This window comes from Trichechus manatus, unplaced genomic scaffold, assembly GCF_000243295.1.
Source record: "Trichechus manatus latirostris isolate Lorelei unplaced genomic scaffold, TriManLat1.0 scaffold00180, whole genome shotgun sequence".
In the NCBI taxonomy this organism is placed as follows: domain Eukaryota; kingdom Metazoa; phylum Chordata; class Mammalia; order Sirenia; family Trichechidae; genus Trichechus; species Trichechus manatus.
Window position 1 is genome coordinate 1,836,128 of NW_004444116.1, and position 58,947 is coordinate 1,895,074.

The following is a 58,947-nucleotide window of genomic DNA, read 5'->3' on the forward strand; positions in this document are numbered from 1 at the left end:
TGTTAACCAATGTCATAAAACAACGTGTACTACTGTTTCATGAGAAACTATTTGTTTTGTAAGCTTTCACCTGAAGTACATTAAAAGAAAAAAAAAAAGAAACAACAACAACAAAAAAAAGAGAGTAACATATATGTGGAGACTTCGTTAGATTTTACATTTTACATATATAAAATAAAGTTATTTTCAGCTTTGAAAAATTAAAAAAAAAATCAGAACAGAACAAATCAGAGCAAACAAACAAACAGAAAAGCCCCCGGGGTCCTACCAGTGTAGCGGCACCTGCGGGGAAGCGGTTTCACAGTCAAGCGGTGTTTTGCAGACTTTCGGGAAGAAGCAAAGATGGCGCACAGAGCCAGGTATTTGAGAGAAAGGAGGGGGAGGTGGTGAGAGGTAAGGAAGAAATCTAAAGTACCAGAAAAAGGCAACACTAGCAGCCAACAAAAGGCACTTGGAGCCGGCCAGTGTGGGTGAGTGGAATCCAAGGGACACAAGGGTGCTTCCCAGCCAAGAGACTGTGACTGCAGGAAGCAGAGCAGGCTAAGTGGGGGTGAAGAAGGGTAGGGGGTGGGAAAGCCTGTATCACTGGTTACCAGTTGTTCTGTCTTCTGCTGGAAGCTCTGTGAAGCTGCTTTCGCATACCCCCTGTTCTCTGATCTCCGATAGGAGTCCAAGATGGCAGATCTGTGCTGTGGAAGCTGATAGAGGACCTCTGCATGTATCTCTCCTCGCTGTGTGTTCTCAGTCAGTTTCTTATTCCATTCGGTGCTTGGCTGAGTTCTTTCTCTCTTCATTTGAATGCGTTGGATTTCAGGATTGATGTGTGACTCTGTTTGACTTTGTTTTTCTGCTCTTTGCTGCAGAGGGATGGCATGGTGCTTCTGACTATAGCATCATGCTGCCCCTCTTTTCACTTTTTTGGTAAAGTCTTTTGATGAACAAAAGTTTTTAATTTTTATGCAGTCCCATTTATTTATTTTGTCTTTTGCTGTTTGTGTTTTGTTATTATACTAGATAATCCATTGTTAAACCCTAGGCCTGACAGCATTGCCTCTGCTTTTTCTTCTAAGAATTTTATGGTTTTCATTTGCATATTTAGGTCCTTAATCCATTTTCAATCTGCTTTTGAGGATGGTGTGAGGCATGGATCCTGGTTCATTTTCTGCATGCGGAAATCCAATTTTCCCAGCATCATTTATTGAAGAGACTCTTCTTTCCCCATCGAATGGACTTAGCACCCTTGTCAAAAATCAGTTGACCATAGATGTGTGGGTTTATATCTGGACTCTCAATTCTATTCCATTGGTCTATGTGTCTATTGTTATACCAGTACCAGTCTTTTTGTTTGTTTTTTAAATTTTATTGTTTTAGGTGATAATTTACAGTGCAAAGTAGTTTCTCATTCAAAAATTTTAACACAAATTATTATGTGACATTGGTTGCAAACCCTGCAATGTGTCAGCACTCTCCCCCTTTCCCTTTACAGCCCGGTTCTCTGTGTCCATCAGTCTGGTTTTGTTGTCCCTTCCTGCCTACTCCTCTTTGATTTGGGCAGGTGTTACCTATTTGGTCTCGTACACTTGATTGAACTAAGAAGCATGTTCCTCACATGTGTTATTGTTTGTTTTATAGGCCTGCCTAATCTTTGGCTGTGCAGTGACTTTGGGAGTGCCTTCAGTTCTGAGTTAGTAGGGTGTCCGGGGGCCATAGTCCTGGGGGTTCCTCCAGTCTCTGTCAGATCAGTAAGTTTAGTCTTTTTATTCGTGAATTTGAATTTTGTTCTACATTTTTCTCTTATTGTGTCCCAAACCTTCTATTGTGATCCCCGTCAAAGTGGTTGGTGGTCTGGTAGTTGAGCAGCGTCTAGTTCTTCTGGACTCAGGCTGGTGGAGGCTGCGGTTCATGTGGTCCGCTAGTCCTTTGGACTAATATTTTCCTTGTGTCTTTGGTTTTCTTCATTGATCACTCATTTTTACTACTGTATTCTAGTTGTTGAATAAGTATAGTATGAATTATTTACTCATTCTCCTGTGAATGGATATTTGTTTGTTTGTTTTTTTCAGTTCAGTCTTTTATAAACATTGATGTTATGAACTTTCAATTATATGGCTCCTAGAGATGCTCAGAAGATTGTAGGGCATGCACATCTTCAACTTTACTAAACCCGAAAAGCAAACCCATTGTTGTCAACTCAATTCCAACTTATAGCTTCCCTATAGGATGTCTGAGGCTGTAACCTTTATGAAAACAGATTGCCATGTCTTTCACCTGAGGAGCGGCTGGTGTGTTTGAACCTCCCACCTTTTCGTCAGCAGCTAAGCTCTTAACCACTGCACCACCAGGACTCTCTTCAACTTTACTAAACCCACTGTCCTTGAGTCGATTCTGACTCATAGCAACCTATGGGACAGAATAGAACTGCCCCACAGAGTTTCCAAGTCTGTAAATCTTTACAGAAGCAGACTGCCACATCTTTGTCCAGACGAGCGGCTGGTGGTTTCCAAGCGCTGACCTTTCTGGTTAGCATGCACCACCCGGGCTGCTTTTACTAGATAATGTCAAATTGTTTTCCAAAGTGGTTGTACCAATATGCATATAAAATCCCCAATGTAGGAGTTATAGTTGATCCACACTTTTGTCTACACTTGATATTTTAAGTTGGGCTTTTCTGGTTGTTGTAAAACAGTATTTCATTGTAATCTAAACATGCATTTCCATGATTACAAACTATTTAGAGTACATTTTTATAGGTCTGCTGGCCATTCAGGTTTTCTCTTCTTTGAAGTGCCTGTTGTATTAATTTTTCTATTTAGTTGCTTATATATTTTATCATTGGCTTGCAGTAGTTCTTTATATTTGGATAATAATCCTTTGTCAAGTATATGTGTTGCAGATATATGCTCCTAGTTTTTGCTTAGTTATTTCACAATTTATGGTGTCAGGTTTGCATCCTTTCACCATACTTATTGAATCTGTATACTGAGTGAATAATCTGAGAAGCTGGACTATATGAAGAAGAACAGGGCATCAGGAATACAGGAAGACAAATTAACAACCTGTGATATGCAGATGACACAACCTTGCTTGCTGAAAGTAAAGAGGACTTGAAGCGCTTACTGATGAAGATCAAAGTCCACAGCCTTTAGTATGGATTACTCCTCAACATTAAGAAAACAAAAATCCTCACAATTGGACCAATAAGCAACATCATGATAAATGGAGAAAAGATTGAAGTTTTCAAGGATTTCATTTGACTTGGATCCACAATCAACACCCATGGAAGTAGCAGTCAGAAAATCAAATGACATATTGCATAGGGCAAGTCTGCTGCAAAAGACCTCTCTGAAGTGTTAAAAAGCAAAGATGTGACTTGGAGGACTAAGGTGTGCCTGACCCAAGCCATGATATTTTCAGTCGCCTCGTATGTATGTGAAAGCTTGACAATGAATAAGGAAGACTGGAGAAGAATTGATGCCTTTGAATTATGGTGTTGGTGAAAGATATTGAATATACTTGGTAAACTAAATATGCTTGGTAAAGCAGAGGGTCAGCGAAAAAGAAGAAGACCCTTGATGAAATGGATTGACACAGCTGGCTGCAACAATGGGCTCAAACATAACAACGATTGTGAGGATGGCGCAGGACTGGGCAGTGTTTCAATCTGTTGTACATAGGGTCGCTATGAGTTGGAAACTACTTGACAGCACCTAACAACAATAACTACATGATAAGCAAAAGTGAATAATTTTAATGTAGCTAGATTTATTAATTATTTATGGTTTGCATTTTGGCATTTTAAGAAATAATTTCTTTCTTCAAATTCAGAAAGAGATTCTCCCGTATTTTCTTCAAAACTTTTGTAGCTTTGCCTTTCACATTTAATATATTTAGAAAATTTTGTTTTCTTCAAAATGGATAATCATTTTTTTTCTTTTCCCCATGAAGTAGCAATAGTTCTGCCATATATCAAGTTTCCATATATCCATAGGCTCCCTATTCTATTCCAATGGTTTATTTGTCTATCTCTGCCTTAATACCATCCTATCTTAAGAACTATAGCTTTATAATAAGCTTTGATACAGTACGAGTTTTCTCATCTCTTTTTTTTTTATGTTTCTTAGTAAGTCTTGACTCTTTGCTCATATATATAAATTTTAGACACAATTGAACACTACATGAAAACTCTATCAGTATCTTCAATAGCATTGTGAACTGGCACCTCTCTATTATTAAGCCTTTCAAATATGTCCACATCCTTTTATCCCAACTACCATTTCTGCAGCTCAGGCCATTATTATTAATCTATTTCATTACGAAATCATCCTTGGTCTCCTGCCTCCAGCACTCCAATCTATTTTCCACACTGTAGCCAGAAAAATCTTGCTAAAATGTACTTTAGGTCACCCTCTGCTTACCTTCGCTTCTGTGACTTCCTAATGTCTCCAGGATTAAAGCCAAATTCCTCAATTTGATTTATCTTTCTGAACTGATTTCTGTTCACCTGTTGCGTCGTTACCTCTGGCCACCTTTTCCCAACCTACAGAACCCTGCATTCCTCTGTCCTACTGCCATTCCTTTTTTTTTTTAAATTGTACTTTAGATGAAGGTTTACAGAACAAATAATAGTTTAGTTAGTACACATATTGTTTTATGACAATGGTTAACAACCCCATGACATGTCAACACTGTTCCTTCTCAACCTTGGGTTCCCTATTACCAGCTTTCCTGTCCTCTCCTGTCTTCTAGTCCTTGTCCCTGGGCTGTTGTGCCCCATTAGTCTCATTTTGTTTTATGTGGCTGTCTAATCTTTGGCTGAAGGGTGGACCTCGGGAGTGACTTCATACTGAGCTAAAAGGGTATTTGGGGGCCATACTCTCGGGGGTTTCTCCAATCTCTATTAGGCCAGCAAGTCTTGTCTTTTTTTGTGAGTTAGAATTTTGTTCTACATTTTTCTCCAGCTCTGTCTGGGACCCTCTGTTGTGATCTGTCAGAGCAGTCAGTGGTGGTAGCCCAGCACCATCTAGTTGTACTGGACTCAGTCTGGTGGAGACCATGGTAGTTGAAGTCCATTAGTCCTTTGGACTAATCTTTCCCTTGTATCTTGTTTTCTTCATTCTCCCTTGCTCCCAAAGGGGTGAGACCAGTGGAGTATCTTAGATGGCTTCTCACAGGCTTTTAAAACCCCAGACACTACTTACCAAGGTAGAATGTAGAACATTTTCTTTATAAACTGTGTTATGCTAATTGAGCTAGATGTTACCCGAGACCATGGTCCCCACAGCCTTCTGCCCAGCAGTGGTCCCTCAGGGGTTTCGATGTGTCTACAGAGCTTCCATGACCTTTCCTTGTACTAGTTGTGCTGGCTTCCCCAGTATTGTGTTCTGTCTTACCCTTCACCAAAGTTACCACTTATCTATTGTCTATTTAGTATTTCCTTCCCCCAACCCTCCCATCCCTCATAACAAAGATTATTTCTTTTTGTGTGTAAACTTTTTCATGAGTTTTTACAGTAGTGGTCTCATACAATATTTGTCCTTTTGTGACTGACTTATTTCACTCAGCATAATGTCCTCCAGTTTCATCCATGTTATGAGATGCTTCACAGATTCATCATTGTTCTTTATGGTTGTGTCATACTCCATTGTGTGTATATACCATAGTTTGTTTATCCATTCGTCTGTTGATGGGCATCTAGGTTGTTTCCATCTTTTTGCTATTGTGAACAATGTTGCAATAAACATGGGTGTGTGTGTCTATTCGTGTAACGGCTCTTATTTCTCTAGGATATATTCCCAGGAGTGAGGTTGCTGGATCATATGGTATTTCTATTTCTAGCTTTCTAAGGAAGCATCATATCATTTTCCAAAACGGTTGTGTCATTTTGCATTCCCACCAGCAGCGCATGAGAGTTCCGATCTCCCCGCAGCCTCTCCAATATTTGTTATTTCCAGTTTTTTTGATTCATGCCAGTAATGCAGGGGTGAGATGGTATCTCATTGTGGTTTTAATTTGCATTTCTCCAATGGCTAGTGATCGCGAGAATTTCCTTATGTGTCTGTGGGTGGAATGTCTTCTTTGTGAAGTGTCTGTTCATTTCCTTTGCCCATTTTTTACAATTGTATTGTACTGCCATTCTGAGTTCACCTTTTGTTCCTCTAATTAAATGAGAGAAGGTTCTTCAGGCAGGAAAATGATAATTTGGAACTTTTGCCCTCCCAAAGATGCAAAAGAGATTTCAGCCAGAAAATTGCATTTAAATCCTAAGATAAAGCACAACACTGAAAATGACTTTGCATTGTTTCAAAGTCCAAGCCTCTGAGGCAGAGATACAGTAGAATCACAAACTCTTAAAACTCATACAGTCCATAAACAGTCCCTTTCTTTTTCCCTTTTTATATTGTTTAATGAGCCCATGGTTTAATTGATTAAAATAACTATAGTTATCTTAATCTTAATGACAAGTTGACTGTAAATTCAATTTAACACAAGTATATCAGAATACAGAAAATATAGTGTAATCTTTGAACAAGTAAATGAATATCTCATTTCCTCATCTAGTAATTTCTAATTGTATAGTGTTTGGAATTTTCACAATATTTTTTCTATCTTGGTGAACATTGGAAAAGACATTCCGGAAGTAATCATTTAGGAAATCCCAGGAAGGGTACAAACTGGGCTTAAGAGTTGCCATCCAATTATCAAAGTTCCTAACAGATTCACTATGTAAAGTGCACAGCCACAGGGGAGAAGGGAGCTCTTCCTAACAGGGATGCCTTTAGCACCTCACCTAGGAGTCTTTTAGGTCTCTGAAATATTCCAAGGTGCCATTGTTATTGTTGTTAGGTGCCGTCAAGTCAGTTCTGACTCATGGTGACCCTATGTGCAACAGAAAGAAACACTGCTGGGACCTGTGCCATCCTCACAATTGTTATTATGCTTGAGCCCATTGTTACAGCCACTGTGTCAGTCTGTCTCATCAAGGGTCTTCCTCTTATTTGCTGACCTTCTACTTTACCAAGCATGATGTCCGTCTCCAGGGACTGTTCCCTTCTAATAACATGTCCAAAATATGTGAGGCAAGTCTCACCATCCTTGCTTCTAAGCTGTGTTCTGGCTGTACTTCTTCCAAGACAGATTTGTTCATTCTTCTGACAGTCAGTGATATATTCAATACTCTTCGCCTACACCATAATTCCAAGGCATGAATTCTTCTTCCATCTTCCTTATTCATTGTCCAGCTTTCGCATTCATATGAGTCGATTGAAAGTATCATAGCTTGGGTCAGGTCTACCTTAGTCCTTAAAGTAATCTCTTTGCTTTTTAACACTTTAAAAAGGTCTTTTGCAGCAGATTTGCCCAGTGCAACGTGTCTTTTGATTTCTTGACTGCTGCTCCCTTGGGTGTTGATTGTGGATCCAAGTCAAATGAAATCCTTGAAGACTTCAATCTTTTTTCCATTTATCATGATGTTGCTTATAGGTCCAATTGTGAGGATTTTTGTTTTCTTTATGTTGAGGTATAATCCATACTGAAAGCTGTAGTCTTTGATCTTCATCAGTAAGTGCTTCAAGTTCTCTTTACTTTCAGCAAGCAAGGTTGTATCATTTGCATATCACAGGTTGTTAATGAGTCTTCCTCCAACGTTGATGCCCTGTTCTTCATATAGTCCAGCTTCTCGGATTATTTGCTCAGCATACAGATTGAGTAAGTATAGTGAAAAGATACAACCCCGACACACACCTTTCTTGACTTTAAACCATGCAGTAGCTCCTTGTTCTGTTCAAACGACTGCCTCTTCGTCTATGTACAGATTCCTCATGAGCACAATTAAGTGTTCTGGAATTCCCATTCTTTGCAATGTTATTCATAATTTGTTATGATCTACACAGTTGAATGCCTTTGCATAGTCAATAAAACACAGGTAAACATCTTTCTGACATTTGCTGCTTTCAGCTAAGATCCATTTGATATCAGCAATTATATCCCTTGTTCCACATCCTCTTCTGAATCTGGCTTGAATTTCTGGCAGATCCCTGTTGATGTACTGCTGTAACCACTTTTGAAGGATCTTCAGCAAAATTTTACTTGCATGTAATATTAGTGATATTGTTCGATAATTTTTGCATTCTTTCGGATCACCTTTGGTGTGGGCATAAATATGGATCTCTTCCAGTCCGTTGGCCAGGTAGCTGTCTTCCAAATTTCTTGGCATAGACAAGTGAGCACCTCCAGCTCTGCATCCATTTGTTGAAACATCTCAATTGGTATTCTGTCAACTCCTGGAGCCTTGTTTTTTGCCAATGCTTTCAGGACAGCTTGGACTTCTTCCTTTAGTACCATCAGTTCTTGATCATATGCTACCTCCTGAAATGGTTGAATGTTGATCAGTTCTTTTTTGGTACAGTAATTGTGTATTCCTTCCATCTTCTTTTCATGCTTCCTGCATCTTTTAATATTTTCCTTGTAGAATCCTTCAATATTGCAACTCGAGGCTTGAATTTTTTCTTCAGTTCTTTCAGCTTGAGAAATGCCAAGCATTTGCTTCTCTTTTGGTTTTCTAACTCCAGGTCTTTGCACATTTTATTATAAAACTTTACTTTGTCTTCTCAAGCTGCCCTTTGAATTCTCCTGTTCAGCTCTTTTACTTCATCATTTCTTCTTTTTGCTTTAGCAACTCTATGTTCAAAAGCAACTTTCAGAGTTTCTTCTGATATCCATTTTGGTCTTTTCTTTCTTTCCTTTCTTTGTAATGACCTCTTGCTTTCTTCTTGTATGATGTCCTTCCACAATTCATTTGGTCTTCGGTCATTAGTGTTCAGTGTGTCAAATCTATTCTTGAGATGGTCTCTAAATTCAGTTGGGATATACTCAAGGTCATGCTTTGGCTCTTGTGGACTTGTTCTAATTTTCTTCAACTTGAACTTGCATATGAGCAATTGATGGTCTGTTCCACATCAGCCCCTGGCTTTGTTCTGATTGATGATATTGAGCTTCTCCATTGTCTCTTTCCACAGATGTAGTCAATTTGATTCCTGTGTATTCCATCTGGTGAGGTCCACACATGTAGCCGCCGTTTATGTTGTTGAGAAAAGATATTTGCTATGAAGAAGTCATTGGTCTTGCAAAACTCTATTGTATGATCTCTGGCATCGTTTCTATCACCACAGCCACATTTTCCAACTACCAGTCCTTCTTCTTTGTTTCCATCTTTCGCATTCCAATTGCCAGCAATTATCAATGCATCTTGACTGCATGTTTCATAAAAATCTTCAATTTCTTCATCTTTAGCCTTAGTGGTTGGTGCATAAATTTGGATAATAGTCATATTAACTGGACTTCCTGAAGGTGTATGGATATTATCCTATCACTGACAGTGTTGTACTTCAGGTTAGATATTGAAATGTTGTTTTTGACGATGAATGCAACACCATTCCTCTTCAGTTTGTCATTCCTGGCATAGTAGACTATATTATTGTCTTATTAAAAATGGCCAATACCAGTCCATTTCAGCTCACTAATGCCTAGGATGTTGATGTTTATGCTTTCCATTTCATATTTGATGATTTCCAATATTCCTAGATTCCTATTTCACACATTCCACGTTCCGATTATTAATGGATGTTTGCAGCTGTTTCTTCTCATTTTGAGTCATGCCACATCAGCAGATGAAGGTCCCAAAAGCTTGATTCCTTCCACACCATTAAAGTCGACTCTACTTTGAGGAGGCAGCTCTTCCACAGTTGTATTTTGAGTGCCTTCCAACCCGAGGGGCTCATCTTCTGGCACTATATCAAACAATGTTCCACAGCTATTCATAAGGTTTTCACTGGCTAATATTTTCAGAAGTAGACCACCAGGTCCTTCTTCCTAGTCTGTTTTAGTCTGGAAGCTCAACTGAAGCCTGTCCACCTGGGTGACCCTGCTGGTTTTTGAAATACTGGTGGCATAGCTTCCAGCATCCCAGCCACATACTAGCCACCACAGTAAGGCAAACTGACAGATGTGTGGGGTCCAAGGTGCTAGCCAACTCAAAATAGGGGTCTCCACAGGCCCAGGGATTGACTGTACCACTAGCGTTCCTCAAGTCCTCCCTTCCTGCCCTCTTCCTTCTGCCACAAAACCCCACACTGCTTTCTTCTGTCTTAAGCTTGTCACCACCAGAACTAAGGAAGAAGAGGTGCTCCAACCCAGGCAAGTCTGGGGTAGGATGTATGGAGGATCACTGGGTATAAAGTTGTGCAGACCATCTGGCCCCTTAGCTGCAACTCCCACTTCTATCTTGTTTCCCCCAAACCCAGACCTAACTATGACAATAAAACTTGCCAGAAGCCCGAGGTTAGTACAAAGACTCCAAAATATGTGTGTTGGGAGAGATAGTTGGACTTGCAGAAGATCAGTCTGCATACCCACTAATTGGAGTGGCAAAGATATGCAAGTTTCCTGTGTATTAGGGAACACCAAGGAATGTAATCAATTCTGAGCCCTCCTCCAGTGCCTCACTCAAGAAAACTATACACCAGCAGAGAACTCCCCGATAAAAGACTTGGAGTGTTTATAGCTGTTAGAAGCTGAAGAAGGTGAAAGAGGTTAAGCTAAAGGTTAAATTATACAATTATATACAAACTGGAAGTGTAAATCAGGTAACTTGCCCTCTGACTTGCCCTAGAATTCTGGCTTTCTCTTGAGGAACGTGAGAATTCTTCAGAGATCTTTGTGGGGACTTACCACTGTATAACTTCAGTTTAACCTCTTTCAGAAACACTTCCTTCAGCTATTAAATAGCAAAAAGCATGTACACTAAGCCAATAAAACAAACAAGGAGAAGGGAAGGAAAGAAAGACTAATATTCCGAAGTGTGAAAAATGTAAAGTAATTCAATCTCCCAGTACTAAATCTTGCAGCAAAAATATGTAGGCACCTAATTCAATTATCTAAGGCTTCACACCAAAAATCTTGTTCAGAGTACTCTAATTCTGTTCTCAGATATCCAATACTTTAGAATTCTCAGAGGAAAAGTAATAGAATTTAGTTCTTTTTAGAAATATACTCTTAATGTCCCTCTCAGTTTGTTTTCTCCAAGACCACTTTAAGTATTTATAGAAGTAAATATGAAATCATCGTATATGTTGCTTTTTAAAATTAAAAATGGGAAAATGCAAATACTTTATGCAATCAGTAAAACAAATCGTAGATTAAATTTTGAAAATCCCTTAATTCTAAAAGATCAAATAGGAAAGAGGGCATGTAAACTGTGGTGGGAGGAAATAAACCACTGTTTTCCAGATCTATCCACCACAAGATTTTTGAAAACCTGTAAAATTTTATGAAAACAAACAATAAAATATAATCCAACTGAGGTTTCAGGACTGAATGTGAAAAATAGTTCATCCACTTTCAAAGGTTTTGGGGGTCCAATTCATTAAAAGTTTTCTTTTTTTAATCAAAAGGCTAAACTATTAGTGACATTTTGTATCACTAAATATATTTTCCTTCCTCAACTTTCAATGTTATCTTTCTTTGGAAAGAAGCACTTACTGGATGTTGCTTCCCTGTCTAGCAAAACTGTCATTTTCTTCAAGGATCCAGGCATGTTATACCCTAAAGAAAATGCCTTCTGCTAGTAGTCTGTTTTCAGTCATTCTAAGTAGTTACACAGGCATGAGACCAGATATGTGTGGCATTTTTTATGAATTACATCCAAACAATAACAAAGATTGAGGTACCAATAATATCTAATCTTGTCATACAGAATCTTAAAGGCAGTCAGCTTTAACAAGGTCTAAGAAACTTCACCTGACAAATTTTTCACTGTGGTCCTATCCCCCTACCTGAATGAATCCAGAATTTATCATTATAAATCCAAAGCCATAAAACCATTACAAGAAATGTGTTTCTCCCATCTCACCTAATTACACATGTCTAATCGTGCAACTACCAAACCAACTTAACATCCACTTCCAACCTAACGTTACAATGTGGTTCAGCTTAATAAGTTTAACATCTTATTGCTCCCCTCCCTTGCATTTGAATTCTAATTCCATTCCATGAATTCACTTCTCTTCACTGATCTAATCTGCCACTTCAAAGAAATTATACCCCATTCTGAAGTCATCCTACAATCTTAACCCCCTAATGAAATATAATAAAAAAGACATACAAAATACAAGACCAAATTTTTAATATTAGAATCAACAGATTTAAAATTATGTTTTAATAAATATAACAAATGTAACAGGGAAAAATAAAAAGAATTATAAAAACTTTACACATTCTTCATTGAAAGTGTACATATAGGCAATTTATATAAAGAATTGCTATTAATTATACTCATAACTTTTCATAGTTCCATTAATTTTAACTAAACAGAGAGTTAAAAGTGAAATAGCAAATTCCTCACAGTAAGTGTCTATATGCATATTTTGGATACTTTATATATCAATATTTAAAGTTTTTAATGTGACAAATGAGCTTGCTTTTTGCTTGTTAATTTGTCTAATCGCGGTTGAATTGATGACAGTGCTACTCGCAGGGGATAATGGATATTTAAACTGTTTCTGTGTTTTGTTTTAATAACACTTAAAGTCGAGAAACCAGTTTCACAGAGGTATGTTGAGGGGAACAGAAGAAGAGATTTTAAAGCAATCTCAGCAAGCTCAGGATACTCATTTTTAACTTTTATCCAGAATGAAGCAAGTGATGCTGTATTTTCAAAATTCATCTTCAATCCTTCATCAGTAGCCAGCTTCAACAACTTATTCTGTAGGGTTACAGTTAAATTTAGATTATTTTTTGATGAAAGAAATGGATTTTGGATCCATGAATTTCCTGTGCGTGGATCTTCTTTTGATGGAAAATAAAATTCAAAACATTCTAACAAATTTGTTAGATGTTCATTGACAACTTTTCGAAGATGTACAATGTCAAGATCATTACCTACTTCACTGATAATTGTTGTTAAATTATGGAACATGTCATAACAGTCTGTAGAAACTCTGTTTTTCCACATTTCTAACTTTTGTTTTTGTCCTTCAATTTTATCTGCCATTGAAAAGCATGTTGCATTCTTTCCTTGCATGGAAGCATTAAGATCATTAAAAATGCTGAAGATATCAGACAAGTAAGCAAGTCTGGCTGTCCAATTCACATCTTTAAAAAGTTGGGACCAAATTGGTTTCTTGCTTTGCAGAAACACTAAGAGTTCATTTCGTAATTCAAACATTCTTGACAAAACTTTCCCCCGTGATAACCACCGTATCTCAGCATGCAGTAACAGTTGCTTATGATCAGTTTCCATATTATCACATAATAAAGAGAATAACCTTGAATTTAACGCATTAGCCTTTACGTAATTCACAATTTTTACTATGTCGGTAAGTACACTGTTTAGTTCAGCTGATATTTTTTTCATAGCAAGACTTTCTTGATGAATGAAGCAGTGGGTTGTTTTACATTCTGGTGCAAGCTCCTTAATATGGGTAACTATCTCAGAATGTTTTCCTGTCATTGAAGCTGCACCGTCAGAACATACTCCTACACAAAACTTAAATTCCAAACCACATTTATTGACAATGTAGTTCTTCACAGCTTCATACAGTTCTGAGCTAGTTGTGTTTGTAGGCAAAGTGGCTGAAAAAAAGAATTCTTCCTTTATATCATTGTCATGTTCGAACCTCACATACACTAAAAGAATTACCATGTTAGCAATATCTCTGCATTCATCAAGTTGCAAAGAAAAGTACTTTGCTAGCTTTATTTGTTCTATGAGTTGGTCTTCCATATCATTAGCCAGTTCCTGAATACGTCGAGCTATGGTGTCATTGGAAAGTGGTACTTGAGCTACTTTTTTTGCTGCAGATTCACCCAACATTTCCAAGCAAACTTCTTTGATGCAGTCTTTCACTAATGTTTCGGCAATTGTGTACGGTGTTTTAGATTTAGCAACTGGAAGTGCTACTTTATAAGAAGCCCGCAAAGCACTAATGTTTATATGTGAAACATTGAACACCTGCTTTGGTTGGCTTTTTAATTCACTGCTTTTTCTTTCAAAGAATTCTTTTGGTTGTGAACTTATTTCTTTATGTTTTGAATATAAATGCCGCTTAAGTTTTGATGGTTTCATTGCTTCATTAGCCAGTATATCTCCACAAATAATACACTGTGGTTTCAGCACTTCACCATCAATTACTGCTATAAAACCAAACTCAATATACGAGGGATCATACTTCCGAGTAAAACTAGTATGCACTCTCTTGGTTTTCATTTCTTGAGAATGACTTCCATTGTTACCATTTCTTTTCCTACTACTGCTGTCTTCAGAAAAGGTGGGTCTCTTCTTGACAAAAAACTCCAGCGAAGCTTGTTTCGCCATCTGTAAATTAGGATTAAAAATAAATAGTACAAAATACATATTTTACTTCCCTCCTTTGGCTAATAAGATTAGTTACAAATTAAAAACTAGGCTTAATTAAAAACTTAAAAATGATTGTAAAATTAAATTATAAAAGTAAGTAAATGCCCACAATCCCTCAGACTTTTATATACTTTGGTTATAGCTGACAAACTAATTGTAAAATATCACACATTGTAATGTGATCCTACTGTGCATGTCTAGTGTTCCACTCTCACCACATACAACTCACCTTAAGAGTTCAACAACACCCAAACTGGCCTATACTTTGTTCAGCAAGATGAGTTCATTGATTATGGATATTGCAGCAATGTCAAATTGTTATAAATGTTTCTAGACACTCTCAGTTTTGATACTTATCTCATTATGGACTGGTAAAAACAATTTGCAGACCAGCACTAGTCTGCAGTTCACACTTTGAATAGCATTGGCCTAAATCATGTGTAACCTCCATATTTTAAAACTGTGACCTGAACACCCATTAGCTCTGCCTTATAAAGCCTACTGATTTAAAATCACTTTGGCCTTATCTCCTGCTCTCCATTTAAATCCCAAAACTGAACTCTTTCTCACCACAAGTCCAATTTTTACCTCCCACTCCCACCTGAATATGTCTTTACTTAATCCAAAATGCCCTTTCTTGGCTTACCTCCCCGCCTAAATTCATGCACAATTGAAACAAAACCAAAATCAAAAAAAACAAACCCGTTGCCATAGATTCCCACTCGTAGACACCCTACAGGATAGAGTAGACACCCTACAGGATAGAGCAGAACTGCCCCATAAGGTTTCCAAGGAGCAGCTGGTGGATTTGAGCCTATGACCTTTTGGTTAGCAGATGAGCTCTTAACCACTTTGCCACCAGGGCTCCAACTGAAGCAAAGGAACATTAAATTCATCTGTTCCCAAATTACTTTTTTGTGGAAACACAGAATCACATACCATTTATCCCTGGATCCTAGCTTTCTCATTACCCTAAGAGATGCCTTACACCAGAAAGGAGTAAAAGAGCTACTGTTCATTACCCCAGAACAATAAATAAGACAGCATTCAAGGTTATAGTTTCCAACTCGGAGAAAAGAAGGCATCCAAAATAATAGCCTTTCTTTGGAGGAAATATATTCACGGTGGTCATAATTGTGTTTTAGCATACCACGTCAAACTTGTACCAATAATTCTCACTCATAATGATCACAGTAAAGTGTAATGAGGCTCTTCTCCTGTTTTGATCTATAGCAGATATTCAAACTCTTACCCAATCTCCTACATTTCCTGTTGAAAACGGTGTCTCTGAAGGCTTTAGCATTTTGGATGGTTGAACAGCCAAACTTCTTTGAGTCTCATCATGTTTCCTTTTCATTGTAGTCGTCTTATAACAAAGACTACAAGTTATTCTGTGGCCATAGCCATGAGTCTCACTTTGAGAGGGCACTCCACAGTTTGTGTGGACATTTCCATCACATGATATACAACTATTAGCATCTGTGCATTCTTTTTCACAAACTACACAAGATAAAAATCTTGGTCTACTTTCAGGAGGGTTTTTTTCCGTCACCTTAGGAGTAATAAAAAGACTCTCTTCAATATCACTATTATCTGTTCCAGTCTCAATGTTTTCTTCATACTGGGGTCTTAGAGTATTTTCTAACTCTTTGTCAGCTTGTTCTAATCCATCTTCTGTGTTCAGGCTGGCAACAAGTTCTTCAGTTAACTGAGAATGTGACAGGCCCAGTTTTGCTTCAGGGCTAACTGTACCTTCACATGGAGTCTGTTGCATGTCTCTGTGATAGGGTTGATTTTGGATCATCTGAATGAACCACAAAAATTCAGCCCAGTGTGATGAGCTGTTAGCTTGCATCCAAGAGATAATCCTATTTTGGATATCCACATTAGTTTTCTCCATAGAATTTTGGCTTCGGCAGGTCCAAGGGTTCCCATGGACAATTTTCAACTCAGGCCAAATATTACTGAGTTCGCTAACAATCTGGCTTGAAAATTCCCTCCCATTGTCAGATTGTAAGACACTAGGTGCTCCAATAATTGTAAAAATATCTAAAAGGGCATGTGCAACTTCCTTGGGCCTTTCAGATTTTAATGACCTCAAAAAACTTAGCTTTTTACGGAGGTCTTGATAATGCATAATAAATTTATACTCTCCATCAGGATTCAACTGCATGTCTATAAGATCCACTTGGCATCTTGAGCTAACTTCCTTAATTGGCTGTGATGTTAAAATTTTCTTGGGTTTTGAATTTTTCTGTTGGCATGGTTTGCAGAGTGTCAGGTATAGCATGATAACTTCTTTTGTGATATTCTTATATTTCGCTTGTAATTCTTTTTCCATGCGGGTACGTCCTCCATGTCCAATACTGAGATGTGTATCATGTAGAATGTCAAATAAATCTTCACTGTGTAAATAATATCGTATTTTACCTGTTTCCCCATTTACAGCCTCAATCAGCTTCTCATTTCCTTGGACAAGGATCACATCAAATCTAGCCAAGCGACGGTAGTCAACTGATTCCTTTTTTGCCTTAGCTTTAGCCTCTTTCACTTCCCTTATCAGTTGACAGTACTTTGCTTTAGAAAATATCTTAGTGTTATTACTTTTGTTTTCCAGTAACACTGCTAAGCTTCTGAAGAACTTTTCCCTCATGTTTTGTGGATCAATTTCTGCTTCATTAGCATCTAAGTTACTGAGGTTATCATCACCCACACTTCGGGGCATCATGGAAAGCCATGAAAATGACCCTAAAATATAAAGGAAAAAATAAATGAGGATATTTGAGAATGTAATTTAAAATACAGATATTGCCCCAAAACCACTACAGCTTGGGGTGGAAGTGGGGGCTATGGATATGCAATTTTGGTTAGGGTGTCCAATCTTGGATGAATGAAGGGAGGGTGAGTAAAGAACTCTATCCAGAAACAAAAATTTCTGATACAGTAAAGCCAGGAAGTGGCTTTCCATAGCAGTATCTGGAGTCAGCCTTAAACTTTTATGTAAAATAGGAAGCAAATTAATGTTATTATTTTCTTTATTAACTGGATAAGAACTTTTTTTTTTTTTTTTTTTGCTAGAGGAGCCTGCAAAAAACACACCAAACCTGTTGCCATGGAGTTGAGTCTGACTCATAGTGACCCTATAGGACAGAGTAGAACTGCTCCCTATGGTTTCCAAGGAGCGGCTGGTAGATTCAAACTGCCAACCTTTTGTTTAGCAGCCTTATCACTGAACCACTGCACCACCAGGACTCCAGCAGCCTCAGCAACATGTTAATAGATTTTTTAAAAAGTCTCAGATTGCACCACATTTTCTGTTTCCGTCAGGTTAGTTGTTATATCAACATTTGAAGTTTAAGTCCCAATATAATATATTAGTTCTCTTTTGGGGCTCATGAAGCCACAGAGCCAACACAAATACCCACATTACTAATTTCAGTAAGGGAGGGGTAGCATAGGAGCCTGAACTAGTGAAAAATCTCTGATTTAATAAAGCATATTAAAAGAAATGTTTAGAATATTCATAATAACAGAAATACTTAGAATAATTCAAATTTTGCTTACTAAATCTTAAGAAAATCACTTTGATATAATAGAAAATAATAATTTTGAATTAGCACATCCCCTCCAGACAATCTTACAGCTGCTTATAAAAACTACTTTTTCTCAAGTTAACCCTACCAATTTACATCCCAAATACTGAATTAGTAATGTAAAAATTTATATCATTCTCAAATGTTCATAATTTCTGAAACTAGACTCAAATTAGTGATATGTTACTGTGTGTTTTGGCCTCACTTTAACTCTCAGCTGTTCCATTAAGACTTCCTTGATCATTTAATTTAAGCTCACACTGAGTTCACCTTTCCTGATAAACATAATCTATTCATAACACAAATTAGCACCGTAGCACTTTATCTTACTATTTTGTGTATAGATCTAACAAGATTATAAGTTTCTAAAGAAGCAGGAATCACTTATTTCCCCAGTATCTTTCATTACCTAACACTTTACTGTGTGCAAAGGTGTTCAATACAAATTTGTTGACTAACTTCATAATTGAAGATGACAATACTCACAGTAAGTGCTATCTCAAAATGCAAATGAAAAGACCATTATATCAATAGTATTTCTTTCTATACTGATTCATTTTGTGCAACACCTGTTTTAATCTATTTTCAGTGGATTATTTATCCTTCACTGATGTTTGTCATAATTGTAAACTCCTAGTGAGCACAGAATGTATCTGTGTAACTTCCTCAATTGCCTAGTACAGAGCAGCAAGGTGTGTAGAAAATGATTTTGAGAGTGATGAGATAAAATGGTTTGAATAAGGAATGATAGATAAAAGGAAAAGTGGTGGGAAGTAGCAATAAGGACTATGAGCAGAAAAGGAAGGTAAACAGGATGAATTTGGGGGAGGAAAGGAATGTAAAGGGAATGATAAGTGAGAACCAGGAGAATGTGAATTCCAGAAGTTAGTAGAACCAATATTAATAGATCTAGGATGAGCAGGGAGTAGGGAATTGCTAGGGGTATAAGAGGAAAAGAAAATTGTATCCATTACCATTATACCTTCTTTGGAAAAGAAAGCTACTCCAGAAGCAAGCCAGCCTGTGTGCTTGCCTCCACTACACAACATTATACTGGTTACAGACTTCAGAATGCTAATGAACAGACTTCAGAAATTCCACTTTCTTCAGTAGAATTTCTAATTTTTCAACAGTCATTACATGACAAAAACTGGGGGCAGAGGGATAGAAATGTAGCATATAGCTAGAGTGACAAGAGCTCAACATTTACATACAGAGGCATCTCTGATTTATCCACAGTACTTAACTCCGTTACAAAATAGCCATGGATAATCTTGTGTTCAACTATTTTTGACATTGTTCAACCAAAAAACCAAACACATTGCTGTTGAGTCGATTCCGACTCATAGCAACCCCGTGTGTTTCAGAGTAGAACGTGACTGCTTGTCACTGTAGGGTCACTATGAGTCACTGTAGGGTCACTATGAGTTGGAATTGACTTTTTGGCAATGGGTTTGGTTTTGGTTGTTTTAATATCATTACACTTCACTGGTTGACTTTTCCCTCAGCTATATGCAACAGAAGCTGAAATGAAATGAGGTTTGATAATTCGTCAATTACTAGATCATTCCCTCCCCCAATTTTCATCCTCTTTCCAGGGATTAAATTATCCTCACCATTATCCTGAAGTAGATATGGCTCTGGAGATTCACATTCCATTCTGTTCTCCATAGGATGGAGCTGGGTACCTAAGGACTTCTTTGCAATATCCAGAGGGGTCATTTCTTCCATAGGAACTTCCTGCCCATGTGTGCCTTGTGGAACCTGGGGACAAATAGGTACATTTGGGAATCAATATAAGTAATCACTTCACAAACCATAGCTAAACTTCAAAACCACAAAAAGTCCTGACTCCACTGAAATAGAAGGTAAGAAGAAAAAAAAAAAAACAAAACAGTCCTCACTGAATTCTGAAGAGGAGTGCAAGACAACATAAGAAGAGAAATGAGAAATGCTAGGACTAATAAAGCCAGAGACATACAACAGAAACTGTTTCCATCAGACAGGAGTTGATAAGCATCCCTGTGATTTCAGTCTGGGGCGGGGGGTGTGGGGGGAAAGCAGTAGAAATACACTAAAGGAATCTTTCCTAAATTGTAATAATTTAATATATATATAAGTTTCATATAAGTTTCAGTGTAAGCAGTTAAAAGTAAATATTTTGGGGGAAAATACAACTTATCTAAGAGAGGCAAGCAAGCAGTTAAACCAAGGGAGGAACTGGACAGCTGTTTTAGACCGACTGTGAAAAACATTAACACAGTGTGTTACGGATGAAAAAGCCAATCAAGTTGGTTAATTGTGTAAGGTAGGAAAGAAAACACTATCCTCTCCTTACACTAATCATCTAGTATATGGTTTATAATTAAATTTCCCAATTGTCCCCAAAATTTATTTTATGATTTGCTTGTTTTTTTAAGCCATGATCCAATTAGTGTTTATGCATTGTTTTTATTGTGTCTCCTTTTTTTTAAAATCTAAAATAGTTTCCTGCTTTTTTTTTTTTAATTAGATTTTGAAGAGTCAGAACCAGTTGTAATGTAGAATATCCCATATTATGAATTTGTCTGATTGTTTCTTCACAAATAGATTCTGGCCAAATATTTTTAGAAGAACGCTACATAGGAGATGTGTACTTATTGTGTCACATCACAGGGAACAGGATATCAGGTTATTTCATTGATGATAATGATAAATTTGATGATTTGGTTATGGTAGTGACCACCAAAACTATCCATTCTAAAAATACATTTTCCCACTATAATTAATAAATCAGCTATGCAGTAATAATTTGGGGCTATGTGAATATCACATTACCTAATAGTCTTTCCCCCAATAGTTTTGGCATTCATTGATAATCCTTGCCTGAATCAATTTTTACACTGGGTGTAGCAAAATGGTGACTTCCTACTTTTATAATTCCTTCTATATTAGCTAGCAATTTTCTGTAGAGCTTTCCATCCCTCCTCCTTTGTCTGTCTCTCTTTTTGAGTATCACTATAGACTTATTTTATAATCCATTCCATCCTTATTTACCTTGATGCTCAGACTGATGCACAAATTTGGCCCAGAAGGAGCCTCTTCAAGCTGGTTCCTGCATGTTTTCCATATGATTCTACTAGTTTTTAACACATTCATGTTTTCAGGAACAATAACACAAAGCCCACCTTGTATTTTCCCTATTCCAGCCCTGGTTCCAACTACTTTTTCCATGCAGCCCTGATTCCTTTTAGAGGATAATAAAAACCAAAAAACCAAACGCATTGCCATCAAGTCGATTCCAACTCAGAGTGACCATGTAGGACAGAGTAAACTGCCCCATAGGGCTTCCAAGGAGCACCTGGTGGATTTGAACTACCAACCCCTTGGTTAGCAGCCATAGCTCTTAACCACTACATCACTATAATAGTGTTTAATAACAAAGCTTTTGGCTCACTGTTAATGAGGTGTCGTTGCCTCTAGGCCCTTTCATGGATAGAACTGAGAAATATATTTTATAAAATATCATAAGTTCAATTCAATTTCAACACTGTAGGATTTTTCCTCACCTTTCCCCATTTCATGGATCTTTGGTGGCGTAATGGTTAAGAGTTCGGCTGCTAACCAAAAGGTGAACAGTTTGAATCCACCAGCTTCTCTTTGGAAGCCCTAGGGGGCAGTTCTACTCTGTCCTATAGGGTCACTGTAAGTCGGAATCACTATGAGTAGGAATCAACTCTATGGCAATGGGTTAGCCCCATTCCATATTTGTATCTCCCTTCTCTCACACTGAGGGAAAAAAAAAGTTCACAATAATATAAATACATTTACTTATTTGCTCTAACTTACAATAAACACAAAAAAGTTTCAGAATTACAACGCTAAATCTCTGTTGGAGAACACTTTCAACAACATACATACTAAGTGAAATTCAGTATATCTTTGCAGCTTTTTTTTTTTTTTTGTCCATAGGCAGTGTCTTAGTTATCTAGTGCTGCTATAACAGAAATACCACAAGTGGATGGCTTTAACAAAGAGAAATTTATTCTCTCATAGTCTAGAAGGCTAGAAGTCTGAACTCAGGGTGCCAGCTCCAGGGGAAGGCTTTCTCTCTCTGTTCGATCTGGAGGAAGGTCCTTGTCATCAATCTTCCCCTGGTCTAGGAGCTTCTCACTGCAGGGCTCCGGTTGAAAAGGACACAGTCTTCTCCTAGCACTGCTTTCTTGGTGGTATGAAGTCGCTCTGTCTCTCTGCTCCATTCTATTCTCTCTTTTATATCTCAGAAGAGATTGACTCAAAATACAGCCTAATCTTGTAGATTGAGTCCTGCCTCATTAACATCACTGCCTGTAATTCTGCTTCGTCAACATCATATGGGTAGGATTTAAGACACATAGGAAAATAATATCAGATGACAAGATGGTGGACAATCACAAATACTGGGAATTATGGCCTAGCCAAATTGACATATATTTTTGGGGGAGACAATTCAGTCTGTGACAGGTAGTATCCCACTAAGGCTATATAGTCAGAATACTGTATTCAGGTCGCCTGAAATGATTCTTTTCTCTGATTATGTTATTAATTGGATACACAGTCAAGTTCATTTGTTTCTATTTGTGTGTCTTTTTTAAAAATCCTTTTGAATTTAACGTTGTTTTTAAAATACTTAAAACATTTACTTGGGATCAAAAAATCAAAACTTATTTTCTCAGAGAAGTCTTGCTTATAACCATATGCCCTGAATCTTACTCTCACCTACTCCCGTAAGAAATTATTCTTGTTAGTTGATACTTTACCTTGTCTTTATTTTTGCAAAAGTAAGTAAAAATATCATATTTATACACACGTTTGTGTGTATATGTATATATACTTATATATGAGTGTGTGTATATATATACATATTGAATACAAAAATGTGTACATACACTTATTTCTTCTTTTTCATGTGTGTATATATAAAATAACATAAGGATTGTGAGGATGTCGCAGGACCGAGCAGTGTTTCGTTCTGTTTTACATAGGTTCGCTATGAGACGGAACTGACTTAACGGCACCTAACAGCAACAATACATAATAACGGAGCCCCAGTGGTGCGATGAAAGCCTTGGTAGCGTAGTGGTTAAGAGCTACGGAGGTTGGCAGCTCGAATCCACGAGGCGCTCCTTGGGGTAGTCCTACCCTGTCCTGTAAGGTCACCATGAGTAGGAAGCGACTCTACCCCAAAGGTTTTTTTTTTTTTTTTTTTTTAAATATACCAATTTTTTTTTTTTTTTTTTTTTTTTTAAGTGGTGCAGTGGGCCCTGGTGGTGCAGTAGTTCAAGCGATTGAAAGGTCGGTGATTCGGAACCACCAGTGGCTCCTCAGAAGACAGTTGGTAGAAATTTACAGTCTTGGAAACCCTATGAGGTCACTATGAGTTGGAACCGGCTTGATGGCAGTGGGTGGGTATATATAAAATAATATGTGAAAATAAATCAGGAATGCCTTGTATGTAAATATACAAAATATGTATATAGTAGTTCCTTTCTTTCTTTAATCTGGAAATAATTTCATACCAGTTCGTGGAGCTCCTCCTCATTCTTTTTTGTGTTTGGGTAGTACTGCCTTATATTGATGCACCATAGTTTATTCAACCACTTTTCTACAGATGGGCCTTTAGGTTGTTTATAGTATTTGCTGTTACAAGTAATGCTATATTGAAAAACTACGTCTGTGTTATTTCTTATTTATACACATGTATTTTCAAAGTAAATTCCCAGAAGTGGTATTGTTGAGTCAAAAAGTAAACACATAAAGAGCTTTGTTGAATGATGCCCAAAATACTCTGTAGGAGTCGTACCATTTTGTTCTCCCACCAGCAGTGTAACAGAGGACCTGTTTTCCCACAGTCAGGCCAACAGACTGTTTTCAAGCTTTTGAATTTTTGCCAATCTTGTAGGTGACAAATGGGACTTCAGTGTTGTTTTAATTTGCTCTTATGATTGACATTGAGTACTTTTTCATATATTTAAAAGCCATCTGTTTATATTTCTGAAAACTGCTCATGTCTCTTAAGCGTTTTAACTGCATTTCTGTTAAGGAGATTAGATTTTATCCATGATAGATTTTGCAAATATTTTAATCGACATTATTTTAACTCTACTTGTGGATTCTCCCCCCCATTTTTTAATCTAGAAAAATTTATTATTATCTTGACATTACTTCTAAATTTTGAGTAATGATTAGAAAGACTTGCCTCACACTCAGATTTTAAAAGAAGTCATTTATGCTTTCTCCTAGTACCTGTATGGTTAAAATTTTATGTATTGATCTCTGACACATTTGAAGTTTATTCTGGTATATGGAATAAGGTATGAATCTAATTTATTTCTTTTCAAAATGGCTATCCTTTGTTCCCAACACCTTTTATTTTATTTAAAAGTCCATCTTTGCACTCAGTGGTTTGAGATGGCACATTTAGTATACTAAATTTCCATATGTTCTTAGGTCTGCTTTTGTACTTTCTGTTTCACCAATTCATCTATTCATGTGCCAGTAGCACAGTTTTACTTTAAAAGATTTTATGATACGTTAATATCTAGTAGGGCTATCCCCTCTTCTTTACTCTTAAAAGTTTTTCCTAGCTATTCTTTCATGTTTATTTTCACATAGAAATAAAATTTGTGTGTTTTAACCCTTTTCTTCTCATAACTAAGAAATGAGGTTTGTTTTTCCTGAAACAGTGGGAAGAAATTAATTTTCTGTTACCTTCAGTTTTGGGTTCTAAGCAGCACAGATATCTGCTTCAGCTATGGATCAAACTATAATATAGCAACACCTCATTAAGTTATTACCTAATACAGTAATTCCCTTAGAATTAATTTCAATGGACAATAGCTAGTTTGCTGTGTTCTTCAGCTTCCTTGTGTTCTGCTTACTTACTTTTTATGGTAGCTATCAACGGCAGGTGATTTCTCCTAGACCCTTATTTTACAAAAGATATGGTTAAATAAGGGAGAGGGAAAAGAGAGGGCAACAATGGTCACAAATAAGCTTACATGGCAGCAACACTCAAAATAATTTATTACAGCTGACTTTGAAAGGTTGTTGGTATTGATGTTAGGTGCCAACCAGTTGGTTCTGACTCATAGTAACTCTATGTACAACAGAACGAAACACTTCCTGGTCCTGTGCCATCCTCACAATCATTGCTGTTTGAGCCCATTGTTGCAGCTACTGTGTCAATTCATATTGTCGAGGGGCTTCCTCTTTTTCGCTGACCCTCTACTCTACCAAGCATGATGTCCTTCTCCAGGGACCAGTCCCTCCTAGAAATATGTCCAAGGTAACTGAGAGGAAGTCTCGCAATCCTCGCTTCTAAGGAACATTCTGACTGTACTTCTTCCAAGACAGATTTGTTTGTTCCTCTGGAAGCCCATGGTATATTCAATATTCTTCATCAAAACCATAATTCAAATATATCAATTCTTCGGTCTTCCTTATTCATTGTCCAGCTTTCGCACGCATATGAGGCAATTGAAAATACCATGGCTTGGGTCAGGTGCACCTTAGTCTTCAAAGTGACATCTTTGCTTTTTAACACTTTAAAGAGGTCTTTTGCAGCAGACTTTGAAAGGTGCTGTTATTTAAATATTCAACATTATCTTTCTATTTTAAATAAAAATCACTTGAAATAGATAGAACTTGAACTGAGACCAGATAATTAATAAGTAAGAGAATGCTTAAAATAAATCACTGCATTTAATATAAAAGTATGTTTACTTCCAAAGTTTCCACATGGCACTGTTTATTACACTGGTGTTCGATTAGGTTCCACTTTTTTGAGAAACCAGAAGAACCAATTTAAATCTCTAGTGTATTCCCTCTTTAAGCATTTGTGTAGGTCAACTTACTAAATCTTTCTAAATTATGGGTCTGTAAATTTGGTTAACTCACCATCCAATATGCATGTTTTTCTGGGCTGAGTCTATTATAGTCTAATATCTGATTGTGCCAAGCTGGGAAATGACAGTCAGTGTACAATAGGAGAATCTTGTAAAAACTCAGGAAGGTGGCTATTGTGGGTTGAACTGTGTCTTCCAAAAACTAATATTGAAGTCCCAAGCCCCAGTATCTGGAATGTGACCTTATTTGGAAATAGGGTCATTGCAGATGTAATCAAGTTAAGATGGGTCAAACTGCTGCCCTTATAAGAAGTGGAGAAGAGACATAGACATGGAGAGGCCATGTGAAGATGAAGACAGAGATTGAAGTGATGCAGCTGTAAACCAAGGAATGCTACAGATTGCCAGCAACTGAGAGTCAAGGAAAGATTCTCCCCTAGAGCCTTCAGAGAGAGAGCACCACCTTGCCAAAACCTTGATTTCAGACTTTTGGCCTCCAGGACTGACATTTCAAGTCAGCCAGTCTGTGGTCATTTGTTATGGCGACCCTAGGAAATTAATACAGTAGCTAACAGCCCGCCATTTAGCAGTTTGTTGGCAAAAACCCTGAGTAGCATCTGGCATCTCCTTCAGTGTCACACTGAATTTGTTATCAACTTACTATAACTTTTCCCACTGTAATAGCATGTCTATTGATAAGTTTTCCTGATGAAGGCTAAAGCATTAATGCCATTAACAACAATAAAAAGTGTGTTACAGTATATTATACTACTCTAGGAGAGACTTCATTGAGTTAAAAAGTCCCTGGGTGAATACAAATGGTTGAGTACTCAGCTGCTAACCAAAAGGTTGGAGGTTTGAGTCTACCCAGAGGCACCTGGAAAGAAAGTCCTAGTGATCTACTTCTAAAAAATCAGCCACTGAAAACCCTATAGAGCACAGTTCTACTCTAACACATATGGGGTCACTATGAGTCAGAATCAACTCGATGACAACTGTTGGTTATTGACTTAAAAACCTTCTACTTATTTCTACATATTTGTTGGTCAATTAAGCAACAGGTAATCTGGGATGTGAGAACATGTTACATAGGAGCCATTCTGAATCTCCACTATTATGAAGTCTAGTGGTCACTTAGTGAAAATAAGTATTCAGCGGCCAATAATCTCCTAAAGCTGCCTTAAGATAATAGTGCCTTTAGGATTAATCACATCTTTTTAGTTAATTCTAATACTATAAACAAGAGTGAGAGCTCCTCAAAAAAAAGCTGTTATGTCCGTGAGAACAGAAATTTTTATTTATATTTACTTAGTATGCAGTGAAAAGAACACAAATAACAGAGTTGGACTCTTTAATTGGAAGCTTTAAGTACTGCACCTCTGGGTCTACCTCTCTGAGTGTGCCACTTAAAGTGGGACTGGTTTGGCCACTTCATATTCCTGCCAAGCTTGCTCTCTTGCAAAAAAGCCTTGTGGAAGCCACACTGCACTCAAGCCAATGACCTCAATAGTTTGCCTTGCCAAATGCTGTTGAGGACAAGCAAAGAAAAATAATTTGGTCTACCACTATGTAAGACCCTAGCATGGAAAACTAGTCAACCCATGCGGTACCATATACATTACTTCCCTACGCTCTAGGTCTAACTTGTAAAATCCAAATGTGAACTCAGTTTGTCCTCTGGTGGGCATTTATGAACATGGTTAATTCTGAAAATTTCCCTCACCAGGTCTTGGCTTTATAGAAATAACTTTTTACTCACATGTAGTATGAATCTGAGTATGCATGTATTCAAGAACCCTAGCCTATCATGCAGGAGACATCACAATAGGATGAGTCTTTTTTCTTAATTTTTTATTGAAGTATTATAAACTTAGTGTCTTAGTTATCTAGTGCTGCTATAACAGAAATAACGCAAGTGGATGGCTATAACAAACAGAAATTTATTCTAAAAACAGTTTAGGAGACTAGAAGTCTAAATTCAAGGTGCCAGCTCCAAGGGAAGGCTTTCTCTCTCCCTCTGCTCTGGGGGAACGTCCTTGTCATCAATCTTCCCCAGACAAAGAGCCTCTCAGTGCAGGGACGTCAGGTCCAAAGGACGTGCTATTCTCCTGGCTCTTGTTTCCTACTGGTAGGAGGTCCCCTAAGTCTCTCTGCTCACTTCTCTCTTTTATATCTCAAAAGAGATTGGTTCAAGATAAAGCCTAATCTTGTAGATTGAGTCCTGCCTCATTAACATAACTACCTCTAATCCTCCATCATTAACATCATAGAGGTAGGACTTACAACACACAGGAAAATCACATTAGATGACAAAATGGTGGACAACCACACAATACTGGGAATCATGGCCTAGCCAAATTGACACGTATTTTTGGGGGACACAATTTAATCCATGACACTTAGGAAAAAGTGCATAACTCATAAGTTGAGAGCTCAGTAACTTATCACAAAGTGAACCAGGTCAAGAAATAGAATTTTATCAGCATTTCATAAGGTTACCTTGTGACTCACCCTCTTCCCCAAAGTAACCACTACTCTACAAGGAAAGAACTTGAACTGAGACCAATTGATAGATTCATTTTGCTTTTTGAACTTTGTATAAACAGAATCATACAATATGTATTCACTTTTTCTGGCTTCTTCTCCTTAACATTATGCTTGTGAGCTTCATCTACATTGTTGAATGTAGCAGTAGTTCATTCATGTTCATTGTTGTATAGTATTCAATTGTATAAGTATACCACAATATATTTATCCATTGCACTCTTAAAGTGCATTTGAGTTGTTTCAAGTTTTCTGCAATTATAAATAATGCTGCTATGAATATTCCCTTACACATCTTTGGGTGTGTTTCTGTTAGGTATATACATGGTAATACATTTGCAGGATCATGATTATATATGGTAGGTGTTTCCAAAGTAGTCATAACAATTTACTCCTTCCAGTAGCACATAAGAGTTCCAGTAACTTGACATCCTCACCAAAATTTGGTCATATCAGCACTTATAATTTTATCCATTCTGGCTGGAATAAAATGGTACCATATTGTTTTAATTTTTCTGATCACTAATAAAATTGAGAATTGTTTTATAATTTTATTGGCCAATTGGTCATCCTTCTTTTGTAAAGTGAGTGTTCAAGTCTTTTGTTGATTTTTCTTTTGGGGTGTCTGTCTTTTTTCTTATTATAGTACTTCATCTATTCAGAAATGAGCTTTTTGTATGTACTTTGTTTTGATCTGGCATAGGGAAAATAAAATCAGTCTGGAAGACTGTATTGTCTGAGAGTAACGATGCTTTCAATGATATCTGGGCTGATGTCAGATTTTCAATGCCCAGCAGTGACAAATTAAGCAATAGAAAACAATTACTATGACAAATTAAAACAAGCCAAGCCTGTAAAATGGGGCGGGGGGGAGCTTTATGTCCATAATGATACTACCAAAGGCGAAGTTACCGTGAAATGAGTACAAAAGGCAATTATAAATCACATATACCACATTTTGCAAATAGTGCGCCCACGTAAATAACACGAACACAAATATGCGAGGAAAAAAAAGAAATGATAAGTTCTCGCATACCACCAATGCATATACTGCACATGCCTAGTGACATTTCCACAAGTGAATTTTGGCCTTATTCACCCTCATTCAAAGGTCCGAAAATGTTACTTTTGATCATATTTGTATAATAAAGTTTTAAGCCATGGTCAAGAAGTCATGGATTGAGTTTGGTAGTACCCCCTGGTAATCAGAAAACAACTGAAACTGTGTGTTTACTCTGGGGGCAGTTTGATGCCAGGGCCTCACAGCGGTGGAGTTCCTTGCAGTAGATCGTCTCCCAGGTAAATCGCACCTAGTTGGTCGCGCCTAGTCTAGGGGAAGGCTCTGCACAGGCTGGTCTCCCGGCGAGCGGAGGCCATTGTCCTCTCGCGCCCAGGTCCCTCAGTGCTGGCCCCAAGTGAAGCCAGGTAGTAGGACCGTGTGGTGTGTGGTGCGTGCTCGCACTGCCCCGACAGCCAGTCACATCGGGTCGTCCAAGCGAGGGACGCTCGACGCCTGGGCAGGCCGCTGCTCCTGGGCCTCTCACGCCCACCCGGCATCCGCGCGGCGCGGCCGCGAGATTCAAAGCGCCCCAGCGCCACAGGGGGCCTGCCAGAGGGCGAGTCGGGAAGCGGTGCTGGCCTGGACTGCTCCAGTGGCCTCTCTGGCCCGGATGCGCAGACTCGTGCACCTCCTGGGCTGGGGCCAGCCTCCCTGGCGACGGCTGCTTCTGGAGCGGAAAAAGTGATTTCTTCCTGCACTGGAAAAAACGGTTTGCCAAGCAGGGAAGGTATCCTGCCGGGGGAGGGGTTGCTTTAGAAACTCGAGGGTACGCTGGTAAGAGTTTGATGCTGGGAACCAAACCTCCAGGTCAACAAGCATCAAGATGAAGACTTAACATTAAATCCGTCGGACAAAAAAAAAAAAAAATATCGGTATAGTGTGCTTATGAAAATAACACGCGAGGGTGTTGGGCGGTATGCAAAAATCATATAACACGCTAGTTATTTGTGTAAAAATATGGTAAGTTCTTCATGTCTTAATAATATTATTTATTGATCAATCCAAATGATAAGGGTCTTGCATCCAAGTTGTGACACAATCCAAATTACCATAAAATACAGTTTATCTGCATGTCCTAATTTATTTAAGCTGCTTGGCTAAAGTTTATCAATTCCCCATCTGTGTATGTTGAAAAGAAAGCTAGGTTAAATAATCAAGGTTTATCCTATAATTGACAATAAAATACGGTCTCAGCTAGTAAAATGCTCTGCTTTAAAATACAGATCAGAAATAATTTTACATTCATCAGCAATATTCATGAAGAGAAATTACTGTTTCTAGTATTGTCATCCTAGTCACCCAAAATTCATTAAGTAAAGAAGTTTCTGAAATGAGTTTAGTGTGCACAGTGAATAGTATTAAAAACCTAAGACACTGTAGAGAAAACTTCCCTGGCCCACCTAAAAAATACTAAGCTGTGACTATTTTAAGTTGAAAGACAACAGCACTGTTGATTTTTTTCTCCCCTCAATTCTATACACTAGTGAATTGGTGGAGAACAAACACTGTCAGAACTGTGAGCTCTAATAATGCAGATTCTCCAGGCAGAAGAAGATCTTCAAATTGTTGAAGGATTTATAAGGTGTCAGAACTTGCTCTGCTGTGTGGCTGGAAAAGGTCCAGGGAAACTGAACCCAAAATTGCACATAAGCCAGAATATTTCAAAAGGGAATACTCAATGACATATGAAGAAATGAATAACATCATGGTAGGATTTAAGGAAAACCTAATTTATGTGTCCTGCTCCCTTTCCCCAAACTGAACACCATGTTATAAATTTACTCCCTCAGACTGTGGGAAGTATATGAGAAATCAAACAAATTTTCTTTTGACAAAATTTATAAAATGGTTAAGCCAGTTCCCTTTGGTAAAAATATTGCCTCTCTAATCTTTAGAATGAGATACCTTATGCAGACTGCTTTGTATTATTATAATAGCATATGTTTCAGTTTGCCCAAATCTTTCTGTAACTGGGGAAAAGCAGGGTCCTGGAGTGAGAGATGTAAAATTTTCTGGGACAGAGTATAACCTGTTGTTTATATTAAGCAATCACATCAATCCTGTGAAGGTGTAAGTATCCCCAGCCCTTAGAGCAACTAAGACATGAAATACAGATCATGGCTCATTGTGATGCATTCCCCACTGTCACCCCCACCTTACCCCCCACATTCACACACATACACCTAGCCTGTTGATTCCTCTACTTTTCCACCAGAGGGACTGATTCAAGGTAGGTAGGCCCGGTCTTGGAAGGAATAGGATGAACTCCACTTCTGCCCGTTCCATAGAAGTTTGAAGGGTGTTTTGGGATGGCAATAACAAATTTCAAAAATGAAATTACTTCAATTGGTTATGACAGTCATTTGTCTTTCACTATATAATCCCTGAGTTTGATAAAAACAAATTACTATTAGGGACTTTTGGATGTAAACTGATGGAATAAATATGGGTGTCTACATTAGAAATGCATATACTTTCCAATAACAGTATGTTAGAACTCTTAACTTATAATGGCTTAAACAAATAGGGGTTCATCCTTGCCACATAACAAGAAGTCCAGAGGAAGGAAGTTGCTGGCATTGGCTCACTTACCTAACAGTTTTGTCAGGGACCCTAGCTTTGTTTGTATTTCTGCTCTGCCATTGTTCATATATTGATATTTACCCTCATGCTTATCATCACTTCCTGTTCATAAGAGGGCTACCACAGCTCCAGGTATCACATTCATATTCAAGAGAGGAAGTGGGAAAAGATGGAAGCAAATAACGTCTGTCCCATTTTACCAAAAAAGTAAAAAGCTTCCCCAGAAACCCCAGAAAAATATGCTTATTTCTCCCTGGCCAAAACTATCCTGCATGGCCAACTCTAGTGCAAGGAAGGCTGGAAAAGTATTTAGTTAGGTAGATTGCCAACATGAATAAAACTAATGTTATATTAGGAAGAAGGAGAGAATAGAAATTGGGTTGGCAGCTAAAAGTGTCTGCCACAAAAGTATTCCCCTTTTCTCAGAAATCATACAAAAACAAGAAAAATGAGAAAAATTTATGAAAACTAGATGTTCATTAAGACTAGAAGATTTCTACAAGCCTGAGCCTTATGAAAAACTATAAAATGTGATCAGGGTATAACTCTGGCATTACCCAGGGAATTTCATCAAAGCCAAGTCCTACCAGTGGCTGCACTTTAAAAACAAAGCTTGAAGAGGAAATTCTAAAGTAACAGGCACATCTCAAGGGGGGAAAAAAAATACTATTTATTTGAAACAAAGGGAAAAGATGTGCTGGACAGAGGTGAGAGATTGCCTGTACAGGCATCTGTGACGTAATATGTGAACTCACGAAAAACCACACTTTCTGCAAAACTGCAATAAAAAAAAATAAATAAGGTTTATGGGGAAAACAGCTTTAAAGGGCAGATTATTTAAAACCTACACAACTTTGTCACCAGGGTACTAATAAAGCTCTAACAATTCTAGTAAAACTACAATGGTTAAAAAAACTTATTAAACCTGCAATAAATAAATATTACAGTAAGTATAGGATTTTACCTTAGAAAGGTGATGGTATATGGTTGGAAAGAGATGTAAGGAAAGGGTGAGGCAAGGGCAGAGTGACATCATCATTACAAATTCAGGTGGAGGTGCATTTGCATGCTTTCCAAGAAATGTAGTGATGGTTCTGGCTCATCATCTTGTATTTGTTTCCTTGACAATGGCTTATAAAAAGATATGCAGTTTTTGCTGTTTTAACATTTTCCTTCTTTCATAAAGAAGCCGCTTATATGGCTCCAAATAGGATCTTATGCCATAAAGTGCAATCCTGCTGCATTCTGCATTGTAGTCATTATCTTCTATCCACTGCAACTGCTTTCCTGTCAGATTTACAGCAGAAGGTAGCTGAGAAGTGAAAAGCTCTTGTGGGGCAGCTTGCTAAACTTCATCATCCTCTTCTTCCACATCTTCCATTTATGCCTCAGCAACTAGCGCTTGTACCTCTTGTGTACAAAGATTCTCTGCATGGTCTTGCAGCAGTTCCTCAATATCCTCACTCCCAACTTCAAATCCAACCTCCTCTGCAACAGCAACACAACTAGCTTTGATTTTGGGGAGCTCTTCAGAAGGTTCAAAGCCTTTACAATCGAACTAAATCAGGGAGAATTTTATGCCACACCCCATGCAAATAGGCTTCTGTAACATCATTCCAGACCTCTACAATAATATCAATTGCAAGTTTCATGTTGAATCGATCCCGGAATTCAAATACTGTTTGGGCATTGTCATTCCCTGTAGCTACAATCAACATCTTGAATGTTTGCCTTAAATAATAAGCTTTAATGGCTGCAATCACACCCTAATCAAGGGACTGGAGTAAAGAAGTTGTATTAGGAGGTAATAAAAAGACTTTGATATTTAAAGAAAGCTCAGCAACTGTTGGAGGATGGCTTGGTGTATTGCTGAGAATTGTAAGAATTAAAAAAAATAAACTTTTCCTCTTACGATATTTTTATAAAATACCTACAAAAACATCACCACCTAGAATATCAGTAAAGATCTGCCCTGCCATCCAGCCTCTCTTGCTACATCTATAGTAGACACCAAGGCTAGTCTTTACAGTTCCTTTTAAAGCTTGTGGGTTGACACAGTGGTAAATCACAACGGGCTTTGGCTTTAAATCTTTGCTGGCATTTGCACCCAGTATCACAGTCAGTTGATCCCTTGTAGCCTTAAACACTAGAGCTTGTGCTTCCTCCTTAGAAACAGAGGCCCTTGAGGGCATTTGCTTCCAATAGAGACTGGTTTCATCAAAATTAAAAATCTGATCCAGCTTATAGTCTTCTTCATCAATCAAATTTCTTAACACTGGAGGAAATGTCTTCACAGTTTCTTCCTCTGCACTCACAGCCTCACCAGAGAGCTCAACATTGTGGAAAGCGTAGCAGTTCGTGAGGCCACTAAACCAGCCACTACTACTTCTGTAGGATTGTCAGGTTTTTTCTTATAGTCTTCATATATTACTAAGGCTTTCTCTTTAATTTTGAGAAAAGTTGCCTTTTGAGAAAGGTTGCCCCTGACTGCTTCTTTGTTTGGTATTCAGTCCATACACCAAGCAAACATTCCATTTCTTCCATTTCCTTATGCCTTGTTCTAACAGACTTTGTAGCACTGGAGTTGTTCCAGCTAGGTAACTTTATCTTCCCAGCATTGTCTCTAATTGAGCATAACATTGACTTCTTTATGCCAGTTGCACAACCAATGTCACAAAGTTCTTTCAAAATGTTCTATAATTTCAAGCTTTTCTTCAATTGTTAAAGCTTTTCTTCTTTTATGCTCACTAGCAGAAATTTTATCACCAGCATGCTTCTGTGGCGCTTGCAAACCCCTTTGCTTGCTCACTTTCTGGAATACAAAAAAGTTTAGCAAAAAGTGCACAAAGATGGGCAGGAACCATACAAATAAACACTTCCAAGACAGAACTTGTAGCCAAACTGAGCCAAGAGAAAGGATGTGGGGATGAATGGGAATTACGTGCAGTACAGTATGTCACCACAACCTGCTGCATTTGGCTATAATCATGTACTTTGCATTCAGCTGTTCTTAATTGACTCAAAATCAACTTGCTGGGAAAACTCATAGGAGCCAGCACAATTTCAGCATTATACTGACTCACTTCCCTTTTCACCAACATAAGATTAGAAACTTTGCATTCCAGAAACATGGGTTTTAGCAGACCAAACTATATACATGCAACATTCATATTCCAAAAAAATTTCAGGTAAATGCATGGAGAATATCATTATAGAAATGTAAGAGTATTTGGCAATATCCATAATGTTCTAAAATTACTGTCATAGAAAACAACTATACTCTTAAAAATAACCTCTAATATAATGGTAAAAAAACAATACTGGGCTGAATACACCTCAGATACCAATGACTTTAGGTAATGAAAAGCACCTAGGAAATCATGCAATTAATTTCATTATACAGATGAAGACATTAAAGCCAGAAGAAGGTGTGACATGCCTAACGTTATGCAGCTAATTAGCGGCAGAGCCTATCATATAACCCAGATCTTATGATTCACCTTTCCTGGTACTGCCACTAAATTAGGCTACTTCTCTGTCTCTCCTAGAAGATATTATATGAAGCCCTGGTGGTGCAGTGGTTAAGAGCTCTGTGGCTAACAAAAAGGTTGGCAGTTCAAATCCACCAGCTGCTCCTTGGAAACCCTGTGGGGCAGTTCTACTCTGTCAACTATGAGTCAGAATCCACTCGACTGCAATGAGTAGAAGATATTATGCTGATTTATTTTCATATATGGTAAAAATAGTGGGCATCATAAAAAGAGAGAGCTACACAAGACATTAGTGATTTTTTTTTTTTACAATTTCACCTAATATATTTAATATCACAGTCACTAAGTATCTTTTACACTGATAAGCAATAGATCAGAGATTCCCATTTGGTTAAATCATCTACTTATTTGGATCAACTATCATTACACAAAGACTATTATTCTATAAGCATGAATCTATTCTTATACATCAGTGCTCAAATAAGAAATAATGTCCCAAACCAGAGTTTGCAGCCACCAGTATGAAGTTAATCGCATTTACTTTACCCTGGATATCCATGCACCCAAATTCTCCACAGATGACACCTCCAATTTCTCACCTGCTGTCTGGGTTCATCAAGCTCCCTCTCCAAATCTTCCAACAAAGTCACCACCTCCTCTCCGCTCTCAGGATTATGCTCCCGCACCCAAGCCTGGAGCTCCTCAGGCAGGATGGTCAGAAACTGCTCCAGTACTAACAATTCCAGGATCTGTTCTTTGGTATGCATCTCTGGGCTCAGCCACTGACAGCAAAGTTTCCGGAGTTGACTAAGGGCCTCCCTGGGTCCAGGTGTCTCCTGATAGCAGAACTGCCTGAAGCGCTGACGAGAGAATTCCCTGATATGAGACAAATTCCTCTGTAGGCAGGATCCCTGATCCCAAATATGGTCTTCTTCCTTAACTGTTACTTGGATAATCTTCCCTTGTTCCTCTGAAGCCTGGCCACTCAAGGCAGGAAGGGCACCATAGGCTGTCGCCATCCCGAGCTTAGCTCAAAGGAAGGTTCCCTCCAGTTGGGATCTAGGCAAATGGATGATTTTACTTGAGTTTTACCCTCCTTGGTCAGGAAAGTTTTCGCTATAAGAAAAACACTACTAACACTGAAAAATTACAGACGCAGTGAAAAAGGACTTGTTTCCGTCCCAACATAGGGTTGTTACAAAAGCAATTCAACGAAGTGAAGTCATCCTCTGACAAGAAGACCGGAAAGAGGGAGCACACAACTAACCACTCACTAAAGCTGCAGGGTCACAAATTGCGCAGCAGGTAAACTGGAAGACAGAAAACTGAGGTTACCAAAAACACGTTGGCCCTAAATACGGACTGGGTATACGAGCTCGGGCAAGGAAACGAGAGAGAGAGAGGGTAGCTCCGAAGGCCGCAGCTCCCAGAAGCCTGGGGCCAGGGCGACGAAAACCGAAAGGGGCTCCTCCCACACCACGAGCTGTCTGCAGAGGAGGTCAGGTTGTCGCCGCACACATGCCCCCTTCCCTCGGCCGCAGCTTCCACCTCTGGGTGCACACTCTCTCGAGTCAAGCCCGAAATACGAGCCGAGAACAATACTCCCAGGAAGAGTGGCCTGCTCCGCCAACAGACCGGCAGCAGGCCACGTCACGTTCCGGCCGGGGCCGAGGAGCCGCATTCACTTCCGGTTCGCTCTAGGATTCCGGGCGGTGCAGTCATCTCGGTGGTTGTGGTACGGCGCACTGGTTAACTTCGGAAGGAGAGTAAGTATTCTGGGACCTGTAGAAAAAAATGAACTTCCTAGTTGCCCAGTTACCTGTCTTTCTGGTGAAAAGAATTTCACACTTTGAGCATTGCTGATGTAGAGGCTGCTCTGGCTTTTCCGGTTACCATGATAAACCGCTTCTGGCACTTAGCCGCCGAAAACTCTACACGACGTTCTAAAACTTTAACGCTGAAGGACATCCTTGCAACAACTACCAAGTCAGCTAATCAATGGGCTCTTCCCTGACTTTTTCTCATTAGGTCCGGGCCACCCTCTCCTTTCCCAGTCACCATACGTCAGACTTGAAAAAGAGCTGTAAGATCTAGTCCAATCTTTCTATTTTACGAATGGGAAAACTAAGATCCTTAGAGGATTGGCTTCCCTTTAATGAGTAGCAGAAGGCATTTCTGCTACTTTTGGCTCTGTGAGCCGTGACTGTAAGCGATTGTGGGTAACTGGCCCCAGGAAACTAACAAGCAGATTCTGGACGAGTTTTCCGAACCTAGAGAGTCACTAGATTGGAGTAACCAGAAAATTGCCACCTAGTTTATGCTCCTTCAAGCAACTTGTGTTTCTGGAAAGGCAGAGTATTTAAAGTTTCACGGAGATAGCGGTGCTAGAGTGTATGCAGTTACTAAGGAGAGAACGTCGCTGCAACAGCGAAGGCTGCGGCTATGAGATTCGGCCAGAGGTCTGGAAGCGCAGGAATCACCGCAAGTGCTCGCCTTGATTCCTCTTCCTTCTCCCCACCCCAGCCTGACCCACAAACAAACAAACAAAAAAAAAACAAACCAGTTTGATTTCCTGGCTGATTTTTTAGAAGTAGATCCCCAGGCCTTTCTTCCAAGGCACCTCTGAGTGGACTCAAACCGCTGATCTTTGGGTTAGCAGGCAAGCTCTTAACGGTTTGCACGCACCTGGGGACCCAGCCTTCCCCATATTAGAGTACTTAATACATATTAGCGGCCCAAGGAATATAAATTGAATCGCTGAATGGCTCCCCTTCCCCATTTTGTCTTTCCTCCTACTTTGATCCCTATTGATTACTTTTTGGCCTTTCAAATTCCAGAGGTTTTGACAAATCAGAACATTTCTTTTGGAAATCTCAAAATACCCTGCGAATGATCTTGAGTGAGTCGCTATGCTGAATGAAATTGTATGTAAATTTTTTTATCTATGTGCCCAGAGACCACACTTCACAAAATACTCAACATATTAAAAAAAAAAAAATTCAAATGAATAAAGCAAAACAACTCTTTTCATAAATATAGCAAATGTTTTATTGTAATAAAAGAAAGGAAAAGTTAACTGTACTGCAATATCACTTTTCACCTACTAAATTAACAGAGATCCCAAAGTTGTCAAAACACCATATTCGGAAGGGCGAGGAAAAATAAGAACTTCAATGATTATTGGTTGGGAGTGTAGATTAATAAAATCCCTTTGGAGGGCAATTGGACAATATCTATTAATATTTTAAATGCATATATCTTACGGCATAGTAAGTCGACTTCTAAAAAATTTATTACAGCATCACAGATACACGCACATTCAAAATAATATATGTATGAGCTTTTCCATTGCAGCATAGTTTGTAATAGCAAAAGATGAGGGGAAACCTAAATAGCAATCAAGAGAGGGCTGGTTAAATAGTATAGAGTAACCCATACATTGGAATACTGTGCAATCTGGGAAAAGAATAAGCTATCACTTTTTGTGATATGGAAAGTTCTGCAACATGTATTGGCTACGGGGAAAGAACAAGGTATAGAGCAATGTGCATAGTGTGTCATCATTTGTGTTATCCTTTTTGAGATAAAAAAGAGCAATATATGTTTTATATAAGCGTGGCTGCAGGATTTTGCTATATAGTTTTTTATAGTTTTGGAACCATGTGAACGTAGTGCCTATTCAAAACCTTAAATAAAAGGAAGAATATATATTTTTTCTCTGAAGGCCTGACAAGATGGAAATCATAAGTAGAAACAATATTGACATTCTTCTCTGTCTCGCTTAAGAAGGAATTATTGGATCTAACTGGGAATGTTGTATGGGGTATATGTTTCAGTTTTGTCATATCTGTAAGCAGAGACACACCCTCCTCCTCAAAGCTAGAGATCCTTGGACAATAATGGTTGAGTATTTTACTTTAAAGTTAGCATATACGGTAAAAATTGCAGTACAGTTAAGATTAGGCTGAAAATAGCCCATAATGTACAGTATAAATAATTTGTTGTACCTATCTCTGTGGATGATTTTATCATTTAATTTTGTTACACAATTTTCCTATAGCCCTGAACTAATTATTCAGTTGCTTCCTCAGAAAACCTGGGGAGTTTGTGCTGAGTATAAATATGTCTCCTGCACTCCAGGAGATTACCATTTAGCAGAGAAAGGAAACACTACGCAAACGATTGTACTGATAACTTACAGTTTTAAGATTGTACCGATAACTTAATTTACAATTTCAAGAGCTACTGAGGAGGAGTTGTGCCGAGGTTTGAGATACTATTTCAGTGAGTTCCGAAGTGGGAAGATACATTTAGCAGTTTACTCAATTTACTGGTAAGGAATGAATCTACCTAAGAGAAACGATGACTAGGTGGTGAATAGGCCTATTGTTTTGGGTACCCGGAGGAGAGGATTCGAGAAAAATCTCTATAAGCCAGTGAGAGTGAGACTCGAACCCACGCCTGCAGAGCACAATGGATTAGCAGTCCATCGCCTTAACCATTCTGCCACCTCGCCCCGTACAAAAAAAAAGGGCTTTCCTTTTCTTTCTTCTTGATGTTTGTTCTGTAGTTAATTATATTCAATCACCCTTTCTCTGGTTTAATTCCGATTCAATCCTCACAACCACGCCCAGAGTCAAGTACTTCTTTAGGTACATTTCACAGCAACCATAAAACTGATCAATGACCTTAGAGTTACCTGGCACATATAAAAAAACGGGTAAAACCGGTACACTTAGGTACCAAATAAATCCTTGTTGAACAGATGAATGAACATACCAGCTCCAGCTGGCCACCATGTGTTCTTCCAGAGACTTACACTAGTCTCTCTGCTGCAGCACTCTGCGTTTGAGGGACCGATTTCCTGCCTACTGAACAGAACTCCTGGGATTCCTGTTTTCTTGGAGATACCAGGGAACAACGAAATCTGACTCTGCGATTCCCTTTCGTTTGCTTCTCAAGTATGCCCGACAGCCAGGAAACGCCTTTATTTCTCTCTCGTTGCCTTCTCTGTGGCGAGGCATTGATCAGTCTGTGACATGTCAGCAATGGTGGGAACCTGGTTTGAAAAAATGCAACAGCCCTGTGATGGATTGAATTGTATCTCCCCAAAATACGTGTCAACTTGGCTAGGCCATGATTCCCAGTATTTTGTGGTTGTCCACCATTTTGTCATCTGATGTGATTTTCCTGTGTGTTGTAAATCTTATCTCTACTATGTTAATGAGATAGGATTAGCAACAGTTATGTTGATGAGGCAGGACTCAATCTACAAGACCAGGTTGTGTCTTAAACCAATCTCTTACGTGATATAAAAGAGAAGAGAGCAGAGAGACATGGAGACCTCATACTACCAAGAACGCGGTGCCTGGAGCAGAGAGCGTCCTTTGGACCCAAGGTTCTAGACCAAGGAAATATTGATAACAAGGACCTTCCCTCAGAGCTGATACAGGAAGAAAGCTTTCCCCTGGAACTGATGCCCTGAATTTGGACTTCTAGCCTACTAGACTGTGAGAGAATAAATTTCTCTTTGTTGAAGCCATCCACTTGTGGTATTTCTGCAATAGCAGCACTAGATAACTAAGAAAGGCCCTAATGGGACCATTTTGATTCTAGAGTAGGCTGGAATATTAAAGCATAAAATTGATTTACTGCTAACACTGAGAAGGGCTGAATGGAGTGACAGTGGAGAAATCCCCACTGGGCCACTGGTGCAGGGGTAAGGATACCTGGGTCTTGGTTGTGGCTCTGTTGCACACACTATAAATTTGGGCAGGCCGCTTCACCAGTTCCCTTCCCCACTCGCTCCATCCCACTCCCACAATTTTCATCATCTTTCCAGGAGGAAGCTGAACTTGACAACCTCAGATAAACTCAGCATCAAGAAACCCCTTCCACTCACCAGAGTTTGTCTGCTTTTCTATATCTAGTGTAGAATTTTTAAGAGAAGTTTGGAGAGAAAAAATATTTTCTTGCCAAAATCTATTGTTTTTTCCTTCTTAGGTAATCTCTACCTCTGTTCTCAGCTTTAGCAGGAGGGACCCTCTTCTCTCCCTTTCATGTTGCTTCACTGAATTCCATATTCTCACCTTCAGCGTACAACTACCTCTCATGGAAAACTCACCTATGATCCCTGTGTTAGAAGACTAAAGATTTATCCATTTAGTGAGTAAAAAATCATTTATTTCTTTGAACAAAATCAGTTGGTGTGGTTTTCCTGTCATTCTAATGCTCAAATCTCTTGATGTGACAGAGACTGGAAGAGCCCTAAGAAACCCTTCAAAACTGGAACTGAAGCCATTTCCAGAGACCACCTCTCAGCCAAACCATAGACAAGCCCATAAAATAAACAATAACACCCCTGAGGAATGTGCTCTCTCATGGATGTTATTGTGTATTTTATTAATAGGCAATCGATTATATGAGATCTACAGGGCAACATGTGCCCAAAAGCAAGGATGGGAAGGCAGGAAGGGGTAGAAAATCAGGATGAAAGGAAATGGAGAACCTAGGGTGGAAATGGGGAGAGTGCTGACACATTGTGGGGAATGAAACCAATGTCATGAAATACTTTATGTACAAACTATTGAATGGGAAACTAATTTGCTCTGTAAACTTTCACCTACTGCATAATAATTTTTTTTAAAAAGAAAGCTTCAAAAAAAATCTCTTGATGTTCTCTTCTTTTGTCCCTCTTTAAAGCTTCCAAGGATAACCTAATTTTATACCAGTGACTTCTGGTATAAAAGTGTTTCTCAAAACAAACTTTAAAGGGAAAACTCCCCATTTCTTTGGCATCCCCACTAAGAGATAATATTACGCTTTTAGAAATGATGAAGGGAGCACTAACCTCTCCTGTTAAAAGAGAGACGTAAGTATTTTTACTTAAAAATTTGAGAATAAATAAAACAAGTTTATTTCATTGAATTATATGCTTGGTACTGTACTACACTAATTAATTGGTGAGCAATATCATAACATACCTACCCTGATGAAGTTAATAACATAGCTTGGGACAGACAATAAACAAGTAGACAAGCAAATACGTGTATAACTCATGAAAAGTTTAATGAAATGTTGAATACCCTCATTTGTCAGAAATTCCTTATAGACAACCTAGAGGTTCAAGAACTCACGTGAATAAAATTATAAAACATAACAACGTCGTGATCTGCAGATTTCAAAGCTCCTTTACCACTCAACCATGACGGCTCTTGGTTAGTAACGCCCCACGCTCAAGACTTTAGCTTTTACTTTATCCGTGGAAAGCGCAGAAGGTCGTGGAACACAAGTCGGTGGCAATGCCACTAAATCTAACATGCTCCCCGAGGGCTTAGGGGTCTCTCTGTAAAGTCATGTATTCCTTGGTCTCTGCCTTTCAAAAGCTTCCATCGCTGAGCAATAATGACAGTGGCAAACACCTACATAGCACGGACTCTGTGCCAAGCACAGACGGAAGCGCTTTACTCGCAGTAATTCATGTAATCCCGGGACCACCTTTACAAAGTGGGTGCTCTTATCGGTGGGCCTTTCCAGGGTCACACGGCAAAGGGTGGCTGAGCCGCGGTTTAACTGGGGGCAATCTGGCTCTACAGGCCGTGCTCTGAACCGCCAAGCAGTATTTCTGGGGCGAAAATTTGAAAAAGTGTTTCCCCAATCTCAATGGAGACGCAGTAGAGCTTGGCTGAGTGGTTTGCTTGAGGCTGAGGGTGGGCAGTATGTATAATATCAAAAGACTTGAAAACGAAACACAACAGCGTTGAAAGCCAGAAGCCACGCTTGGGACCAATTTGCCAAACACTAACCCAAAGCCCTGAAAGGAAAGCTGCTCGGTAGCAGGTGAGGGGCTCCGTCGATTTCTCTGGTGGCGTTAGGGGGGCATTACTTTTAGCTTCGGTTCTCTCCAGCGGGGAGAGCAGTGGTGGTAACCAGCTCTAGAAGGCGCTACCCCACGCCTTTTCTTCCCCTAGTCACAAGCCCCTAGTCCACGCAGATCAGCTGCCCAGAGGGGGCCTCTCCCACACCAGGGAGAATCTTAGCTAAGGCTTCAAAACTATCCTTGTTTCCAGCCTCGAGGGAGTCGGAGTCGTGTCCACCCTCTCCTAGAAAAGTGCGTGTCCCTGGACGGACGAGGAAGAAACTCAAGGAGGATAACTAGCGAAATGTAGGAAATTCCTGTGGTGGGCGCGTCCTCGACAGCTTCCTGGCCCTCCCAGGGATGTGCACTTCGTTTCTGAAATGACCAGCGGAGGCGCATCCTCTAGAAACAGCAGCAACTCTGAAAATGGGGGCACTCCCTGTCTTTCTCTGCGCCTTACATGCAGGAGCTGTCCAAAGCCCCTTTCCCTCGATGTTATCTTTCTTCCCAGGCTTTTCAGTCTGTCTACTGCTTGCCCCAACTGTTATGCCTTCCATGCCCTAGGTGGCTGCAGCTAGTATATTTGCCTTCAAACACTTTGACAAACGCCATCCAAGAGGTCACATCAGCCCTGAGAAAGCTCCAAGTTGGACGAAACAAAGGCAAGCCCCTGAGCCAATCCTTCAGGAAGACACCAGCTAGGTCAAAACACATCACCACAATTCTTTCACAACAAGGTGGGCACTGCTCCCTCTGGTACCAGCAAGCTGCCCCAGCAAGGCATGATGCTTACTGTCTTCAGAGCCACCCCTGAGCTGGGGAGTGGAGGATGGTAGGAGGGCAATTTAAAATGCCACAATACCTTCTTTCTTTATTAAGCACTCCCCTAGTGGTTTTAAGTTTCTTATTGGATTCCAGAGTTCCCCCAAAATTGATTTCAACCGTTTTGTCAGGTCAATCACTTCTTTAGTGGAGGGACAGAGTTTTGGAGTTCCACCATTTTCGGTAATGTCACTCCCCTGCACTTTTTATAACCCCAAATTAAACACTGTTATTATTGTATTCAGACAATGATTGTTCAGATTTTCTCACACTCTTACATTTTGTTTGTGCTGTATTCATCTTACATCTCAGACTGGTATCATCTTTCTTTTTTTTTGAAGTACATCATTTAGAAATTCTTTTAATAATGAATTTGTCATTTACCTTGCCTGTGTCAAGGTAACCACCAGGTGGTTAGAAAAGTTATTCTTTATAGAATATTTACATATAATAAATGCAAAAGAAATGCTAAAATATTTTAATCATCATTTTGTGATCCTTACTGCATAATGGATCTAAGTAATGATAATGGGTGCTAAGGCAAATGGATGGAAAAGCTTATAGTATTTGAACCCACTGAACAACCTTAGCATAGTTAAAAGTGGAAGCACCTACCTATATTATATGCCACCTGATGTGATGCTATAGGAAATACACAGTGACACCTAGAAAGTAGTCTAGCCTAAAATAATTGAATGTAAATCTGACCAAACGTCAGTATGTAACTACGAGTTTACAGCAGATGGAGGAGCGGGGATAAATAAACATGTCAAATGACACCATAAAATGAGTCAAACTTAGAGCAGAGACATTCTACAAGACAAACTGCCCAGTTACATAAACAAATAAATGCCATAAAAAAGTAGAAGTGGCACTGTTACATAGTTAAAGAGTTTTATCAACCAAAAGCAATACGTGTACTCTAAGTCTTCTTTGGACTCTAAATCAAGCAAATCAACTATAAAAAGGCATTCTCACACAACTGAGAAAATTACACATGGACTTGATATTAGATAATATTAAGAAATTTTAGTTAAATATTTTACATATGATAAAGTTATTGTGATTATGTTTTTAAAAATGTCCTTATTCTATACACTGAAGTATTTAAAGAGCAAATCACATGATGCGTGGGATTAACTAAAAAGATACTTCAATAAAAAAAAAGGGATGAATGAAATAAAAATGGTAAATGTTAACCATTGTTGAACCTGGTTAATGTGTGCATGGAGATTCATTATACCATTCTCTAATTTTATTTAAGTTTTAATAATACAAAACTAAAAGAATCTTATTTGGTACAACTCTTTTGGTTGTAAGCTCTGCTTTTATTTGTAAATGGTTCTAAAAATCCCTCATTCTTGAAGGTCAGTTTGATGAATACACAATTCTAGATTAACAGTTATTCTACTCAATATTTCTAAAATATCATTTTACTCTTTTTTGGGTTTTATTTTGGAGGTTAAGATGTTTGTTAACTTTTTAATTGTTTTTCTTTTGCAGGAGATCTATCCACTATCTCTGGCTAATTTCAAGACCTCTTATCTTTGGTATAACATAGTTTTAGTATTATGTGTGCAGCTATTAGTTGTTTTTCTTTTATGTGCTTGTGATACACTATGCTTTCTGAATCTATAGATGAAATATCTCTCTCAAGTTCTGGATAATTCCCAGCTATTTTCACTGTAAATATTGTCTGACCTACATTTTTTTCTCTTCTCTTATTCTTGTGCTCTGATTAGATATACTTTAAAATTTCTCATTCAATCTTCCATCTTTATTAATTTTCTTTATCAGTTATCTGTGGCTGTGTAATAAGCTAACACAAAATTTAGTGGCTTAAAACAATATCCATTTATTTTCTTGCAATTCTATGGGTTGGCAATCTGGGAAAGGCTTAGCTGGAATGGGTCATCTCTTCTCCTTGTGGAGTCATCTGGGTTTACTAATTCATTTCTGATTAGTTGGCAGATTGACTGGGGTCTAGCTGCTCTTGCATAACCTCAGTCACATTCCTGGCAGATGGCAGGGGCTATTTCCTAGGATTCATCAGTTTTCCTCCATGTGACCTCTCCAACAGGATGACCCAGCTTTCTTACACTGTGATAGCAATATTCTTAAAGGGTGAAAGCTAGAGCTGCAAGGTCTCTTGAGACCTGGGCTTGGAAGTAACATGACATTACTTTCACTGCATTCCATTGGTCAAAACAATCCATATTCAAGGATTAGGGGATTGGACTCTACCTCTTGATGGGAGATGTAAATAATTGTGGTCACATTTATCTACTACAGTTTTGTCTTAGTTATCTAGTGCTGCTATAACAGAAATAACACAAATGGATCTCTTTAACAAAGAGAAATTTATTCTCTCACAGTTTAGGAGGCTAGAAGTCTGAATTCAGGGCGCCAACTCCCCGGAAAGGCTTTATCTCTCAGTCAGTTCTGGTGGAAGGTCCTTGTCATCGATCTTCCCCTGGTCCAGGAGCTTCACAGTGCAAGGACCCTGGATTCAAAGGACGCACTCTGCTCCTGGAGCCTCTTTCTTGGTAGTATGAGGTCCCTATCTCTCTGCTCCCTTCTCTCTCCTTTTATCTCTTGTAAGATAACAGTTGATACAAGCCACACCCTAGGGAAACCCCCTTTACATGGATCAGCTTTGTGACCTCAGTAAAGGTGTTGCATCCCAACCTAATCCTCTTCAACATAATCTAATCTTAGCTCAACCACAGGCAGAGATTAGAATTTACAGCACATAGGACAAGGACATCAGATCACAACATGGAGGACAATTACACAATACTGGGAATCATGGCCTAGGCAAGTTGACACATATTTTGGGGGGACACAATTCAATCCATGACATTCCACCATCTGGCCCCCCAAAATTGGTGTCCTTGCCACATGTAAAACAATTTCAAGCCCATCATATCATCCCCAAAGTCTTAAATCAACTCAAAGCCCAAATTCCATCCTGGGGCAAAATTCCTTTTCATCTCTGAAATCTAGAATACAAGTTATCTGCTTCCAAAGTACAATAGTGGAACAAGCACAAGCTAGACATTTCCATTACAAATGGGAGAAAGTGGAGGGAAAGAAGAAATAATAGGCACTGTCATGGATTGAATTATTTCCCCCCAAAAATGTGTCTTCTCAGTTTGGCTGGGCCATGATTCCCAGTATTGTGTGATTGTCCTCCATTTTGTGATTGTAATTTTATGTTAAAGAGGATTAGGGTGGGATTGTAACACCCTTACTAAGGTCACATCCCTGATCCAATGTAAAGGGACTTTCTCTGGGGTGTGACCTGTACCACATTTTATCTTACAAGAGATAAAAGGAAAGGGAAGCAAGCAGACAGTTGGGAACCTCATACCACCAAGAAAGCAGTGCCAAGAGCCGAGTGCGTCCTTTGGACCTGGGGTTCCTGCAGAGAGAAGCTCCTAGTCCAGGAGAAGATTAATGTGAAGGGCCTTCCTCTGGAGCTGACAGAGAGAGCTGATGCCCTGAATTTGGACTTCTAGCCTACTTTACTGTGAGAAAATAAATTTCTCTTTGTTAAAGCCATCCACTTGTGGTATTTCTGTTATAGCAGCACTAGATGACTAAGACAGGCACCAAGCAAGTTAGCAGAACACATTACATTAGCTCTCAAGGCTTGAAAATAATCCTCTGTTCTCTGAGAGCATTTAGGCAATGGCCCTGCCTTTCAGACTCTGCGTGTTGACCACACTCTCCAGATTCTAGGAGGAGGCCCCTCCACCCTGGGCTTCAGCTTAGCCTTCCAGGCCCACTAGGATGGCTACTCTACTCTTTTGGATTTGGGCAACCCCATTCTTTCAGTCTGTCTGAGTGGCAACCCTACTGGCTTGGCCCTTGCAGGCCCTGTTCTTCTTCCCCTTGGACATGGCAGCCCTACCTACTCAGCTTTGGGCAGTGGATCTGGCCCCATCCCACTGACACTTGTGAAAGGCAGCTCCACACTCCAGAATCAAGTTGGTGAAGATCTGACTCTAAGAAACCTAGGAGGCCGTCACTCCATCCTTTGAGACCCAGCAGGCCGTGGTTCCACACTTTGAGACCCCCAGAAATTGTGGTCCCACCCTTTGAGACTGTGGAATCTCTGCTTCCTGTGTGCTTTTTCTCTTCAGCTTCTGCTTCCTTGACTTCTCAGCCCCTCAGCCCCTCGGGCTGGCTGAGTGTCTGCCCTGTTTGGGCAAGGGTTCCAAAGCTCTTTGGAAGCCTTCTGCTTGAAGGCACGCAGCACTGTTGCTCCGTGGGTGAGTCCCATGACATCTCATGCCAGTCTCCTGGTTCTGCTGCTGTTGTTCCTCTGCTGCTGCTTCTTGCAGTCTGTGCTGTCTCTGATGTTACAGTTCTCCTCACTTCCTTCTGAGCCCTTACCAGAATTACCTTGATGTCCATAATTTCACCAACAGTCTCTTCAAGGCAATCTAGTCTTAGGCACTTTAAAACTCTTCCAGCTTCTACCCATTCACAGTTTCAAAACTGCTTCCACATTTTAGGTATCTGTTAAAGCAGCATCCCACCCCTAATATCAAATTCTGTCTTAGTTATCTAGTGTTGCTGTAACAGAAATACCACAAGTGGATGGCTTTAACAAACAGAAATTTATTCTCTCACAGTTTAGGAGGCCAGAAGTCTGAATTCAGGGTGCCATCTCCTGGAGAAGGCTTTCTCTCTCTGTTGGTTCTGGGGGTAAGTCCTTGTCATCAATCTTCCCCTGGTCTAGGAGATTTCAGTGCAGGGACCCTGGATCCAAAAGACACACTCCACTCCCAGAGCTTCTTTCTTGGTGGTATGAGGGCAGTGACCTGAGTAAGGGTGTTGCATCCCAACCTAATCCTCTTTAACATAACTTAATCTTGCCTCATTAACTATAGACAGAGAATAGGATTTACAACACATAGGAAAATTACGTCAAATCACAAAATGGAGGACAACCACACAATACCAAACAAAAAACAAAACCCATCGCCATTGAGTCAATTCTGACTCATAGCCACCCCAGAGGGTTTCCAAGGCTGTAAATCTACACAGAAGCAAACTGCCACATCTTTCTCCTGTAAGGCCACTGGTGATTTCAAACTTCCAACCTTTCGGTTAGCAGTCCATCACTTTAACCACTGCACCACCAGGGCTCCTTAACCACACAGTACTGGGAATCATATCCTAGCCAAGTTGGCACATATTTGAGGGGCACAATTCAACCCAAGACAAGTTTGTTCCATATGTTTCATGTTGTTAACTATTTTTCTTTATTCTAGATTAAAATTTTGGCTTTATCTTTCTGCTTAGTAATTCTTTCTTCAGCTGTATCTAATATGCTAGTGTCTTAGTCATCTAGTGCTGCTTTAACAGAAATACCACAAGTGGATGGCTTTAGCGAAGAGAAGTTTATTCTCTCACAGTCCAGTAGGCTACAAGTCCAAATTCAAAGTGTCAGCTCCAGGGGAACACTTTCTCTCTTGGTTCTGGAGGAAGGTCCGTGTCATCAATCTTCCATTGGTCTGGGAGCTTCTCTGCACAGGAACCTCAGGTCTAAAGGATGCACTCTGCTCCCTTGACTCCTTTTGTGGTGGTATGAGGTTCCCATATGTCTCTGCCTGCTTCTCTCTTTTATATCTCAAAAGAGATTGAATTAAGACACTATCTAATCTAGTAAACCTCATCAGTATAACTTCATCATAGTGTAGAGTTTACAACACATAAGGAAATCACATATAACCTCACCATAGTGACAGAGTTTACAACACATAAGGAAATCACATCAGATTTACAAAATGGTACACAATCATACAATACTGGGAATCGTGAGTGAGCCAAGTTGACAAATATTTTTGGGGGACACAATTCAATCCATGACAGCTAGTTAACTTCATCTATTAAGAATTTTTTATTTCATCTATGATTTCTTTCATTTCTAGAAGTTCCAAGTTTTTACATTATTCTATACATTTATAACTTGTTGTTGCATACTCCTGTTTGTAATTATTTCTTCATGAATTATTATATGTCTTACACAGCTATTCTATATTTTGTGTCTGAAAATTTCAACATCTGCTGAATCTCAAGCATAGTAGTTTACCTTCTTGTGTCTGTAGTAATCTTTGCTGTTGATCATATTGTGTGATCTTAATATGAGCGAGGATATACAAGACTGACTTTGGAAATTTTTCTTTTGGAGAGGGTATATTTCTACTTCTGCCAGGAGTTAGAACACTACATTGATCCTAAACCACTTCTGCCCCTCTACAGGTTTTGGCCCATAACAAAAGTATCAGGCTCAATTTTTCCATCTCTCTGCTGTTCTGATATTAATTATTCATCTGCATATTTGTATTTCCATTGGTATCTGGCTCAAAGCTCTTCCCAGCTGCCTGCTGGTCCAGGTCAGCTTCCCTCAATCATTGTTTCCAACTGCACTTGCTTTCTACGAGCCCTGGTGGTATAGTGGTTAAGGGCTTGGCTGCTAACTGAAAGGTTGGTGGTTTGAACCCACTAGCTGCTCCAGGGAGAAAGAAGTGACAGTCTGATTCCATAAAGATTACAGCCTTGGTTACCCTACAGACATTTCCTTATGAGGTCGCTATAAGTCAGAATCAATGAGATGGCAACAGGGCTAGGGCTCTGATTTCCAGGCACTCCAGGCAGGGCTCCCATCTTCATAACTTTTGTTACTAATCACCCTGACCTGGACTCCAGGTACTCTGGAGTCAGATTAAAGCACAGATAATAGTTATTTCTTTGTTTTAAATGACTCCTAGAGAACTATCCAAGCTTTTGTGAGATCAGAAATGTTGTAATAAGTGTACTATCTAGAGACTAAATGTTTGAAAGTGGGAAGGTCCATCAAAGCTTCTAGTCGGTCATAATTGGTAACATTTTAAAAAAAATCAAAAGGCACAAATAGCTGAAAAGTGACACTAAATGTGACAATTTTCATTTAACAAGGCATGACAGAGATGAAATTAATAGAAAGATAACAGACTCGATGATTTTTGCATCAACAAAAGCTTACAAGAGTAATATATACTACATAAAAGAACCCCTTGCACCAGCAATGAGCAATTGGAATTTGAAACTAAAAACACACCATTAACATTAGCACACACAAAACCTACATACTTGTACATATTTCGTTAGATTTATACATATTTCCTCTGTATGAGAAAAACTATAAAACCCTGATGAAAGAAATCAAAGAAGATCTAAATAAAAGGAGAGCTATTCCAAGTTCATGGACAGATATATTTAATGTTATCAATTTGTCAGTTCTTCCCAACAGAATCTATAAATTCAATGCAATCCCAAGCAAAATTCTAGCACCTTGTTTTGTGGATATCAACAGACTGATCCTAAAGTTTATACGGAAAAGCAAAAGATCTAGAATAGCCAATACAATATTGAAGGAAAACAAAGTCAGAGGACAGACCCTCCTGGATTTCTAGACATGCTATAAAGCTACAGTGATCAAGACAATGTGCTACTGGAGGAAGAACAGACAAATAGATCAATGAAACAGGATAAAGAGCCTAGAAATAGATCCACACACAGATATAGTCAACTGATCATTGACAAAGGAGCAAAGGCAATTCCATGGAGAAAGGATAATCTTTTCAACAAATGGTGTTAGAACAACGGGGCATCTGTGATGAATCTAGTGAATCTAGACACAGCCCTTACATCTTTCATGAAAATAAATAAATAAATAAAACGTATTCAAAATGGATCACAGACTAAAGGTTTGAAAGTGGAAAGGTCCATCAGAGCGTCTAGTGAGTCATAACTGGTGAATATTTAAACAAAACAAAACCAAAAAAAAAAAAAAAACCCAAAAGGCACAAAGAGCTGAAAATTGATGCAGCTATCAGTAAATGCAAAACTATACAACTTCTAGAAGATAATATAGGAGAAAATCTAGATGACCTTGGGTTTGGCAATAGGTTTTAAGATACAACACCAAAAGCACAATCTATAAAGAAAAAAAATGTAACTTGGACTTCATTAAAATTAAAAACTTCTACTCTGTGAAAGACACTGTGAAGAGAATAAAAGACAAACCACGCACTGGGAGACAATATTTGCAAAACATGTATTTAGTAAAGGACTTGTATCCCAGATATAAGGTCCCTGGGTGGCACAAATAGTTTGTACTTAACTACTAACCGAAAAGTTGACAGTTGAACCCACTTGGTGGCACCACATAAGAAAGGCCTAGCAATCTGCTTTGGAAAAGATTACAGCCAAGAAAACCCTATGGAATTCAATTCTACTTTGACACACATGGGGTCACCATGAGTCAGAATTGACTTGATGGCAATGAGTTTTTTTGTTTTGTTTCATCTAACATATACAAAGAGCTCTTAAAACTCAACAATAAGAAAACAAACAACCTGATTAAAAAAATGGGCAAAAGATCTGAACAGACACTTCACCAAAGATATGCAGATGCAAATAAGTGTATGAAAAGATGCTCTATATCATATGCCATTAAGGAATTACAAATTAAAATGAGATACCACTACACGCTCTTTTTTTTTTTTTTTTTTTTTTTACCAATTGTGGTTGAGTCAATGCCAACTCATGGTGACCCATTTGTGTCAGAGTAGAACTATGTTTCCAATGGCTGATTTTTCAGAAGTAGATAATAGACATTTTTTCTGAGGTGCCTCTGGGTAGATTCAAAACTCCAAACTTTCAGTTAGCAGCTGAGTTAACCGTTTCTACCACCCAGGGACTCCTTACACCTATTAGAATGTGTGGTGCTGTAAATTGCTTTTATATGGCCCTTCTAGCCACGGTTCTTGTAACTCCCACAAAGTGATTGGGTGGGACTATGCAAATAAGATGTATGGAACCCTTGCAGGAATTAGACAGTCTGCTAATGCAAATAAGGTGCATAGAACCTTTGTGGGGGTGGGACTATGCAAATAAGGTGCCTGTGGCCCACTAAGGGAATTGGTCAGTTTTGCCATTCTACTAGGCTTAAAAAACGCTAATCCCAGAGGTTGAGGAGGGACCTCAGAACCATCAAGAAGAAGAGCCAGGAGCAGGGTATGTCCTTTGGACTCAGTCCCTGCACTGAAAATCTCCTAGACCCAGGAGACAGTGTCATAACAGTGGACAGCTGTAACACTGGAAATGGCAGCAGCATGGGACCAGCAGACAGCTGCAGCTGGCTGGCTGACCAACCCCACAGAGAGAAAGGGCTGTGCACCTTTCGGCAGGAGGCTTCTTGGCAGAGTAGGTGCCTCTGGGCACTTAGAGGTGGGGCTAAAGAGCTTTGTAACACTTGCCCAGGAGAAGCAGAGGCCCAGCCTGAGTGAGGGCTGAGACCGAGGGCGAGGGTCAGCAGTGGGCACAGCTGAGAGTGAGGCCTGCCTGCCTGCCTGTAGGCACAGTGGAGAAGGATCTGAGAGGTTGGAAGCTGTCCTGATTGACGAACTGTATCCTGTCTCCTGCATTGTTCCTGTTACTTTGAAGTTGTTCCTGATCCTGAATTGTAACTTGTTACTTCCCTAATAAACCTCAAAATTGTGAGTACAGTCTGTGAGTTCTGTGTGGCTATTGCAACAAATTATTGAACCGAGAAGAGAAGTAAAGAGTGCTGTGGGAGGGATGACTGGTGTCAGAATTGGTAAAAAGATTGAAGAGTGGAAGTATATCTGACCTCTACCTAATGGGAATCAGCTTTTTGCTGATGCTGATCTTGATTCTCCTCCTCCCTTGTGAAGTTAAAGGACCTCTGACACTACTACCATTTTACAGAATGGCTAATATCAACAACAGCAAACGCTAGTGAGAAGGTGGAGCAACATGAACTCTCATGCATTGCTGGTGGGACTGCAAAATGGTACAGCCACTTTGGAAGATAATTTGGTGGTTTCTTACAAAGTTAAACATAGGCTTACCAAAGATCCAGCAATCACATCCTTAGGTATTTACTCAAATGAGTTGAAAACTTATGGTCACACAAAATCCTGCATATGACTGTTTATAGCAAGTTTTTTCACAATTGCCAAAAAATGGAAGCTACCAAGATGTCCTTCAGTAGGTGAATAAATAAACAAACTGTGGTACATCCATACAATGAAGTATGGTTCAGGGTAAAAAGAAATGACCTATCAAGCAAGAGAAGACTTGGAGGAATGTAAATGCATATTGCTATTCAGAAGAAGCCAGTTTGAAAAGGCTACACATTGTATGATTCAACAATATGACATTCTGGGAACGGCAGAACTATAGAGACAGTGAAAACACCAGTGGATCTAGGGATTCAGAGGAGGAGAGACAGGGTAAATAGGTGAAGCACAGGGCATTTTAAGGGCAATGAAATATTCTGAATGTTACTGTAATGGATACATGACTTTACACTTTTGTCAAAGCCCATAAGCTGTACAACATAAACAGTGAACCCTAATGTAAACTATGGAGTTTAGTTAATAATTATGTATCAATGTTGGTTTTATCAATTGTAACAAATGCACTACACTAATGCAAAATGTTAGTAATAGGAAAAACTGTGTGCAGGGGGTTCCCTTTCCAGTTGAGTTGATTCTCACTCATGACAACCTACAGGACAGAGTAGAACTATTTCATAGTGTTTCCAAGGAGCAGCTGGTGGATTCAAACTGCTGACCTTTTGGTTAGCAGCCAAGCTCTTAACCACTGTACCACCAGGGTACAAGGGGTAGTGGGGGCATAAAGGAACTTTGTACTTTCTTCACAAATTTTCTGTAAACCTAAATCTGCTCTACAAAATAAAGTGTATTTAAAAAGAAAGATTCCTTGCAAAAGAGCAAGTAAATACCAAAAATCATAAAACACCATCAGGAAAAGAGGAAACAAAAGAAAAATGAGTCAAGGAAATAAATACTTAATTCAGAGAAGGGATATCTAATGGATTTACAATATGAAGAGATGTTGAATCACACTGGAAATCAGAGAAATGCAAACTAAATGAACGATAACACAAAATTTTACATCCATAGTACTATGGATTGAGTTGTGTCTCCCAAAAATATGCTTTGTAAATTCTAATCTCTATGCCTGTGGTTATAATCTCATTTGGGAATTGGTTTGTCTTTGTTATGTTAATGAGGCAAGATTAGGGTAGGGTGTATTTTGAGTCAATTTCTTACAAGATGTAAAAGGAGCAGATTAAATAAGCAGAGATGGGGGAAGATAGATGCCACATCACATGGAGATTTCCAAGGAACCAGGAAAGAGAAGTTGAAGAGACAAGGATCTTCCCCCAGAGGTGACAGAGAGAGAGCCTTCTCCTAGCGCTGGCACCCTACATTTGGACTTCTAGTCTCCTAAACTGTGAGAAATAAATATCTGTTTGTTAAAGACATCCACTTGTGGTATTTCTGTTATAGTAGCACTGGATAACTAAGATATACAGAATGGCAAAAATCACAACTGTGGATAACACTTAGTGTTGTAAAAGATGTAGGGAAACAGAAACCTACGTGAACTTCTGGCAAAAGAGAAATTAAATTATTACAGCCATCCTGGAATGCAACCTTGCAATACTTAGTGCAATTTAGTGTGTATACTAGTTGCTGTGACTGCTGTAAAAAATTACCACAAACTTGGTGGCTTAAAACAATACATATTTATTCTTTTATAGTTTTAGAGGCAGGAATCAAAAATTCAGTTCACCAGACTGAAATCGAGGTGTTGGTAGGCCCTTGCTCCCATTGGAGGCTCTAAGGGAGAATTCATTTCCTTGTCTTTTCCGGTTTCTACAGCAGCAATCCTTGGCTGGTGACCCCTTCCTCCATCTTCAAAGCCAGCAGTGTAGCATCTTGCTTCATTCTACACACTGCCTTTTTCTTCTCCACTTCCCTCTTAAAACGATACACGTGCTTTACATTAGGGCCCGCCTAGATAATCCAGGATAATCTCCTCATCTCAGAATCTTTACCTTGATCACACCTGCGATCTCTTTTGCCATATAAGGTAACATTTTTAGGTTCCAGGAATTAGGACCTGGATATCTTTGGGGGCTATTATTTAGCCTATTAGAGTATATGTATTTTGGACACAGTAATACAAGCCCTGGGCAGATATCCCGGTGAAATTCTTCTTCAGATCTTTAGGGAAATCTGTATAATAATATTTACTATAGAAAGGCACAGCATCTAATTTAAAAAGTCTTAAATTTGACCTTTAGTGCTTTTCTTCTGTCTTCTCTCCTCTTCTTATTCTAAGTATCATTCATGTGCTAGTTCTTCCACTAAAAAATCAGAGTATCTAGGTTTGGCATTGTCGCTAGTTTTGATTTTCAATCCTTCCTGAACACTATTTTCTCACTCTCCACCTCTTCTTCCTTCCTACTTTCTCCTACCCAAAGTCAGTAAAGAACAAGTGTACCTAAAGTAGATTCCAGAAATTTCTACTTACATAGATAATAACAACAACAAAGATTTTTTTCCTCACAAAAATTCCCTGGATCCTTAATTTCTCTAAGAGCAGTGAACCTTGTACCTAGACCATGCTTGTAGAAAATAAATGTTTAAAGGACATCTTTCCGTGAGATGATTCATTTTTTAGAGGAATTATTTATTTCCCTGTGGCTTCTCTTGCACTGTCTATGATCCCTATGGCCCATGAATAATAATTAGTCTCAGACACATGGCGAGTTACTGAGCTGGGGAAGATGGTGAGGATCAAAGGGAGTTAAATAGATCCCTTTAAGCTGAGAAGTCCCAACTTAATACCAATAATAATAATAATAATAATAAACCCAAAACCCACTGCCATGGAGTCAATTCCAAATCATGGTGACCCTATAGGACACAGTAGAACTGCCCCATAGGGTTTCCAACACTGTAAATCTTTACAGAAGGAGATTGCCACATCTTTCTCCCACAAAGTGGTTGGTGGGATCCAATCAACCACTGTGTCACCAAGGCTCCTAATAATAATAACAGCCACCAAATAATAAAGGCTCACTCTCTTCCTGGCCCTTCTGAAAGCAAGTTGTTACATTTCTTCTTTAAATCTCACAAGTCTTGAAATACAGATATAATCATCCCTGATTTATACATGCCAAAGCTAAGATTTGAGAGCCTGGGTAGCTCAGTCAGTAGAGCATCAGACTTTTAATCTGAGGGTCCAGGGTTCAAGTCTCTGTCCTGGTAACATCACTGTTTTTTTTGTAGCCCTGGTGACAAGTAATTAAAGAGCTTGACTGCGAGCAGTTCAAATCCACCAGCAGCTCCTTAGAAACCCTATGGGACAATGGATGGGTGAGTTTATAAACTAAGATTTAGAGAAGTTAAATAACTGGTCCAACCCAAAGAGGTAAGAGGTCTCCAAGGCCATTTTAACTCCTAATCTGGCAGACTGCAAGCTCTGTAAACAAGTATATAGTACTACTTCCCCTTCTCCCCAGGCCTGTGTTCTCTACTGCAAAATCCAAATGGTGTTTGTTCCTAAAAAAATGTCTGTCTAACTTTAGGTTTCTTTGGATTTTCTTACCCATAGCATAGAACTATCAAGCAATGCCCTAGGGGAGGAAAAAGCATCCTATGAATTTGTTCCTGAAACTTCTTTTATTTTTTTTAAATTTTTTTATTGTAATTTAGATGAAGGTTTACAGAGCAAATTAGTTTCTCATTAAACAATTAATACACACATTGTTTTGTGACATTGGTTGCCAACTCCACAACAGTTCAACACTCTCCCCTTCTCGACCTTGGGTTACCCATTACCCAAGGACCCTTTCCTGTCCCCTCTTGCCTTCTCACCCTTGCCCCTGGGCTGGTGCTCCCATTTAGTCTCATTTTGTTTTATGGGCCTGTCTAATTTTTGGCTGAAGGATGAATCTCAGGAGTGACTTCAGTACTGAGTTAAAAGGGTGTCTAAGGGCCATACTCTCGGGGTTTCTCCAGTCTCTATCAGACCAGTAAGTCTGGTCTATTTTTGTCAGTTTCAATTTTGTTCTACATTTTTCTCCAACTTTGTCTGGGACGCTCTATTGTGATCCCTGTCAGAGCAGTCAGTGGTGGTAGCCTGGCACCATCTAGTTGTGCTGGACTCAGTCTGGTGGATGCTGTGGTAGTTGTGCTCCATTAGTCCTTTGGACTAATATTTCTCTTGTATCTTTGGCTTTCTTCATTCTCCCTTGCTCTAGATGGGGTGGGACCAGTGGAGTATCTTACATGGCCACTCACAAGCTTTTAAGACCCCAGACACTACTCACCAAAGTAGGATGTAGAACATTTTCTTTATAAACTATGTTATGCAAATTGAGCTAGATGTTCCCCTGATGTACCTTGGTCAAATCTCTTTTATGTTTTCTTAAAACCTTTTAAAAAATATACTGAGCACAAAATTTAAAATGAGTATAAATTACAAAGTGGAAGAAGTTTATTCTGCAGCACATTACTCTATGTAGAGTATAGAATAGAAATCAGACTCTGTCAATATTGGTCTTTTTAAAATTTTATTTTATTTTTGGTGAAAATATACACAGCAAAACCCGCTCCCATTCCACAGATTCTAGACATAATGATAAGTGACATTGGTTACATTCCTCACATTGTGTCAACATTCTGGCTATTTCTGTTCTAGTCATTTCACTTCCATTTACTTACTCTCCCTACCCCCACCCCACCCCCAATCTTCTCATCTATGTTTTAAAATAGCTGTTGACCCTTTGGTCTTATATAGATTTTTTTTTTTTTT

General features: G+C 39.0%; 1 protein-coding gene and 2 non-coding genes across 3 annotated transcripts; 1 reads left to right on the forward strand and 2 right to left on the reverse strand.

The window, feature by feature from the left end:
* Positions 1–12,164: 12,164 nt before the first annotated feature.
* On the reverse strand, positions 12,165–37,168 carry SCAND3 (SCAN domain containing 3). The gene is made up of 4 exons (XM_004387084.2): positions 36,146–37,168; positions 19,620–19,767; positions 15,663–17,158; positions 12,165–14,368 (listed from the first exon to the last, which is right to left on the reverse strand). The coding sequence occupies exons 1-4, from the start codon at positions 36,563–36,565 to the stop codon at positions 12,452–12,454; spliced, it is 3,981 nt and encodes a 1,326-aa protein (XP_004387141.1). The 5' UTR covers positions 36,566–37,168; the 3' UTR covers positions 12,165–12,451.
* A 2,812-nt stretch (positions 37,169–39,980) lies between these two features.
* TRNAS-GCU (transfer RNA serine (anticodon GCU)) lies at positions 39,981–40,062 on the reverse strand. The gene has a single exon. It is a non-coding gene; the product is annotated as a tRNA-Ser (tRNA).
* A 17,263-nt stretch (positions 40,063–57,325) lies between these two features.
* TRNAK-UUU (transfer RNA lysine (anticodon UUU)) lies at positions 57,326–57,398 on the forward strand. Its single transcript has one exon. It is a non-coding gene; the product is annotated as a tRNA-Lys (tRNA).
* Positions 57,399–58,947: the final 1,549 nt, after the last annotated feature.

What these genes read in the sequence shown, in the direction of transcription:
- SCAND3 (XM_004387084.2), bottom strand. Translation starts at nt 36,565, where the DNA reads ATGGCGACAGCCTATGGTGCCCTTCCTGCCTTGAGTGGCCAGGCTTCA. An exon ending in TTGATGAACCCAGACAGCAG is followed by an intron (nt 19,768 to 36,145) that starts GTGAGAAATTGG and finishes ATTTGTCCCCAG; the next exon opens with GTTCCACAAGGCACACATGG. An exon ending in CAGGAAATGTAGGAGATTGG is followed by an intron (nt 14,369 to 15,662) that starts GTAAGAGTTTGA and finishes CCTAATTTACAG; the next exon opens with ATGGCGAAACAAGCTTCGCT.